General features: G+C 50.0%; 1 protein-coding gene and 1 pseudogene across 1 annotated transcript; one reads left to right on the plus strand and one right to left on the minus strand.

Annotated features, from left to right (window-relative positions):
- Positions 1-12,753: 12,753 nt before the first annotated feature.
- On the minus strand, positions 12,754-13,275 carry LOC133055687 (myelin protein zero-like protein 2). The gene has a single exon (XM_061140817.1). It carries the CDS (start codon positions 13,252-13,254, stop codon positions 12,769-12,771), a length of 486 nt encoding a protein of 161 aa, XP_060996800.1. The 5' UTR covers positions 13,255-13,275; the 3' UTR covers positions 12,754-12,768.
- A 28,120-nt stretch (positions 13,276-41,395) lies between these two features.
- Positions 41,396-50,494, plus strand: LOC133057924 (adenylosuccinate synthetase isozyme 2-like; annotated as a pseudogene).
- The last annotated feature ends 21,055 nt before the right edge of the window (positions 50,495-71,549 follow it).

Below are 71,549 nucleotides of genomic sequence, written 5' to 3' on the forward strand. Positions count from 1 at the left end.
GACACCAGCCTTATGGCAGAAAGCGAAGAGCAACTAAAGACCCTTTTAATGAAAATGAAAGAGGAGAATGAAAAAGCTGGCTTAAAACTTAACATTAAAGAAACGAAGAACATGCCACTCAATCCCATCACCTCAAGGCAAATAGATGGGGAAACAATGGAAACAGTGACTTTATTTTCTTGGGCTCCAAAATCACTGCAGATGGTGACTCCAGTCATGAAATTAGGAGAGGCTTGCTCCTTGGAAGAAAAGCTATGACAAACCTAGGCAGCATATTAAAAAGCACAGACGTTAGTTTGCCAACAAAGGTCCATGTAGTAAAAGCTATGGTTCTTCCACTAGTCATGTACAGATGTGAGAGAGTTGGACCATCAAGAAGGCTGAGTGCCAAAGAATTGATGCTTTTGAACTGTGGTGTTGGAGAAGACTCTTGAGAGTCCTCTGGACTGCAAAGAGATCATTCCAGTCAGTCCTAAAGAATCTCAATCCTGTATATTCATTGCAAAAACTGATGCTGAACCTGAAGCTCCAGTCCTTTGCCACGTGATGCAAAGAGATGACTCACTAGAAAAGACCCTGATGGTGGGAATGATTGAAGACAGAAGGAAAAGGGGAGGAGAGAGAATGAGATGGTTGGATGGCATCACCGACTAAATCCACATGAGTTTGAGCAAGATCCATCCAGTGATGGTGAAGGACAGGGAGTCCTTGGCGGGGTCCCCAAAGTGTGCTGGACTGCCCCAGGCCTTCATTTCCCCCCAGCCCATGCCAGAGGAGGGGCTGCCATGCAAATGGGGGTCCACCCACGGCTAGCCCAGCCCCGCCCTGAGCCCTGATGTTGGAGCTCAGCTCACAGCCCAGACTGAGCAGGAGGGAGGGGGCTTCCCCCCAGGGAGCCCCTGAGAGGAAGCACCTGCTGAGACTACACAGGTCCCTACTCACGGGTCTCTGCAGTCAGAGAGGACACACTGCCGAGTCCCCCCCAGGAGCACAGGCCCCGCCCCCAGCCCAGGTTCCCGGGGTGAGGGGTGCTCCCGGAGCAGCTGGGCAGGGACCCCAGGGCAGTCCCACAGCGCCCCCTGCAGGCCACAGTGCACAGCTTCGGTGTGGATCAAAGTTTTGGGATCCCTGGTAGTCCTCAGCTCACCTGGTCCCTGTCTCCTTTCACACATCCGTGGATGTATCTGCTTCCCACATACGTATTCTTTTATCCTGAGCCTGATCCTTAAATGTCGTCATTTCCAAAAGCAAGTCTTCGAAAGCTCAGTATATGTAACCACTGAAGGTTACAGTACCCTCCCTGCCGCCCCCCACCCCCCAGAGTGCATTCTAAAAAAGCTAACTGACCCAGGTGTACATCAATGCAGATGTCAGTGACAAGAGGGCAGGAAGGCAGTTTGAAGGACAGTTAGGGGTGTTTGTGGCAATGCTTTAGATAGAATTCTCCAGCAATAAGCACAATGACATATTTTAAACATGGAAAATCTGCAAACATTTCAAAAGTCAAGCCGTGCTTTCAGAATTCTGATGGTTTTAGACTGATTTGTGAATATCTATTAGTTTGGCTGGTATAATGTTTACATTTCTTTAGTCATGAGTGAGAGTAATCTTCCCATAGTGGAGCTTTCTCTTGATTGTGTTATATATATTTTCAGAACCTTGTCTTAGAGATCATACAATTTGTTGCTTTTATGAGCAAAACTTTCTGCATGAGCATTCTCTTGCTGAATGTTCTAGTTGAGTAGAATAATGGCCTTGTCTTGGATTGTAAATGGAGAAACCATCATTTCCTCAGCATATCATGTATGTATATTCACTTCAGTTGTGCAAATTCTGCACAATCATCTAGACCCATCTCTCTGGAAATGACCTGTAAGCATGACCAGTTACTGTCTCAGGCTCTTTCCTCAGATATCAGAGTAAAATCCTAAAAGTAGAGATTCATGTTTTTTGCAGTGGAAATTTTTAGGACTTAAGCCCTGGAGGCAGCATCTCAAGTAATCCTTAGAAGATTGCTCTGAGGAGGCAGGGGATGGGGGTGGTGGAAATTCAAGTTATATAGAAGATTTATAACGAATGGCAGGTAGTCTGAACTAGAAAGGTTGTTTGTTTTTTTAATTAATGAAAACCATACATGTCAAGTCAAGGAATTTAGCACTTTTCTATATATGGGAAGATGCAAGAGTCTTTTGCTTTGATATACACGTCAGCTATCCGGAGTCAGCATCCTGTGATTTTTACATTCTGAGATTCCTCACCCTAGGGAGTGGCTGCAGCATGATGGCTGCTAGATGGCAGACTTTCTTTCCTGAGTTCCCTCAAGGCTCACCAGCCACCTTCCATGGTGGGTGCAATTGCTGAAGACTGTGACATCTTTTGTTACTGATATGAAAGGAAGTGTTCCATTTCTCAATGGCTGTGTGTGTGAGTGTGTGTGTGTCAGAGAGAAACTGTGCCACAGGTGTCCTCAGGACACCTTCCTTCAAAGTCTACCTTGAGTCCTCGTGCCGATCCAGTCTTCCCCTGCCTCACCCTGTCATCTTGTGACTCCTTCACCTCTGAGGCTGAATCTGCAGGCAAACCAAACCTGGGAGCTTCTCTGTAAGGTCTCCAGGCTCTGGGCCTGGAGCTGAGGAATCCACAGGAAGCCATATCCGTGGAGCAGGATTTCCTTCAGACAGAAGGAGGATTGGGGCAGACACCTCTGTCGGCAACTCCGTGGAGTGGAAGCTGGGTCATGTTGAGTGGAGAGAGCTGTCCGCTGTCTTCCCTGCAGGATCTGGAAGGATGGAACCCAGCCCCACATCTGAGGGTCTGCAGGCCCACGAAGCCCAGGGTAGGAATCCATGTCCGTGGAGCAGGATTTCCTTCAGACGAAAAGAGGATTGGGGCACACAACTCTCTTGGCAACTCCATGGAGCAGAGACAGGTTGTGTTGAGTGGACATGGCTGTCCCCTGCCTTCCCGGCAGGATCTGGAAGGATGGAGCCCAACCCCACATCTGAGGGTCTGCAGGCCCATGAAGCCCAGGGCAGGCGGGCCACAGCCCCATCTTCCTGCACCCACACCAGAGCCGAGGCCACGGGCCCTGCTCTGTTGGGGTCCTTGCCCCAGCAGGATCCAGGGGTACCCTCAGAATGAACGGCGTTAGCGAATGAGAGAGAGAGAGAGAGAGAAAGAGACCAGACCGGAGTGTGCAGCAGAGTCTGGCAGTTACTTTATTTTTCCCCGTAGCCTTTATACCCTAAGGTGGTACATTTCTAAGAGGGAGATAAGCACACAGACTTACTTTAACATTACATCAGCTTGTCCTTCACGAAACCAGGTGTTCTCTGTATATTTTTGTTTGTGAGAGTCTTTCCCATAGATTTTTTGTACATTATCTTTTGGCCTTGAGCTTAGCAGAAAACAGAAAAGTGCAGTCTGATGGTACAGCAGGTTGTAACATAGTAGAAATACAATCCTATTAAACACAAACGTCAGTCTTTTTGCAGAAGTTCTCAGCTCCATTTATCTAAAAAGTTTAGCTCACAAAGACCCTGCGGCTCTGGTGAATCAGCCTCTGTTTTAGCACTCTTAGTTAAAATTAACAATTATCTTATTGTTTTTACACTAGGGCAAAACTCTTATTTTTCTAAATCCTTAACTATATTAATGATAGTTTCTACTGCACAACCTCAGCACAATAACAGCAATCAAACATTGGTCCAAAACCACTTTTAGAATAGTAATTTTTGTGTTCTCTAATAGGGCTTCGTCACCCCCTGAAGGGCTCTGTGCCTTTTAGGGCCTTTTTATGGTTAATCTCTATGTATAATATCTTTTGGCCTTCAGGCCTGTTGACATTTTATGGCTTGCACCTGGTGTAATGTTAAGCAACTTCAGTAGCCGACCCTGTCTTTTTTGTGGTTAATCTATTTTCTTTCTATTAGGTGTCATCTCCATGGGAACTAGATAGGATTGCATTTTTACAGAACAGAAATGCAAAGGATTGCAAAAATAGCAGATATAGCACAAAACAGGCTCTTAGTCTAAAAGTTAACTACCTGCAAGAAGTCACCAGCTCATCTCTATCGAAACTATTTTCTATTAGGCACATTTGTGGCTATTTTATTTGTGGAGCCTTTCTCACCCCTCGGAAGGATCTATACTTAATAGTTTCTTTTGTTAGCATACTGTGCTTAGGATGTTTAGGACAATCATGAGCATTTTTGCAAAGAGAGCACACACTTATCAAACAAGCCATAATGCCAGCAAAAGGGTTTGAATTGAAGTATTTCCTTCATCCCTGGCCCCTTCATAGGGTACCAGCATCCAGGAGATTTATTAATTAGGGTTTTAAGTTGGTCTTTATTCAGTGAAAGAGGAGCAGGAGAACTTTCGGCAGGCAACACAAGAATCTGCAGCAGGGCAAACAAAGACAACAGCAGAAATGGGGGAGGATACAGGGTGGGGTAGAGGCCGGGGCCAACCTGGAGGGTCCCTTGTGTCCTGAATGGCCTTGCGTGTCAGGTTTTTTCCTCATGACCTCGTCGCGTGTGGGATCTCCCACAACGGCTCCCGGCCCTGCTCAGTCCAGGTGTCTGCAGCTGGGGGACCAGCAGAGAGTGTCCACTCTGAATTTGGAAAAGAAATCAGGAATGGGCCTTGGGGACCTGAGAAAGATGCTTCTGTGGTTGAGGAGTTTTTGCAAAATTCACAGACAGGGAACCTGGCAGAGAAGAAAGCCTGGCCTGTCCTGAGAGATGGAGCCAGGGCTTTCTCTGCTGACTCCTCAGGACTCAACTGCTGCAGGGTCTCTAAAGGGAAAAAACCCGTATCTTCCCCAGGCATTTACTCAGAGACTGAGTGACCATGAGTTTGGGAAAATTCAGTCCTGATAGCAGCACCATGGAAATGAAGAGGGAGCCGGAACCAGGGCCCGTGTCATTGTCTGAGCTGTGGACATGGCCCTACAGCCCGGGACCCACACTCTGGGGGGCGAGAGGATGGAGACGAGGGGGAACACGGCTGTGCTGGAGCACTTCCGGGGCAGACGGAGCACTTCCTCTGGGGAACTGGCTCCCAGCGTCGAGGGAGGGGCAGCTCAATTCCGTCCACTCCTGTGTGGGCCTGCCCTGTCTCAGGTCACAGCCCTGTGTGTGTCCTCCCTCTATCCACAGAGATCTCTGAGCAGAGAAGCCTCCCTGGCAGATCCCCTCACAGAAGCTGCTCGCTGAAAAAAAGACTCAGAGCCAAGGTCTGTGGGCCCAGGGTTTTTGTCTCACTTCCCCGTGATCTGATCCACAGTGGGAATGATAGCTGCTCCAACTGCCTTGACATGCAGCAGAGTAACAATCTCGTCTTCAGACTGAGCCCTCGTGATGGTGAGGGCGGCTTTGTTCCCAGAGATGGAGCCAGAGTAGCGAGCAGGGACCCCAGAAGGGTGGCTGTTTGTGCTGTAGATGAGCAGTCGGGAAGCCTGGCCTGGGTTCTGCTCTTGCCAGTTGGGGTCATTACTGGTGGTGACTGACCCAGAGCTCAGTCCACATGTCAGGGTGACCGTCCCTCCTGGAGACACTGACAGTGCTGGCTCCTGGACCACAGTCTGAGCATCCGCCCCTAAGAGCAACAAGAGAGAGACAGGGGTTGTTTGGAGACAAGGGTTCTAAAACCCTGCTTGGGAGTGCCCCAAGGATGCAGAGTCCCGGCCCCTGCCCTGAGCAGTAAGTGAGGAGCCCGAGCAGAAGCATCATCCAGGCCATGGTGGGGACCCTCCCAGGACATGGCCTCCTCAGCCTCCTGGGCTGGAGGTGGGGTTCTGGGTCTTTTCCTGCCTCCCATCCCATCAGGAGGAGGAGGACCCTCATGCAAATCATTTCCTGCCTCTCCCTGCCCAAGGCACTTGACGTCCCCTTGGCGGGGCGGTTCTTGAAGGAGGCAGATGCTGGACCTCTCACATATCAGGGACAGTACCAGGAGGAGACCCTGAGTGATGGGGTGACAATCTTCCCCTAATCAGCCCCCATGTCCTTCGTTTCTCAAACCTGAATCCTTCCCTGCAGATGTGAGGCTGAATATAACGGATGTGCTCCACTTCCTGCCCCAGCGATGCTGTTCACCCCAACACCATACTCCCCCGTGACTGTGAACCTCCCCTCCCTTCCCGTGGAATCACTTCCTGCTCCTGGTGAGGATCCGTGGGTGGCTCTTCCTCCAGCAGGAAACTCAACAAGGAACCAGAGAGTCACATGTGATCTGTGGGGGGACAGGGTCTCCCCACACACAGGCTGTGAAACAACTGCTGGTCACGACCGTCCAGGGCGTCAGGGCTGCGTGGTTGACACTCACACCATCACCAGGTGTACGGGATTAGCTATCCTGGGCTCTGAGAACCACCAATATATTGGGGTAGCTTCAATATATCTGCACTTTTTAGAAGAAAATTATATCGAGATTCTTTCAAAATATTAGATGAAAATAATAGAAAAACACATGACTCATGATCAGAACTTAAAATGATACTGTTGGTGTGAACATAATGAAGTGTTCTAAATTCCCTTTCCCCTAAATGGTCTTACGTGGAGCAGAAGGACTAGGAAGAGCAGCTGAGGGGCTTTAGGGTGAAAGCTTGTTCAGTAAGTTGTGATGTACAGCCACAACATACTCGTTCTCAGCGTGTGAAATGAAACAGGATTTGAAGTCCATTTCAGAGCTGCTGCTACAGTGTCTGCTGCAAACAACATGCTGATAATTGTGTTCCTTTCTCAGTATCTGTGACTGAGGTCGGATTCCATCAGCCAAAGATCCGCACTGCTTGATCTGGAGCCTATTAAGCAAAAGTCCTCTGGTACAATGGAAAACATATAATTTCGTGGGCATGGAATTTGAAGATAAGGAAGATTTAAGGCTTAAAGGAAAAGGGAGGATTGGAAGGAATGATCCCACATACTGTAAACTGTGCACCTCAGTGGACTTTGGGCCCACAGCCCAGCCTGCCTGCTGTGCAGACCCTGCACGTGCGTGTGAAAGGGCAGTGACAGGAGCAGGACACCGGCGTGGTGACATGCGGCGCTCGCAGATCCCATGTGCCCGCTGAGGCTGCGATTTCAGGGTGGGCAGCCTCCTCCCCAGGGGTCTGAAGTCACCTGTGAGCCTGAGAGGCTGTCCCAGGAGAGGTAGCAGCAGCTTGGGCCTCAGCTGAGCCCAGTGATGGCCAAGGAGCCTGAACTCCAGCCTTGAGACCAAGGAACCAAGCAGGGACTCCTGAGCGTCCACTACTAGCATCAGACAGGAAGAGAGTCTTTGGGACCAGGAAGTAAACTGGACACTCAGATGTGTCCTGACTCAGACACCGCTGGACTCCATTTCTCTGGTTCTGACCTGACTTGTCCGGAACTCTGTCCCCAGGGCATCTGCCCCTGGGATCTAGGGATTTCTGCTCAGTTGGAGAAAATCAGATAGTATGTGGTTTCCAAGGAAAAGCCCTGGGCGGGGAGTGGGGTTGGGGAGCTGCCAAATGAAGGAGATCTGAACAGATTTCCTGGAGCAAGTTCCTGGCGTGGAGCTCAGATCCCACTTTTAGACCAAACAAACCAAACATTTTGCTACTTTGGCAGAGGATGGTTCAGCCCCGGGAAGCCCATGACTTGGGGGAGAGCAGGTTTTTGTCTCACTTCCCCCCGGGCCTGGAGCACTGTGCCATTACTGCTACTACTGTCATAAGATCCGCAGTAATAATCCCCCTCGTCCTCAGCCTGGAGCGAACTGATGGTCAGGGTGGCTGTGTTCCCAGACCTGGAGCCGGAGAATCGGTCGGGGACCCCCGAGACTCGACTGGTTGCACCATAGATGAGCTGTCTGGGGGCTGATCCTGGGAGCTGTTGGAACCAGCTCACATAATTATTACCACGACCAATGTTGCTGCTGCTTCCAGAGCAGGTGATGCTGACCCTCTGGCCCGGAGACCCGGACACAGAGGACGGCTGAGTCAGCACAGCCTGCGCCCAGGATCCTGGAAGGGAGAGAGACAGAGATGGTGACTCGGGGGTCCAGGCACGAGAGCAGAGAGCAGGGAGCAGGGCCCGAGAGTCTTCCCAAGACCCTTCCCCTGTCCCCCTTCCAGTCACCTGTGCAGAGAGCGACCAGAGTGAGGAGCAGAGGGCACCAGGCCATGGTGGACATGGTCAGGGCGTCCTGCCTTCTGTGGCCCCACAGCTGAGCAGAGCGTCCCCACACCGCTCCTTCCCCTCTTCATACTCTGAGAGGGGGTGGGGCCTTTCATGCAAATGACCGTCCTCCCCCCCAACTCCCACAATGCTCTGATGACCTCTGGGACCTGGGTCAGGCCCCTGTGCCTGGGGGAGGCCAGTTGTGGTCAGACGTGGGGTTGCGTGGGGCTCGGGGGTGGGAGGTCACAGCGGGAACCCTGAGCAGAAAGCACCAGGAAGTACCAGGGGACTGGTCTCTGCTCTCACAGGTCCAGACACTCAGGAAAGGCCTCCGATCGCCCCCTGGTGTCCTGGCACAAACACACATCCTGACCTGGGGATCAGAGCTCTTAAGAGGCAACTTTCCCTAAAGTGGTTTTTTGAAATTACACCCTTCAGGCTGTGTCTGGATGGGAAACAACAGCCAACTGTAGTGCATGTGAGTGTTACACAGTGGATGTGTGACTTTGAGATTTTAAATGAACTAAAATATGTTCATTGGTTAGTAAAAGTCCAAAGTCATCACTTAAAATAGATGTCTAAATGTAACTGAAGGAGATGTTGTTAAGTCACTAAGTTGTGTCCAACTCTGGCTCCCTTTTAATTTTGCATTGCCATGGTACTATTTCTAAAACATAATTTTCCTTGTAGCCTGTGTTCTTTAAACAAGATAGTTGTAACGACTTTCTGACACGTATGGCATCTCCATTGAAGGACTTTTACGTCACAGCAGGACATTCTATCTGTGAAAACAGGGCAGACTGAGTTATCAGCGCCATGGGTGGGTCTCAGATCTGAGATGAGGGACAGGACACGACACGGCAGGTCGTTGTTTTCAGGACACTCAAACGTGAACACAGGGAGCAAAGCTGACTTAGACATGGTCCAGTAGGAGCAGCAGTGATCGCCCTGGGGGCAGAGCCCCAGGAGAGCGCCTGTTTTCCCAGCCGAGGGCCCCAACAGCTTCTCTGCTCACTGTGCATAAAATCAATCCCACAGCAGCTGAGCACAGGCACTCCTCAGCCAGGAATCATTTCCCAGGTCTCAGGACCAGGGTTTCTCTCCCCACCTGATTCCTCACTCGATGGCACACAGGACAGAGTGTGAGGTTCCAGGGGATAAATCAGCCACAAGAGGGATTCAAAATCCCCTGGGACACAAGGGGAAGCTGGGGAGGAGCACGGAGGGGAAAGCTGGGGTCACACCTGAGAGCCGGAGCCCTGAGGCTTCAAGGGAAGACGTTATAGAGGTTCAAGGAGGGGCCGAGGAAGTGAGTGTAAAGTTCAGGAAGATTTGGAAACATGTCCATGATCTTCTGAAAGAGTGAACTGGGTCATCACCATGGAGGTCAACACTGTAGGTCTGTAGAAAGAGAGCGGCCCAGGATGGGGAGGAAAGTCATGAATGAGGGGAGAGGGAGGGCAGGCTCTTAGCAAAGAGATGAGGAGGAGCAGGAGCAGGCTGAGGAGAGCTGGCGGGGTGCAGGGGGTGGGCTCCGGGGGCTCCTCCCCTCCTCTGTTTCTGAGAAGAGGGTGGGGACTGATGACCACCTCACCCCTTCACCCTCCAAATCTGGGTGCTCGGCTCCATGTGCAGCCTCACTCCCAGGAGGAGGCCTGGGGGCCGCAGCTCTGAGTTTGTCTCCTGAGAGGAAGCACTTGCTGTCACGTCCAACTCGGGCCACTGAGCCCCGTGCAGGGCCAGGTCAGGGGACCACGTGGGTGTGTTGCCCTGTTGCCAGTTCTGAGCTGATACACAGCGCCCCCTGGTGACGAACTCTGGAACGTTCATGGTGTTGAAAGTGTGAGCAAGGTGCTGCTCAGTTGCTTGGTTCTCAATCCTGTCTGACTCTTGGGACGCCTTGGACTGGAGCCCAGCAGGCTCGTCTGTCCATGGGATTCTCCAGGCAAGAACGCTGGAGTGGGTTGCCGTTTCTTGCTCCAGAGGATCTTCCCAACGCAGGGATAGAACTCACATCTCTTATGTCTTTTGCATTGGTAGGAGTGTTCTTTACCCCTTGTGACACCTGGGAAGCCTTGTGAGGAAGGTGGGGCTGCCTTTTTTCCAGTCACCAAGTACCTTACCAATGAACAAATAAATGAATTAAATAATAAATATTACATGTCTTTGATAGTATACAGAGAACTTTTTTATTTTCACCCATTGTATTTTCAGGTTATTCTGACTATCTTGTTCTCATGATTCTTTTTTTTTCCCCTTCCATTTATATTCTTTTCCTTTGGACCCAAAAGTGTTTGTATTTCCTCACCAGATAGATTTGATGATTTATCCCTAAAAATATCTGTCACTTGATTTCATCATCTGAGGCGTCTCAGCATTGATGTCTATGCTGTCTCACTTTCCTTCAATATTGTTTCCTGGTTCTTGATAGAAGTGACAATTTTTACTGGATCCTGGACTGTGTGGAAATTACTTGAAGAAACTCTGAATTCCATTTCCTTTTCCTTTAACACAGATCCTTCTGTGGCGGAATGTCAGGTGCCAGGAGCCAGCTCACGAGATCCCACCCATGACAAGGTCATGAGGAGAAGACCCAGGGGGAGGGGACAGGTGGCACGTCCCTGCTGCAGAGCCTGACTCTGAGCCGGCAGTGACCCTTGGGGCGTGTCAGGAACCAGCATCCTTCCTTCTGACATCTAGGGGCTCCACCCCATCCCCTCTGCTTATACTCCCTCCAACTTCTCAAGGGAAAACAAGTATAAGGATGCGACACCATAAATAATAAACAGCTTGCACAACCTGGTTACGCAGTGTTTCCCTGGAAGAAAATATTTCACTCTTGTTCAAATTTTCTTTTATATTTCTTGCTGAAAGTTTCTTGTTGTCATGTAAATATGGTCAAAGTTTATGCCTTTTTTTTAAACTACTGGAACCAGAATAACACACACTCTGAACTACTTTTAAATTTATATAATTTTAAAATTCTATGCTATTTTTTTATAATTGTAATGCTTTATTACTGACAGTTATTTACATAGTGTTTAAGGCACAATAAAAAATAAATTACAATACAAAAGTTCTCTTTAAGTAGAAGATACTGAACAATGGGGCTGTATTAACCCTTGAGCATTCAACCAAGACACAGAAACTACAAGTTTCGCTGGAAACACCTTCCAGAGTTTTTAACTACCTCTTTACATTTTATCCAGGCCATCTGTTTGAAGAAATATCCAGTTACTATATTTTCAAAGATTTAATATAGCGAAAAAAAGAAAATGTGAATGAAAGGTAATATGGACTTTAAATTTGATTTTTAGTTTCAAAACTGGGTACTAAAACCACTTTTTTAGACAGCATAAAAGGCAAAATGAGACAGGTATGAGAAGCATTTCAAGTTCATAAGTAAATTATACCAGGGTGGGTTTCTTTTAGTATTGGGGGAAAAAATCAAAGTTCATCATCTTTAAATACAAATAAACTGCTTTGAAACTCCAGTTTGTTAACAGAAATAACATTTTCAGCCTAGCTGGTGAAATCAAAGTATCAAGCTGTATTAAAACAAAAAATATATAAAAGAAAAAAACAATTTAATCTCTTCCAGTTCTCAGAGCTTTGTAATAACACTAGAGAAAATTATCACCATTTAGGGTTGAATTTTTTTCACTAGCCCTAAATTCTTAAATTGTAATATACTACTTCAGAATCCTTCCATTTAACTGCTTAATGATTCCAGTCTACAAATGAGCATAGATTTTGCTCTGTTGTTATAAATAATTGAATTGGAAGTGGGGAATATAGTAAGCTAAACAGTCATTCACTGCTTGTGAAAAATCAGAGCTATGGGTCACTTATCAAGAGCACAGAAAAAAGGTGACAAGCATTTCATCCTGAGGTGGCATTTGTCAATCTATTAGCATTTATGTCACCTTCCCTAATTATTCTGTGGTTTCGGCTTGTGCTACTGTAAACCTTGGGTCAACTGACCAAAAACAAACAAAAACAAAAACCTGCCATCTAGGGTATTGAAAGAAATTCAATAAAATAAGATGTGTCTCATTCTTAAGGAGAGCCATAAAAATCAAACTATTCTTTAACAGTTTGAATTTAGGATTTTCTGTTAATTAATCAAAACGGTTGAGTTAGCTCACCTTTTAACCAAGCATGTGAGAAGGAAAAAATAAAGATGTTAACTTTAGTAGCTAGAACACTGCTCTAAAATTAATATATCAAAATAAACGAGACAGACAGTTTGGTTTTTATCTCATTTGAGGCCAATATATGTGACTATAAATCAATCCACAAGGAGTGTTTCAGGGCAAAAATATAGCTTCTTAGTATACAAAACCTAGTGAGCATTTGAAAAATATTTGCACTCTGAAATTAAATAAAACCTTAGTAACAGAGCGGTTTCTGAGTCTGGTGGTATCTGCTCAAGAAGGGCCCTATGCTGGCTCCAGAGGAACGTTGCTCGTCTAGGTGGTTATATACTGAAGCGCTGATTGGAAGACAGGTCACAACTGGAAAAGCCAAAGCAAAGCTTCCATTAACTCCAGCTTATCTTAGGGTTCTTGTTCTGGGAAATATTCAGCTTCCATGTAAGAATGTTAATCTGTGCATTCTAAAGAAACAGAAGCCTTTTTTTCCTGGTTGAGCTTTTCTTCTTCTTTTCAGTCTGCACGACGCTGAGCTGGATCTCCCCTATCAGTCCATCAACATCAGGTGGGTTCTTCACCTGACAGGTGTATGTCCCATTGTCATCAAACTGCAGCTTCCAGAGGAGGATGGAGACATCATACCGCTCAGGGTTGCCATCCCAGACCACTCGGTCCTTGAAACGCCCACTCATGGGTTTGAAGGGATCCACATGGTAGTAGAAAACAAACTGCTCAGGGCCCCCATCTCGAGGACGGAAATTCCAGGTCACCGTGAGAGCATCACCCACTGGGGCAAAGCTGGAGAAAGTGCATTTTAACCTGACATCTGTCCCATTGACAGCCTCCAGCACCCGGGGAGTGTAAATTTCCACAGCTGCTACTGGCCAAAGAGCTGTGAGCTGTACGCCAAGGAGAAAAAGCACAGCACGCGTAGGGCTCTGGCCATACATGAGGGAAACCCAGGCCTGGCCCCAGAGGCCAGACCGCGCAGACGGAGCGCGCCAGCACCCTGCCAAGGCCGCTCCTGGCGGAGAGAGCGCCTCGGTGTTTTCCCGGAAAAAGCAGTCTGTCGCCTCACCTGTGGGAACCTGAGCTCCCGCGCCTGTGAGTCATTCCTGCTCTGCTGGTGCTCTTTGCTGGAATCAGTATTTTTAATAATTGTGAAATTGAACACTTTTGTATTCATTCTCCTTAATCATCAGCATGACTCATATGTAGTGTTCATTTCAAAATATTTTCATGTATATTTCTTAACTTCTATCATTGATTTGCCATACTTCCAAGGAAGTGGATGTCTGGGAAATACTCTCCCTCACCAGGTGCATGCATGACTCCATGTAACCCCACTAGACCAGGGTGTCAGCACCCCATATGTTGCAGGGCAACTTCACTCTCTTTCTGGGCCGGCCAACACTGCTGTGGAGAAAATCTATGATTGTGTGTGTGGTTGGTGGGATGGGGATGGTATTCGGATTTTCTATTCAGAGTTCATGGGTGTAGCTTCCATTTTAAGCTTTGGAAATACTGCCTGGAGCCCTGAAATCACACCGGCGATCTCTTCTGTTTAGAGGCCAGGTCATAATTCTCACCAACCGGTTGTGGGTCACAAAGGCGTTCCTGGTGGAGAGGTGACCCCAAGTGCCCTGCATTGGCTGTGGCGTCTTCAGATCCAGAGAAGAGTCTGGGGACCCCGGAGCCCTGGTGCTTATCGGAGTTTGAGTAGAAATTCAGGAGGTACTGCGGGTGCTTCCTGGCTTCTGCTGGAACCAACGTATGGAGAAATCACCACCACTGTAGCCGCTGCTCAGGGTGCGGGAGAGTCTGGCTGATGCTCCGGGAGAGGGAGGCGGGCTGAGTCAGCCCAGGCTGGGAGACGGAGCCTGCCGACACAGATACGGGGAGACCGGGCAGGAGCTGCAGGAAAGGTTCCCGGAGTCTGCGCCCCGGGGGCTGATGCAGGCCGGGGACCGAGCCCTGGTGCGCGGGGCCGTCACTACCTGTGCAGAGAGAGAGGAGCTCGATCAGGAGAGGACTCCAGGCCATGGTGCCCACAGGACCCTGGTCCCCACATTGGGCTGGGCTGCCCCAGGCCTCCTGTTCTCCCCCAGACTCTGGCAGAGGAGGGGCTGCCATGCAAATGGTGGCCCACCCAGGGCCCACCCAGCCCCTCCTTGACCCTGGTGCTGGAGCTCAGCTCACGGCCCAGACTCAGAGGTGGAAGGGGCTTCCCCCTTGGGACCCAGTGGGAGGAAGTACCTGCTGAGACCACACAGCTCCCTGCTCAGGGGACTCTGCAGCCAGAGAGGACACACTGCTGAGAGCCCCCAGGAGCACAGCCCCGCCCCCAGCCCAGCTGCTGTCCTGAGCGATGCTCCCTGAACACCAGTGCAGGGTCCCCAGGGCAGTCCTGCAGCGCCCCCTGTAGGTGGCATGTGGAAAATTATAAATGGAAAAACAGAAAACAGATAAAAGTCATGCTTTTTGGCAGGTTACAATACTGGCCCTATTAGAGAAAATATGTAAACAGACTAAAGTGCTTCCCAGAATAAACAAACTTCTTGTACTTCTCTGTTGGTTTGGTGGTTAAGAATCCGCCTGCCAATGTAGGGGACAGAGGTTCAAACCCTGGACAGGGAGGATTCCACATGCCACAGAGCAACGAAGCCCTGAAGCCACAGAACAACGAAGCCCTGAAGCCACAGCTTCTGAGCCTGCATCCCAGAGCCTGTGCCCACAGGAGAGAAGCCCCTTCTTGCCACAACTATGACAGCCCGCTTGCAGCAATGGAAAAAGTGTTTACCGAATCTCTTTCAGAAAGATATGATATCTACACTTTCGGGAATATCTACAAACACCAACAGTGGTCACATGGTTCCAATAGATCTGCTTTGTGTAGTATTACAAAACATGAAGAAAATGTAAATTTTCCTAGTTCTTGGTAAAACAATTAAACCAGTTATACATACACCTAATAAATTAAACTTAAGGTGAAAATTGACAAACAACTATCAATGATTAGTCATCTAATTATTCTTAAAAAAATCAATATAGAAATTTTTATACCAGATAAGTAATATGATACTATTACTAAACACCGTTTTTCAAACAAAAAACTTGTGTTTTTATTGGGATATTAAGCAATAAATTTACCATCCATAAAAGAAACCACCAGACACATCTGCAATGTGCTAATACACACTTCTCACATACCTCACTCCACACACGTCACCCTGCGGGGCCTCTGCCCACAGCTGGATCTTCTCTGTACACACTCTCCCAGGAGCCGCCTCCTCCTTGGAGACACCTTCCGACCCCTCCCCTTCCAGCAGCCCCTCCCTGACCCAGACTCCACCACAGCCCCACATGGACCAGGATGAAGGACCAGTGTCTGAACTGCGTGGGGACGGACCAGGAGCTCCAGTGGATGGGCCTCGCAATTCCGAGGGTGCCCATGAGAGAGGACAGTTTCCCCAGCGCCCTGAGTGTTTTCCCTGTTGTCTGACCCAGAACCCGCTCTGGGACTCTGCACTGCGCCCCCTGCTGGCCAGAGGCACCTCCTCCAGCTCCTGGGATGTCCCAGCCCCCATGCAGAGCGGCGCCTTGTACAGCAGGCATTGCTGATGGCGCCCCCGGGAGAGAGGGCTGAGGGGCCTTTGTAGGTCCTCCCTGCGCACAGGGATGCCCTCACACTGGAGAGCATGCTGTCCATGCTCTCGTCTCCATGGAAACCGACCATAGTCCACAAGGTGCATCTCTGTTAACTGTGGCCCCACAGCCCAGCTCTGCCTGCTGTGCGGACCCTGCACGCGTGTGTGAAAGGGAGGGACAGGGATCAGCAGGACACACGCCTGGTGACCTCTCTTATGTGCTGCTTGTGACGTGGTCAGGGTTGGGGACAAAGTGGTCTGAAGAAAGCTTGCTTGGTTGGAATGTGAGGGAGGAGTCAGGTTTCTCCCTGCAGAGACAGGAAGAGTCCTGGGGCAGGAGGTCAGGGCACGTGCCACAGTCCAGAGAAGGGGAGGTTGGTGACCCTGAGAACATTTTTTAAAAATATTATTTCTTGTTTGTGACTGCGCTGCATCTTTATTGCTGCACGTGGCCTTTCTCTAGTTGTGGAGAGTGAGGGCTACTCTCTCTTTGTGGTGCAAGGGATTCTCCTTACAGTGGCTTCTCTTGTTGAAGAGTGTGGTCTCCGTGGCAAGCAGTCTTCAGGAGTGGTGGCTTAGGACATTGTTGCCCCAGGCATGTGGGATCTTCCCGGAGGAGGGATCAAACCTGTGTCTCCTGCATTTCGAGGCCAATTTTTAACCTCGGAACCACCAGGGAAGTCACTGAAATCATTTTTTTTTTTTTTGCTTCTTATTTTAGTGTCTGTGAAGGTACATATGTTTCTACCTCCTCAGATCCAATCACAGCAATACTGACCACATTATTTAGTTTAATCCACTGCATAGCACCTGGGGGCATTCCACGTCTTTAGGCGCCCAGCCATGACCTGGCATCAGGTCACCCAGGGAGTCAGCTGGGGGTGTGGGGTGTTTTGGAGCCAGTTCTGAATAAAGTTCTTCCAGAAGCATAAAGCCTCCCCATGAGTCTTTAGACAACACAAGTTTGTGGAAATTCCTCCCAATTTCTACCTTATTTTAAATCAAGACACAGATTCCCCCATGGCATCAGATGTGAATTGTGTTTCTGGGGTTTTGGATTTTGATGGTGAGCTGGGAGTGAATGTGTCAGGGGAAATTAACATGACTGGGCTGAATTCTAAGACAATTCTCAGGGGTTTATTCACAATAATAGACAAAGACATTCATCTGGAACTTTGATGTTCCTAAATATTGGGAGAGAGGGGGGCAGTTTCTTGTTAATCACAGATTCTTCCACCAACAAAAGTTGTGATTCAGGAGCTCTAGTTGGGAAATTACATTTCTAGTGGTGCCCCTTCAGGAAAATGGAATATTAATTTATCTGCAAGATCAAGTTTATGATGCTGGACATCTCTTAGTGTGATTTGAATGACAAGAGTCCTATTGGAAGTGGTGGGGTCTGGGTCTCCCTGTGGAGCTAAGCCTCCTTCCCAACAACATGGGCAGAGAGGGCTCCCCTTGGAGAGATGGACACACCCGGGGAGAGCTGGGAGGAGACACGGGGCCATGAAGCTGTGGACAGGAGACGGGGCCCAGCGCCTCCCTCCCCACGGGGATCCTGACCTGTCCCACCTCTCTCTGCCTCCCCTGCCACTAAGGGCTGAGCCCTCTGAGCACAAGGGCAGGTTTTGGTAGCACTTCCCCACGGGCTTCCATCAGTCTGCCATTGTAACTACTAGCTCCCAGACCACAGTAATAGTCGGCTTCGTGTTCGGACAGGGGCCTGTGATGGTGAGGGTGGCTTTGTTCCCAGAGATGGAGCCAGAGAAGTGAGCAGGGACCCCAGGATATCAGCTGTTGGGCTGTAGATAAGCAGTCAGGGAGCCTGGGCTGGGGTCTGCTGGAACCAGCTGGGGTAGTTACTGGTAGTGACTGACCCAGAGCTGAGGCCACAGGTCAGGGTGACCGACCCTCCTGGAGACACTGACAGTGCTTGCTCTTGGACCACAGTCTGAGCATCCACCCCTAAAAGGAACAGGAGAGAGACAGGGTTTGTTATGGAGACAAGGGCCCTCAGACCCTGCGTGGAGGTGGCCCAAGGATGCAGAGTCCCGGCCCCTGACCTGAGCCGAAAGCCAGCAAGGAGCCCAAAAAGAAGTACCGTCCAGGCCATGGTTCGGTCCCTCCCAGGACGCGGCCTTCTCAGCCTCCTGGGCTGGAGGTGGGGTCCTGGACCTTTTCATGCCTCCAGCCCATCAGGAGGAGGGGCCTCATGCAAATCACTTCTTACCTCTACCTGCCCAGGTCACCTGAGGTCCCCTGGGGTGGGGAGACTTAAAGGAGGCAGATGCTGGACCTCACACAGAGGGGGGACAGAACCAGAAGGAGCCCCTGAGTGATGGGGCGATGTCTTTCAGCAAACGTGCTCCCGTGACCTTGGTGACCTCGGTCCTCTATCCCATCCCTGGAGAGTCTGAGCCTGAAGGGGGAGTTTGCAAGTCTTCCTCTGCTGCTGCTAAGTCGCTTCAGTCGTGTCCGACTCTGTGCAACCCCACAGACGGCAGCCCACCAGGCTCCTCCGTCCCTGGGGCTCTCCAGGCAAGAACACTGGGGTGGGTTGCCATTTCCTTCTCCAATGCGTGCACACATGCGTGCTAAGTCGCTTCAGTTGTGCCTGACTCTGTGCAATCCCACGGACAGGATCCTCTGGTCAGCGGATTCCCTAGGCAAGAATACTGGGGTGGGTTGCCATTTCTTTCTCCTAAGTCTTCCTCTTTTGCCCCAATAATCTAGCCTTTCCCAAACCTGAGACCATCTTTAGAATGTTGTCTGTCTTTCTCAGGGAACCCCTGTGTCCCGTCTGTGTGATGCCGTCTGTCCTCCTCCACCGACCCTGAGCCCAGTGGAGTATCCAGAGCCTGTGTCTGGTGTGAAGGGTAAGGGATGGCCCTAGAACGCAATCTTTTAAACTGTCTCTAGTCCCAGCAGTGGGGGGACCAGGACAGGAGGTGGAGAGAGACATGTAGAGACACACGGCCAGGTTTGCAGTGACAGCCTCCTGTGCTGTGAAAAGCCATGACCATGTGGAGTAACGTCAATAGAACTGTGGATTTTAGGGGTAAAGGTCAACATTTCATCATGCAATGATGATAGCTGGCAAGTTCAGTTCCAACAAAGTTGGCATACATGTCTCGTCATACAAATAGATGCCTGAATCCCTTGTCATCATTGCCATGGGTATTCCCGGGTTCCCTCCTTCTTCAGGACATGGGCCCCTCGGATCTGGACTCATTGGGCACATCACAAGCAGAGGGTCATGGGCACATCTTGGGGAGACCCTGCTCCTGACAGACCACAGAACATCCTAATCCTGAAGTAGGAAATGCTCCATGGTGTGGAAATGAGAGGAGGGGAGGGGAGGACAGATCCAGCACCTGTCTGTAGTAGAACCACTCCCGGGGTTCCCGCATCCTGTGATGTATCACTGGTGCTCCTCACTCCTCAAGGTCTCTGCTCTGACCCTTCAGGAGCAACATTCACACCCTGGGGGATGGTGCTCCTGCTGGGCTGGTCCACAGACTCTGCTGAAGGCACATCTGGGAAAGCCTCCTACTCCTGATCTCAGCTGAGGGAGCTCAGCTCCGCGGCTCTCTTGATCACACGGATGATCGGGGTGCACTTCAGTGGTGTCAGAATCTGTTTACATTTTCTGAGACTTCAGCAAAACTGACTGTGAAATTGGGAGTAGACTTATTATGAACCAGAACGTACCTCAGGAATTCATTGATTCTGAGGCATTTATTGGAAATTTGACAGTTCTCTGAGAACAAGCCCCTGACAGACTGAGGCTCTCGTCCCCGTTTCCCATCTGCCTGTGTAACTGTGAGAAGCCCTGTTGTACCAGCCTGCATGGTCAGAGTCAGCCTCGTCCTTAGGCTCCAGCATAGAGACGAGCAGGAGCCCGGCGTCGTCCGAGGCACCTTTGGATCCAGAACACTGGCGGGGACCCCAGAGCCTGGTTCTTCCTGGAGTCTGAGTGGTAGGACAGGAGGGCTGAGGAGGGCTCACTGGCTGCTGCCGGTCCCAGTATAGAGCACAGCGGCGACAGGGATGTCCCTGCTCAGGGTGCAGGGAGCCACAGCGTCACCTGTGCTCTGGGGGGTCAGGGGTCTCCCCACACACAGGCCGTGACACCACTGATGGTTTCAACAGTCCATGGTTCAGGGCTGCTGATCCAATGTTGACACCCACACCAGCACCAGGGGATCAGCTACTCTGTGGTGAGAGAAACCATCAATAAACGAGGGTGGACTCAGTATACTTACAACGTAAGTTAACAATACAACTATGAAATTAAGATTCTCCAACAATACCAAATGAAAATAACAGAAAGACTCATGACTCACGAGCGGATCTGAAAATGATCCCGTGTCTGAAAAAGATGGTGTGATTGTCGTGGAGTATTCTAAATTGCATTTCCTCTAAATGATCTTACAAGGAGCGGAAGGACTGAGAAGAGCAGATGAGGGATTTTAGGGTGAAAACCTTGGCAGTAAGTTGTGATATACAGCCACAACATTCTTATTCTCACCGTGTGAAACGAAGTACAATTTTATGTCCGCTTCTGAGCGGCTTCTGCAGTGTCTGCTTCCCACAACGTGTGGTAATTGTGTGTCTGTGTCTGAGGCCTGATTCTACCAGCCAAAGATCTGCACTGTGTGATTTGGAGCCTAATAAGCAAAGATCCTCTGATACAGTAGACAATATGTTATTTCGTGTGTTTGAAACTCGAGGATAAGGCAAATTTAAGGCTTAAGGGAAAAGGGAGAATTTGAAGGGATGATCCCACATATTCGAAAATACATCACTGTTAACTGTGGCCCACAGCCCAGTCCAGCCAACTGTGCAGACCCTGCACGCACGTGTGAAAGGACAGTGACAGGGACCAGGAACAGGCGTCGAGACCTGTGCTCTGTGACCCCACCTGGGATTGAACCCGGGAGCTCAGTGTTCGCGGTCACTTCCTCCTGGCCTGAGGCCTCCTGTGAGCAGCAGGGCTGAGTCCCAGTTGAGCAGGAACAATCAGCCTTGTCCTTGGGCTGGAGCCCAGAGATGGTCAGGGGACCCCACCCGACCCAGACCCCGACAGCCTCGCTGAGCCCCTGAGGGCTGGTTATGACTCCTGTGGTCAGGAGTTCAGGACTCAGCACGAGTGAGTCGGCAGCCAACTTGCCCCCGTGGTGCCAACAGTGTTGCTGATTCCAGGCAGGTGAGTGTGGCTGAGTGTCCATGGAGTCACCGAACCTGGCTGAGTCACCCCTGCCTGAGCCCCGGACACCATGAGGGACAGAGGAGGCTGAGAGCAGGACCTGCTCCCTGTGCAGGAGACAGGGCAGAGGGCAGTGGGGGCCTCCCAGGCCTGAGATGATGTCAGATGGATCTCCCACCTCGGACCCTGAGATTAGGACAGACCCTGTGTCCCCAGTGATGGGGACACAGATGTTCTGTTTCCTTTGAGACCCTCTCCTGGGACTGGGCTGCTGGAGGGACTCTGAGGACAGAGGGGAGAGGAGGAGCCTCCATGCACAGGCAGCGCCCCCGATGACCTGGACCCAGGGTGGAGCAGCAGCAGCAGAAGGTCCAGCAGAAGCTGAGCAGGAAGCCCCTGGGCGGCCCCAGCGCCCCCAGTGGGAGAGGAACCTGGTCTAGTTCCCGCAGGCCTGGAGCTCTGGGGGAGCCTGAGAGGCAGTCACAGGAAAGACAGGAGCAGCAGCCCGGGTCTCAGCTCAGACCAGGGATGGCCAAGAAGCCCAAGTGTCCTGAATCAGACAGAACTGGAGTATATCTCTCTGGTTCTGACCTGACTGTCAGGGACTCTGTCTGACAGGACCTGCTTCTGGCATTCAGGGCCTTCTGCTCAATTTTAGACAATCATATAATATGTGGTTGCCTAAGAAAAGCCTTGGTGAGGGGGCAGAATGAAGAAGATCTGAAAATATTTTGTCTACCAAATCCCTGGTGTGAGGCTCAGACCCCCGTTTTAAAGAAAACAGACAATAGAAGTGTCTGCACTGGCAGAGGGTGGTTCATCCCCGGGAGGCCCCTGTCGGGGGAGAGCAGGTTTTTGTCTCACTTCCCCCCTGGCCTGGAGCACTGTGCCACCATAGCTCCTACTCGCAGCAGCTGCAGAGTAATAATCCGCCTCGTCCTCAGCCTGCAGCAAACTGATGGTCAGGGTGGCCATGTTCCCAGACCTGGAGCCGGAGAATCGGTCAGGAACCCCCGAGGCGCGACTGGTAACATAATAGGTGAGGGTTCTGGGGGGTGATCCTGTGATCAGTTGTTACCAGCCCACGTTATTGCCATATCCACCATTGCTACTGCTTCCAAGCAGGAGATGGTGACCCTCTGGCCCGGGGACCCAGACACACAGGGCGGCTGAGTCAGCATGGCCTGGGCCCGGATCCTGGAAGGAGGAGAGACAGAGATGGTGATTCTAGGGTCCAGACACGAGAGCAGGGAGCAGGGCCTGTGTATTTTCACAGGGCCCTTCCCCTGTCCTCCCATCCAATCACCTGTGCAGAGAGCGACCAGGGTGAGGAGCAGAGGGCACCAGGCCATGGTGGACATGGTCAGGGCGTCCTGCCTTCTGTGGCCCCACAGCTGAGCAGAGCATCCCCACACCGCTCCTTCCCCTCTTCATACTCTGAGAGGGGGAGGGTCCTTTCATGCAAAGACCCCCCTCCCAACTCTCTGACCCCTCCCTGGGCCCCGGGTCAGGTCCCTTTGTCTGAGGGAAGCCAGGGCGTGGGTAGGGGCAGGCTGTGGGCCGCCCAAGGGTGGGAGGTCACAGCTGGGCGCCCTGAGCAGAGGCCCCCGGGCAGTCAGGGCTGGGCCCAGCTCTCACCCCTGACTGTTAGGAGCAGCCCCTGCGCGCCCCCGGAGTCCAGGCGCAGACACACATCCTCTGACCTGGTGACCAGGGTCCCTCAGGGACAGCGCCTGCCCCTGCTCTGTGCTCTGTCCCCGCCTTCGGTTCAGGCCAGGCGCCCCTTCCGGGCCCCTTGTGACCTCAGGGCCAACTGTGGGCTCTCTGCAGACCCTTCATGACGAGAGTCTCCACTTCTCTCTTGGCTGCTCCGGGGTTGGGGTGAGGGGGCGTCTCGGACATAAATTCCTCTCAGATCGGGATCAGATCAGGGCCGCTCTGTTCCCAGGGAGGCCCGTCCCTGTCTGTGCAGCACAGGGGTCCCTTCTCTTGGGGGCCCCTCCCTGGTGGCCAGAGCCCTCCTTCCTCTGTGTGTGCCCTCAGCCCTGAGGAGGAGGGGAGGCGGGTTTGGGGAGAGGCCTGGGGTGTGACCCTGAATTCCGAAACGCCTGGGTCTCTACTGTGAATGAGCCTTTCCACACACTGGGCCCCGTGTTCAAGTCCTGTCTTCTGAGGGGACCCCTCCTGGGCGTCTCTCCCGCAGGCACAGGGCACAGGCTGCAGGGAGCAGGGCTGGTGATGGGCCTGGCAGTGATTAATGAGACTCTGAAGGGCTCTGAGCAACTTCTGTTCCCAGGGAGTCTGATACGTGATGGCTGTTAGGATCAACCCTCCCAAATAGTGGGTTTGAGAAGGTACAGTTCAGGGACTGTTCTGCTGGGAAAGACCAGCTGCCTGTAGTTTGCCCTGCACGGTATGTGTGTGTGTTACACTGCAGATGTGTGACTTTGAGATTTTAAATGTATCAGAACGTGTACATGAATTCAGTTCAGTTCAGTTCAGTTGCTCAGTCATGTCTGACTCTTTGCGACCCCATGAACTGCAGCACGCCAGGCCTCCCTGTCCATCATCAACTCCCAAAGTCCACCGAAATCCATGTCCATTGAGTCGGTGATGCCATCCAACCATCTAATCCTCTGTTGTCACCTTCTCTTCCTGATCTTTCCCAACATCAGGGTCTTTTCAAATGAGTCAGCTCTTCGCATCAGTTGGCTAAAGTATTGGAGTTTCAGCTTCAAAATCAGTCCTACCAATAAACACCCAGGACTGATCTCCTTTCATTAAGAACATTGTAATTCAATGACACAGCATGTATCCTATGAAGCTTTATTTCTTAACAGATGATATAGAATATTTACAAAGATATTTGCATTCTTAAATTTTAAAAAATTCTTTAATTTTTTGCCCTCTGAGTGAGGCAGGGCTGGTAGCAGCCTCTTTCTGCCACTTATTACAGTTCCACTGGGAAATTTTTATCTCTGAGCAGAGATTTCTGTCTGAAACAGAGAGGGCTGAGGTATTGAACCATCGATCAGTCTCAGATCTGAGAGGAGGGACAGACCATGACAGGTCAGATCTGTTGTTCTTGGGAGGCTCAGAAGTGACCATTGGAGGTTAATCAGAGTTACACGTGGTCCAGACGGAGCAGCCCCACAGGGAGGGCGCGGGGGACGTTTTAGTCTCACTTCTTTGTGTGTCTGGAGCACCTTGTTAGTATCTGTGCTCCTGTGATAGGCTGAACAGTAAATGGTCAGCCTGGTCCTTGGCTGCAGCCCTGAGGTGAGCAGGAGCCCTGCGTTGGCTGAGGCAGCCTTGGATCCAGAGAAGCGGCTGGGGACCCCGGAGCCTTGATACTTACTGGAGTCTGAACAGAACCTCAGGAGTTTCTGAGGAGGCTCCCCTGACTTCTGCTCGTACCAGTATATAGCATGTAGCCGCTGCTCAGGGTGCAGGAGAGTCTGGCTGATGCTCCCGGAGACGCAGAGAGGGAGGCGGGCTGAATCAGCACAGGCTGGGAGACGGAGCCTGCAGACACAGACACGGGGAGACGGGGCAGGAGCTGCGGGAAAGGTTCCCGGAGTCTGCGCCCCGGGGGCTGAGGCAGGCCGGGGACCGAGCCCTGGTGCGCGGGGCCATCCCTACCTGTGCAGAGAGAGAGGAGCTCGAGCAGGAAAGGAGTCCAGGCCACGGTGCCCACAGGACCCTGGTCCCCACAGTGGGGCTGGGCTGCCCCAGGCCTCCTGTTCTCCCCCAGCCTCTGAGAGGAGGGGCTGCCAGGCAAATGGGGTCCACCCAGGGACCACCCAGCCCTTCCTTGAGCCTCGGTGCTAGAGCTCAGCTCACAGCCCAGACTCAGGTGAGGTAGGGGCTACCCTCTTTGATCCCCTGGGAGGAGGCACCTGCTGAGACCACACAGCTCCCTGCTCAGGGACTCTGCATCCCGCGAGGACACACTGCTGAGTCCCCCCAGGAGCACAGGCCCCGCCCCAGCCGAGCTCCTGGAGTGAGGGGTGTGCCCTGAGCAGCTGTGCGGGGACCCCAGGGCAGTCCCACAGCCTCCTGCGGGAGGCCTCCTGCTGGTAGCATGTGGGAAAACGTTGCAGAAAAAGAGATGAAATTCATACTTTTGTAAGAAGGTCGAACATTGGCTCTAGTAGAGAAAAATTTTAAAAACATTAAAATACTTAGAAAAACAGAAAATTTTATCATGGAATTACCACACAAAAGACAATGTATCCTTATTTACTGGAAATATGTAACAGTTCAGCTCAGTTCAGTTCAATCGCTCAGTCGTGTCCAACTATTTGTGACCCCGTGGACTACCACAGCCAGGCCTCCCTGTTCATCACCAACTCCCAGAGTTTGCCGAAACTCATGTGCATCGAGTTGGTGATGCCATCCAACCATCTCATCCTCTGTTGTCCCCTTCTCCTCCTGTCCTCAATCTTTCCCAGCATCAGGGTCTTTTCAAATGAGTCAGCTCTTCACATCAGGTGGCCAAAGTATTCGAGTTTCAGCTTCAACATCACTCCTTCCAAAGGACATTCAGCACTGATCCCCTTTACGATGGACTGGTTGGATCTCCCTGCAGTCCAAGGGACTCTCAAAAGTCTTCACCAATGCCACAGTTCAAAAGCATCAATTCTTTGGCGCTCAACTTTTTTTATAGTCCAACTCTCACATTCATTCATGACTACTGGAAAAACCATAGCCTTAACTAGATGGACCTTTGTTGGCAAAATCATGTTTCTACTTTTTAATATGCTGTCTAGGTTGGTCATAACTTTCCTTCCAAGGAGTATGCGTCTTTTAATTTCATGGCTGCAGTCACCACCTGCAGTGATTTTGGAGCTCCCCAAAATAAAGTCAGCCACTGTTTCCACTGTTTCCCTATCTGTTTGCCATGAAGGGATGGCCTGGATGCCATGATCTTTGTTTTCCGAATGTTGAGCTTTAAGCCAACTTTTTCACTCTCCTCTTTCACTTTCATCAAGAGGCTCTTTAGTTCTTCACTTTCTGACATAAGAGTGGTGTCATCTGCATATCTGAGGTTATTGAGATTTCTCCTGACAATCTTGATTCCAGCTTATGCTTCATCCAGCCCAACGTTTCTCATGATGTACTCTGCATATAAGTTAAATAAACAGGGTGACAATATACAGCCTTGACGTTCTCCTTTTCCTGTTTGGACCAGTCTGTTGTTCCATGTCCTGTTGCTTCCTGACCTGCATACAGGTTTCTCAAGAGGCAGGTCAGGTGGTCTGATATGCCCATCTCTTTCAGAATTTTCCACAGTTTATTGTGATCCACACAGTCAAAGGCTTTGGCATAGTCAATAAAGCAGAAGTAGATGCTTTTCTGGAACCCTCTTGCTTTTTCAATGATTCAGCGGGTGTTGGCAATTTGATCTCTTGTTCCTCTGCCTTTTCTAACACCAGCTTGGGAAAGACTATATAGAAGAGGATCTGACTCAAGTCTGAAGCTACAGGACAGCCAGACCCAGGAGCTCGTGAGGGTCTAATTCTCACTTCCACTGTATAATCATAAGGGATCTGATTTAGGTCATACCTGAATGGTCTAGTGGTTTTCCCACTTTCTTCAATTTTAGTCTATATTTGGCAATAAGGAGTTCATGATCTGAGCCACAGTCAGCTCCCAGTCCTGTTTTTGCTGACTGTATAGAGCTTCTCCATCTTTGGCTGCAAAGAATATAATCAGTCTGATTTCGGTGTTGGCCATCCTGTGATGTCCATGAGTAAAGTCTTCTCCTGTGTTGTTGGAAGAGGATGTTTGCTATGACCAGTGCATTCTCTTGGAAAAACTCTGTTAGCCTTTGCCCTGCTTCATTTGGTACTCCAAGGCCAAATGTTCCTGTTACTCCAGGTGTTTCTTGACTTCCTACTTTTGCATTCCAGTCCCCTATAATGAAAAGAACATCTTTTTGGGGTGTTAGTTCTAAAAGGTCTTGTAGGTCTTCATAGAACCGTTCAACTTCAGCTTCTTCAGCGTTACTGATTGGGGCATAGACTTGGATTACCATAATATTGAATGGTTTGCCTTGGAAACGAACAGAGATCATTCTGTCATTTTTGAGATTGCATCCAAGTCCTGCATTTTTCACTCTTTTGTTGACTATGATGGCTACTCCATTTCTTCTAAGGGATTCCTGCCCACAGTAGTAGATATAATGGTCATCTGAGTTAAATTCACCCGTTCCAGTCCATTTTAGTTCGCTGATTCCAGGAATGTCAACGTTCACTCTTGCCATCTCCTATTTGACCACTTCCAATCTGCCTTGATTCATGGCCCTAACATTTGTGACATTCTAACTGGTGATAAAAGCAAGGTCTGATGCTGTAAAGAACAATATTGCATAGGAACCTGGAAATATGAAACAAACTTCAGCAATCCCAGGCTTCCCATAGATATGCTCTATATATAGATATTATATTGAAAAGCATGAAAAATTTGTGGTTCTTGAGGAAGCAAAGGGTTGTACATACAACTGTTACATAAGACACATAAAAGGGACACTTGCACGACTTCCCTTGTGGTCCATTGTTTAAGGTTGCCAATGGAGGAGACATGGGTTCAGTACCAGGTCCGTAAAGATTCCACATTTCTGGAGAAGGCAATGGCAACCCACTCCAGTACTCTTGCCTGGAAAATCCCATGGACGGAGGAGCCTGGTGGGCTGCCATCTATGGGGTCGTACAGAGTTGGACACGACTGAAGTGACTTAGCAGCAGCAGCCAGCCTCTCCCAATCTGGACTCATTCCTCTGTCTTGACCTGTCTTTCGTGTTCCTCACAGTTTCATAGGATACACCTCTCATCCCAGAGGATAACCCTCCAGTTGGGCTCGTCTGATGGTTCCTCGCAAACAGACAATGATCACGCTTTCCTGGCAGGAGCACCACAGGCCTGAAGGAGGACATCAGGGACAAAAGTCATAGCCGTGTTTAAGGATCTTCTGCCCTCGTCATTTAGTGTCAGATTGCTTACACTGTCCAGTCAGCCACTCCTTGTTATCATACTGATAGTGAAATCTTAGACGGGGAATAAAAATGTCTAACATGGGGAAAAAAAAAGCTTCCACATTTCGAGGGACAACTAAGCCCCAGAGCCCCAACCACTGAAGCTTGCTCACCTGGAACCTGTGCTCTGATTAAGAGAAGCCACCACAATGAAAAGACTGCATACCGAGGAAGAGTAACTAGAACTCCCGGCCACCCGAAAAGCTCGTGAGCAATGAAGACCCCATGCAGTCATAAATAAACAGATTAATCAAGTTCTGAGAGAACAGGAAAACAGGGAATATTACTGTCAACTACAAACAGGCACTTGTCAAGAGCATTTGCGAACAGCTGAACAACAACTAGAGCACTTGTCAACTGCCGATGCAACTGTCCCCGCTGACCTTCGCCACTTCATGAAAGGAGTTCAGGGTGGAGAGCGAGGCACTCGGTGCTCCAGGGAATCCAGTGGAACAGGTCTATAGGTAGTTAGATATTTTCAGGAATTGATTTCATGATCCCAGTGCTTGCATTTCTTCAATCTAGAAAATCACTAAATTCCTTCATGGGGACATCAGCTCCTTGTGACTAGCAGAAGGCCTCTTGTAAAGTAAGGGCCTGATTGCACTGAACTACCAGCCCTTCACCAAAATGTTATATATCGGTTGCTTTGACCGGGGATGGATCAGCCCCAGGAGGCCCATGACTGTGGGGAGAAGAGGTTTTTGTCGCACTTCCCCCCTGGCCTGGAGCACTGTGTTACCACTGATACTGTCGTCATAAGTTGCACAGAAATAATCCCCCTCGTCCTCTGCCTGCAGCGAACTGATGGTCAGGGTGGCTGTGTTCCCAGACTTGGAGCCGGAGAATCGGTCGGGGACCCCCGAGGCTCGACTGGTACTACCATAGATGAGGGTTTTGGGGGCCGATCCTGGGAGCTGTTGGAGCCAGCCCACAGAATTACCACCGATGTTGCTGCTGCTCCCAGAGCAGGTGATGGTGACCCTCTGGCCCGGGGACCCAGACATGGAGGGTGGCTGAGTCAGCACAGCCTGGGCCCAGGATCCTGGAATGGGGAGAGACAGAGATGGTGATTCTGGGGTCCAGACACGAGAGCGGGGAACACAGCATGAGTATCTTCCAAAGACCCTTCCCCTGTCCCCCCATCCAGTCACCTGTGCAGAGAGCAACCAGGGTGAGGAGCAGAGGGCACCAGGCCATGGTGGACATGGTCAGGGCGTCCTGCCTTCTGTGGCCCCACAGCTGAGCAGAGCGTCCCCACACCGCTCCTTCCCCTCTTCATACTCTGAGAGGGGGAGGGGCCTTTCATGCAAATGACCCCCCACCCCCAGCTCTCTGACTCTTCCCGGGCTGGGTCAGGTCCCTGTCCCTCGGGGTAGCCAGATCGGGGGCGGGGTTGTGTGGGGCTTGGGAGTGGGAGGTCACCACTGGGAGCCATTCATGCAAATGACCACCCCCACCCCGTGTTACACTGTGGGTGCACAACTCTTCAGGACTGCCTGGGAATGTCCTCTGGTGTCCAGCCCAGACACACTTCCTGTGACCGGGTGATCAGAGCTCTTCGAGTCAACTTTCCCAGAACTGGTTTTGAAATGACACAGTTTAGAAATTGTTTGGTTGGAAAAGGACAGCCAACTATAGTTCAGCCTATAGTGCGTGTGCATGTTACACTGTGGGTGTGTGACTTTGAGATTTCAAATGAACCAAAATGTGCTAATGGATTTGTAAAAATCTAAGGTTGTCACTTTAAATAGCATAAATATAACTGAAAGAAATGTTGTTATTCAGTCACTAAGTTGCTTCCGACTCTGGTTCTGTTTTAATTTGCATGGCCACGGTACTTTTTCTAAAACACAACATTCTTTATAGTCTCTGCTCATTAAATATGATAATTCTAACTAAATCACATGACAGGTATCTTATGAAATTTCATTATCAAGTAAAAGAACCTTTTCACAAAGATATTGGCGTTCTTAATGATATTGGACTCTGAGCCAGGCAGGGCCAGAACCAGCCTCTCTAACACTTATGGCATCTCCACTGAGGGATTTTCGTGTCTTAGCGGGAAGCTCTATCTGTGAAAACAGGGCAGGCTGAGTTATCAGAGCCACGGGTCCGTCTCAGGTCTGAGATGAGACACAGGCCATGACAAGGCAGATCAGTTGTCCTCAGGAAACTGAGACGTGACCACGGGGAGCAAACTGACTTAGACGTGGTCCAGATGGAGCAGTAGTGATGGCCCCGGGGGCAGAGCCCCAGGACAGGGTCTGCTTTCCCAGCTGAGGGCCCCAACAGCTTCTCTGCTCACTGTGCAAAAAATCAATCCCACAGCAGCTGACCGCAGAATCATTTCCCACATCTCAGGACCAGGGTTTCTCCTCCCCATCTGATTCCTCACTTGATGGGCACAGAGATTGGAGTTTGAGCGTTCAGGGGATAAATCAGCTACTAGAGGGCTTCATGGATCTCTTGGGAAACAAGGGGAACCTGGGGAGGAGCAGGGAAGAAACAAACTGCGGTCACACATAGAGCCAGAGACCTGAGGCTTCCCGGGAGGAAGGGGTTAAAGAGGTTCAAGGAGGGGTGGAGGAAGTGAGTGTCCAGTTCAGGAAGATCTGGAAACACGTCCATGACCTTCTGACAGACTGAGCTTGGTCATGACCGTGGAAGTGAACAGTGCAGGTTTGTAGAGAGAGAGGCTCAGGATTGGGGAAAGTCAGGAATGAGGGGAGCTGGAGCGGAGACTCTTAGCAAAGAGATGAGGAGGAGCAGGAGCAGGCTGAGCAGAGCTGGAGGGGTGCACGGGGTGGGTTCTGGGGGCTCCTCCCCTCCCCTGTTTCTTGGAAGAGGATGGGGACTGATGACCACCTCACCCCTTCACCCTCCAATTCTGGGTGCTCGGTCCCGTGGGCAGCGTCACTCCCAGGAGGAGGCCTGGGGGCCGCGGCTCTGAGTCTGTCCCCTGAGAGGAAGCACCTGCTGTAACGTCTAACTCAGGCCACTGAGCCCGGGTGCAGGGCCAGGTCAGGGACCACGTGGGTGTGTTGAGGCTTTGCCAGTCTGAGCTGGTGCACAGCGCCCCCTGGTGACACACTCGGGGAACGGTCACGGTGGTGAGTTTGAGGAAGGTGCTGCTCAGTTGCTTGATGGCTCACTCCTGGCTGACTCTTGTGCGACCCCATGGGCTGTAGCCCAACAGGCACGTCTGTCCATGGGATTCTCCAGGCAAGAACACTGAAGTGGGTTGCCGTTTCTTACTCCAGAGGATCTTTCCAACCCAGGGATAGAACCCACATCTCTTATGTCCCTTGCATTGGCAGGTGGGTTCTTTACCACTAGGAACAGCTGGGAATCCTTATGAGGAAGGGGGGGCTGCCTTTTTTCCTGTCACCGAACACTCTGTCAATAAACAAATCGATGAATTAAATAACAAAAGTATTACATGTCTTTGATAGTGTACAGAGACTTCTTTTTTACTTTTACCTATTGTATTTTCAGGTGTATCTGCTTACTTTGCTCTCATGACTTTTTTCCCCCCTCAATTTATCACCTTTTCCTTTGGACCCAAGTGTTTGCATTTGCTCATCAAATAGATTAAATGATTTGTCCCTAAAAGTATCTGTCACCTGATGTCATCATCTGAGGCACCTCAGCATTGATGTCTATGGAGTCTGATTTCCCTGCCCTATTTAGTTTCCTGGTTCTTCATATAAGAGACAATTTTTACTGAATCCTGGACTTTGTGGAGATTCCATGAAGAAACTCTGAGTTCCATTTCCTTTTCCTTTAACAGGACATCCTTCTGTGGCGGAAGGACAAGGATCTGCGTTCACTGCCCACTGACCCAGCAAGGGCGGCACTGACCCCCCTGCTCTGTGCTGCTGACTCCGACCTGGGAACCGGGGGCAACTGCTGCCGGCAGCTCCTTCATCCAGGGGTGTGTGACCACCCCTTGTGAGATGCTGCCCTGGGGAGGGGAGTCGAGCTGAGGGGGCAGCTGTGCTGAGTCAGGGGACACTCAGTCCCCTGGGTTCCGTGGTCTCAGGGACTCCAGGAAGGGAGGGGCAAACACCTAGCCCTGGGAGCCCCATGGCTGAGGGGGAAGCTGAATTTTGTCTCTTTCCACTCTGGCCTGAAGCACTGAGGAAACTTTCAAGCTGTGAGCTCATGATAAACAGTAATAATCAGTGTCGTCCTCAGCCTGAACTGAGGTGGTCAGGGAGGCCGACTTGCCTGACTTGGAGCCAGAGAAACAATCTGGGACCCTGAGGGTCGTTTGCCTTTTTCATATATCAGAAGTGTGGGTGCAGATCCTGGGAGCTGTTGGTTCCAGCTCACATAATGACCCCAGTGTTTCTCCTGTTTCTAGTACAAGAGATGGTGATCCTCTAGCCAAAGTCCCGTACACAGAGGGCGGCTGAGTCAGCAGCCTGGGCCCAGGTTCCTGGAAGGGGGAGAGACAGAGATGGTGACTGAGGGCTTCAGGAAGGAGAGGAGGGAAAAGGAACATGCCTCTTCTCAGGGCCCTTCTGCTGTCCCCCCACCCAGTCACCTGTGCAGAGAGTGACCAGGGTGAGGAGCAGTGGGGACCAGGCCATGGTGGACATGGTCAGGGTGTCCTGCCTTCTGAGGCCCCACAGCTGAGCACAGCGTCCCCACACCGCTCCTTCCCCTCTTCATACTCTGAGAGGGGAGGGTCCTTTCATGCAAATAACCCCACCATTCCCCGCCCCCCTCTCCTCCCTGCAGCTCTCTGACCCCTCCCTGGGCTCTGGATCAGGTCCCTGTTTCTGAGGGTGCCCAGGGGGTGGGCAGGAATGTGGCTGTGAGGGCCTCAGGGGTGGGAGGTCACAGCTGGGAACCCTGAGCTGAAGCCACCATGCAGTGCCAGGACACTGGGCCCAGCTCTCACCCACCAAGCCTCAAGAATGGCCCCCGAGCGCCCTGGTGTCCAGCCCAGATACACATCCTATGACCTGCTGATCAGAGCCCCTCAGGGACAGATCCTGCTCCCTGCTCTGTGCACTGTCCCTTCCTTAGGGCCAAAATCCACCACTGTGTCCCCCATGACCTCAGGGCTGTCTCTGGCCTCCCCTCAGACCCTTCAGCACGAGTCTGTCCATGGCGTCCTGGCTGCTTAAGGGGTCAGGACTGAGAGGGCGTCTGGAGGACATCTCATGTGGCGGGTTGTATAATAAAGAGGAGCCCGGGATTGGGTAGCAAAGTCATGAATCGTAAGGGAGGGGAGGAGCCGTTAGGAAAGATTTGATGAGCCAGAGGAGGCAGGGGGAGCTGAGGGATGCAGGGGGCTCGGCTCTGGGGGCTCCTCCCCTCTCTGCTCCTGGGAAAGGGGGTAGAGTCTGATGAACACGACGCCATCTAATTCTGGGTCCTCAGTCCTGTTTGAAGCTTCATTCCCAGAGCTTGAGGGGTCGGGTCTCTAAGTCTGTCTCCTGAGAGGAAGCACCTGCTGAGACTTCCAACTCAGTCCAGTGAGCCCGGGGACCAGCCCAGGTCAGGGGACCATCTGGTGTGTTCAGGTTCCGCCAGTTCTGAGGGCGTGCACAGCGCCCCCTGGTGACGCACTCGGGGAATGTCCACGGTGGGAAAATGAGAGGAAGGAAGGAGCTGCCCTTTGATCTCCCAACTAATAGCCCATCAGTGCGGGGTGTGTATCCCCCGCCCACTGATCCAGCAACCGGGTGCCCTGACCCATTACTCTGTGTCTGACGCTGACCTGGGCACCTGGGGCAACTCCTGTCAGCAGCTCCTTCCACCCAGGGGTTTGAGACCGGTCCTCGTTGGGCTGCTGCCCTCAGGGAGGGGAGCTGGGCTGAGGGCGCTGCCATGCTGCAGAGCGTGATGCTCACCTCCCTGGACTCCGAGGACTTGGGGACCCCAGGGAGGGAGGGGGTGATCGCAGTGCCAACCACCGACCCCCATCTCACATTCGGCACTGATGACCCAAGTGGGGTCAAGGCCCAGGGTTCCTGGCCCCACAGTCACCAGCAGAGGGGACAGGGGTGGACACGAGCCTGCTTTCCCCCTCACTCAGTCTTCCCTTGCTGCTCCATCTCCCCGCGCACTGTTTATGGGAGCAGGGCCTGGGGGGCATTCCACCTGCTGAGGAGACCAGCCATGACCTGGCATCCGGGCACCCAGGGAGTCAGCGGAGAGTGTGGGGATTTTTGGAGCCAGTTCTGAGTAAGGTTCTTCCAGGAGCATAAGTCCTCCCATGAGCCTCGAGGTGTGTCCTTAGACAGCACAGGTTCGTGGAAATTCCTCCCAACTTCCAGTCTTAAGTTTAAATAAAGACACAGATTTCCCCATGGCTTCAGATGTGAATTGCGTTTCTGGGGTTTTGGATTTTGACTGTGAACTGGGAGTGAATGTGTTATGGGGAATTAACATGTCTGGACTGAATCATAAGACAATTCTCAGGGGTTATTTCATTATAAAAGACATACATCTGGAACTTTGATGTTCCCAAAAATTAGGGGAGGGGGTGGTTTCACGTTAATCACAGATTCCTGCCACCAACAAAAGGCTGTGATTCAGGAGCTCTAGTTGGGAAATTGCATTTCTACAAAATTCCACTGGTGGTGCCCCTTCAGGCAAATGGAATAATAATTTATCTGCAAGATCAAGTTCATGATGCTGGATATCTCTTAGTGTGATATTAATGACAAGAGTCCTGTTGGTAGTGGTGGGGGTCTGAGTGTCCCTGTGGAGCTAAGCGTCCTTCCCAACAACATGGGCAGAGAGGGGTCCCCTTGGAGAGAAGGACACACCTGGGGAGAGCTGGGAGGAGACACAGGGCCATAAACCACAGGACAGGAGACAGGGCACAGAGCCTCCCGCCCCACGGGGATCCTGACCTGTCCCACCCTCTCTCTCTGCCTCTCCTGCCACTGAGGGCTGAGCCCTCTGAGCACAAGGGCAGGTTTTGGTAGCACTTCCCCACGGGCTTACATCACCACGATATTGTAACTACTAGTTCCCAGACCACAGTAAGAGTCCGCATCGTCCTCAGAATGGGCCCCCGTGATGGTGAGGGCAGCTTTGTTCCCAGAGATGGAGCCAGAGAAGCGAGCAGGGACCCCAGAATATTGGCTGTTTTGTGCTGTAGATAAGCAATCGGGGAGCCTGGGCTGGGGTCTGCTGGTACCAGCCGGGGTAGTTACTGGTAGTGACTGACCCAGAGCTGAGGCCACAAGTGAGGGTGACCGTCCCTCGTGGAGACACTGACAGTGACGGTTCCTGGACCACAGTCTGAGCATCCACCCCTAAGAGCAACAAGAGAGAGACAGGGGTTCTTACGGAGACAGGGATCCTGAGACCCTGCTTGGAGTTTCCCGAAGGATGCAACTCAGACCCTGACCTGAGCCGTAAGCCAGCAGCCCAAGCAGAAGCACCGTCCAGGCCATGGTGGGGACCCTCCCGGGACGCGGCCTTCTCTGCCTCCTGGGCTGGAGGTGGGGTCCTGGGCCTTTTCATGCCTCCAGCCCATCATGGGGAGGAGGGGCCTCATGTAAATCACTTCCCGCCTCTCCCTGCCCAGATCACCTGAGGTGCCCTCAGCATGTTAGTCCCACGGCATGTTCGTCATGAAGGAGGCACATTCTGGACTTCGCACAGACCTGGGACAGCACATGGAGGAGATGTGAGTGATGGAAAAGTATCTTTTACCAAATGTTCCCCATGACCCTGGTGCCCTGGGTCCTCCAGCTCCTCCCTGGAGAGTCTGAGGCTGAAGGAGGAGACAGGGAGTCCTCACCTCCTGCCCACAGTCTCGTCCACCCCACAGCTCCCCCCATCCCTGGGACATTTCTTCTTTCCTCAGTGAAACCCCTGCTTGTGTTCCCTGCAGGGCCTTAGCAGTAACTCTCCCTGCAGCAGAGAGCCCACCGGGACATCACAGCCCATGTGGGGTGTGAGGGGACAGGCGTCTCCCCTGACTCAGCTCCGGTCTCTGTCCCAGGAGCAGCAGTGGGGGAGCAGGCCTGAGGGACTCTCACATGTCGAGTTGCATAGCCAGGCTTGGGGTGACAGACCCCTTTTTTTTAAGAAGCTTCTATCCTAAGGAATTAATTTTACTTCAGGTTTTGAGGGTACTGTTCACAGCGTCACTATGAAATTGTGACATCCTGGGCAATATCAGATCTAACAGTTCAGGAAAACATGTGTCTCATGATGGAAAATAAAAGTAACAGTGTGTGAACACCTTGGTGCAAACATGAAAAGTTTAAAATTTCCTCCAGTTGACTTTCTGCTGTGGAGGGTGTAAGAAGATTAAGCAGGAGCATAGACTCTCCGAAATAATTGGGGAAGATGAGGAACAAAATTGGTGCTTATCTCAGTGTGAGATAAAGCTTTTATTTGGTATTCATGTTTTATTCCCTGATAAATGAGCTATTTATTAAAATTCACGTGATCATTTTATTTTCTCTATACTTGCTGCTGCTGCTGCTGCTGTTGCTGCTAAGTTGCTTCTGTCGTGTCCGACTCTGTGCGACCCCAGAGATGGCAGCCCACCAGGCTCCCCCATCCCTGGGATTCTCCAGGCAAGAACACTGGAGTGGGTTGCCATTTCCTTCTCCAATGCCTGAAAGTGAAAAGTGAAAGTGAAGTTGCTCAGTCGTGTCCGACTCTTAGCGACCCCATGGACTGCAGGTACCAGGCTCCTACATCCATGGGATTTTCCAGGCAAGAGTACTGGAGTGGGTTGCCACTGCCTTCTCCACTATACATGCTAGAGAGTGTCAACTCATATCACAGAAATATTTGTCTTGAATCTTTTTCCTATTATGAAAATATTTGCTGATACAGTTGGATTAAATGGGTATTTTATATTTATCTAATTCTTTAATTGAAGAGAAATATTAAAAAACATGGAAAAGAAATTATTAGGGAGGTAAAAATAAAATATCAGTTTCCACATATGTCACTAGACAACATTGAAAAATGAGAAACAATACAGCAAAATAAGAAAGAAATAATTGAAATATGGCAGAGTTTATTGAGGCAAGTTCATTTCTGTTGTGCGATGATCATTGCTCTTGGCTTAGACATCAGATCACCTCCAGGACGAGACAGAGGAGCAGGAACTGAGCAGCAAGCCCGTGGCTCTGAGCTGAGAGCTGCCGCGTCCCCTGGGGGCCCAGGTGCAGGAACGTCACCCTCCAGTGACGACCCTGCTGCCCGCGTGGGTAAGAGCCCCGGGAGGAGGTGCCAGCCACCTGGCCAGGACCCTGAGCTCTCAGGACTAGCCCCACAGCGCCCCCTGCTGGACTCAGACTCCTCCTCCCGCGCTTCACACCACAGCCTCCTGGAAGGGCTTTCTCACACTTGCAGGAGGGTCTTCCTGATGTCACCGCCCAGGGCAGTAGAATGAGTCCCCTCCGTGTAGTTTGCGGTTGGTCATTGATCTCTCCAGATCACTAATGACCTGCAGACGCATATGGAACGCTAATGTAATTTCAGATTCTCTGATGTCTCCGTTTGCGCTGCCTGGCTCCTGGGGTCACTACCAGAGCACAACAACCTCGAAACAAATTCAAGGCTTCAAAGTCCCAGAGTGTCCATGGGTAATACCTGATGGTGATTCTGTCACGATTCTCCCAGGTTGAAACGTGGTTGATGTTGTGTTTGCAGGGTCTCCAGGAGGCGTCCCAGCCCCAAGTGCCCATCTCTCTTCTTATTTCTGTCTTTGCTGAGAGAATATGACGTTCTTAGGGAAAACATGTCATTTTCTTGATTATGTCCAGATCCTGACAGTGTTTATTTGTGACTCCAATATATGTGAGATGTTTTTAGTCTGGTTTCATAACCTTTCTGTTTAAAATGCTTGATGTAAGAGATTATGGCTATAAATAGGAATCTCATCCTTTTTAGGGTTTCCTCCTGCATTGCTGGACTTAGAAACCCTTATGACCTGTTACCTGATCTTCAGTGGATACAGTCCAAGTTCATGTGTTAGACTCCATAGAATTAATAGGGGTGGGTTTACATGGTGTGTGTTGAAAAGAGTGATATTTATCCAATATCGTCTCAAATAAAGAACCAGGGAGCGTGATTGGGAGAGGTCATGAGGGAAAAGAGGAGAAAATGAGCAAGTGATGAATCTGAGAGCCACGTCCTAATGGGGAGGGTCTTCCAGTACCTGGAGATGACGAGCTTCTCAGGATACAGTCCCCAGAGAAAGGGAGGCACCCAGCTTCCCTAAGTGTCAGGGTTCAGGGCAGAGCGCAAAGCCGGGAGCAGGAGCGGGATGTGCAGTGGTGGGACAGCATCCCCCCCAAGGTCTCCAGGGCACAGATGCTGAACTTCTGCTTCTTCATCATCCTGCCAAGTACCTGTGAGGGACCCTGTGTATCTGGGCACAGCAGGATTCTGTTTGTATTTGGAAACAGAGAGGAAATGATTTATTATCAACAACCCCATAAAGATGGACCAGGATGAGTCTCAAGTTCGGTTCTGGTTCATCACACATGGATGATCAGGGAGCATTTCAGCAGTATCAGGAACTATTTTTGTTTAGTTTTGCTTTTCCCTGAGACTTCACATAAATTGAATGCATAGTTGGGAGTAGATTCATCATGAAACAGAAGGTTTTTCAAGTGTAGTAGGTATTTATGCAAGGTGTGTGACACTTGAAAATTCTCCAAGAAGAAGATGACAGGCTGTTTCTTGTCGCACTTCCCCAGCTGCCTGTTCCCTGTCCTCCCTTCAGGACCAGGAAGGACGGAGCCCAGCCCCACGGCTGCAGGTCTGCAGGCCCAGGAGGCCCAGGGCAGGCGGGCCACAACCCCATCTTCCTGCGCCCCCACCACAGTGAGGCCACGGGCCCTGATGGTCCAGGTCTCTGCAACAGGAGGACCATGAGTGACTGTCCAGATTGATTTCAGAAAAAATAAAGAAGTGGGACGTGGGACCTGGAAAAAATGTTTCTGCAGTTGAGGTGCCATCAGATAATTCATAGACAGAGAACCTGAGGCAGAAGAAAGCATAGCCTGTCTTGAGAGGCAGCCAGGGCCTTCTCTGCTGACCCCTCAGGACTCAGCTGGTGTGAGGGCTCAGTTCATTCTGAAGGAAGAAAAATCCCCATATCTTCTCCATCCAGTTACTAGGAGCCTGGAGGACCATGAGTTTTAGAAGATGCCGACCTGTTAGCAGCACCGTGGAAACGAGGAGGGAGCAGGGAGCAGGAGCCAGAGCTCCTGTCAGCATCTGAGCTGAGGACCGGTCCCTGCAGCCCGGGACCCACACTCTGTGGGACGAGAGGATGGAGATGAGGAGGAGCAGGGCTGCGCTGGAGCGTTTCTGCTGAAGACACAGCACCTGCTCTGGGGAATTTACTCCAGAGGCTGAGGGAGGGGCAGGTGGGCTCTGTAGTCAGATGTGTGGGTTCCTGGGATGCCTGCGCTGTCTCGGGTCACAGCACGATCCTGTGTCTCCTCCCTCCCTTCACAGAGGTCTCTGTGCAGAGAAGCCTTCCTTGGAAACCCCTCTATGGAAACTGCTCACTGAAACCAGGCTCAGAGCCAAAGTCCGTGGCCCAGGGGGTTTGTCTCACTTCATCATCTGAGCCACTGGGGAACCTACAGCACAGTAACAGTCAGCCTCGGCCTCGGGCTGCAGCCCAGAGACGAGCAGGAACCCTGCACTGGCCAAGGCATCTTTGGATCCAGAGAAGCGGCTGGGACCCCAGAGCCCTGGTGCTTTGTGGAGTCTGAGTTGTAGGACAGGAGGTACCGGGGAGGACTCCCTGGCTTTTGCTGGTACCAGGTTCTAGGCAAGCTGCCAACACTGTAGCCGCTGCTCAGGGTGCAGGAGTCTGGCTGATGCTCCCGGAGACGCGGACAGGGAGGCTGGCTGGGTCAGCACAGGCTGGGAGACGGAGCCTGCAGACACAGACACGGGGGCGACGGGGCAGGAGCTGCGGGAAAGGTTCCCGGAGTCTGCGCCCCGGGGGCTGAGGCAGGCCGGGGACCGAGCCCTGGTGCGCGGGGCCGTCACTAGCTGTGCAGAGAGAGGGGAGCTCGAGCAGGAGAGGAGTCCAGGCCACGGTGCCCACAGGACCCTGGTCCCCACAGTGGGCTGGGCTGCCCCAGGCCTCCTGTTCTCCCCCAGACTCTGAGAGGAGGGACTGAGATGCAAATGGGGTCCAACCAGGGCCCACCCAGCCCCTGCTTGACCCTGGGGCTGGAGCTCAGCTCAGGGCCCAGACTGTAGGCGAGGGAGGGGCTCCCCCCTTGGCAGCCCCTGGAGGAAGGCCCTGCTGAGACCGAGCTGGTCCCTGCTCAGGTGTCCCTGCAGCCAGAGAGGACGCACTGCTGAGTCCCTCCAGGAGCACAGGCCCCGCCCCCAGCCCAGGTTTTGGAGTGAGTGGTGCTCCCTAAGCAGCTGTGTAAGGACCCCAGGACAGTCCCACATCACCCCCTGCTGGTAACATGTGGAGAAATTTTTGCAGAAAAAGGAAATGAAATTCCAAGTTCTCTAAGAAAGTACAACATTTGTTCTAGTAGAGACAATAAGTAAACAGATGAAGATGCTTAGAAGAAACAGAATATTTTGTCTTGGAATTATTCCACAAAAAGACATAATGGATCCTTATTTAGTGTAAATATCTAACAAATTTCAGGAGTTATATGCTTCCCATACATTTGATTTGTATTTTTTTAAGCATTGAAAAAAATGCAAAATATGTGGTTCTTTGAGAAAGCCCTTAAAGTGTTTTACATACAACCCATAAACATAACAGGGAAATTTATAGGACTTCCCTTGTTTTCCTGTGTTTCAGGATCTGCCTGTTGATGAAAGGGACATGGTTTCAGTATCAGGTTCAGGAAGCTCCCACATTCTGCAGAGCAACTCAGCAGGAAAGCAGAACTGCTGAAGCTCCCTGTCCCAAGCAGGTGCTCTGCAACAAGAGAATCCACCCCAGTGAGAAGCCAGCTGAGTGAAATGAAGAGCGGCCGTGCCGCCCCACAGCAGGAGCAAGGAAGGCCCAGCACAGCCATCAATCAATCAATCAATCAATCAATCAAGTTTAAAGAAACAACCAGACAACCAAACCAGGAAAAGGGAATACTACAAACCACTATCATTAAATATTGATTCAAATACTCTACACAAAATGAAAACTTAGAAAGTTAGACAAATTCTAATATCAGGTTAAGAAATTGACTGTGTTACCAATGTTATTTTTTCAAATATATGTTATATTTTATACTAGACTCTCAAATTTACAGAGCAATCCAGTTTACACACTCCCAGCCGCCCCCGACCCCTTCAGGCTCTTCTCGTGTCTCTGGACCCAGGGCCTTTGCCGACACCAACCTGGGGGCATCCTCCTTGTCCAAGGCGACTGAGGCCGCCCCAGGGAGCAGCCTGGAGGGAACCTGGTGACCCTGGTGCTCGGTGGGCAGCGGGTCAGTGAAGCCAAGGGGAAGGTGGGGGATCTGCTAGTGCAGGACACCAACGCTCTGTGCCACTGCCAGGGAGGAAATAACGCTGGCCTGTACAGTTGTTGTAGATTCTGTGGAGGGTGATTTTCGTCTTTTACCCATTGCAATAATTACCCAGTGGAATAATTCCGGCTCCCAGTGGAGCCTGAATATTACTACATTCATCGGAAATGATGTGGCAATTCATCTAGGCGGATTGTTTGAGGAAGCAGAAAAAAACATTCAACAAGGGAATGGTCTGGAAGGCTGGGACAAAGGCTTCTCATACCTGCCAGAGCTCATATTGTGCTTGATTTTCATCAAACAGCTGGTGGTATCCAGGAAAAACAGAGAGGAGAACAAGCAGGAAAAAATTTGGGTACCACAAAAATGGCATGTGCCCCGTTCATTCTTCTAAAGAGGACGAGAGTGGACTTAGGATTTGTGATCTTGTTTCTGACTTTGATGGCTTTTCTGAGCGGTTCCAAGGTCTGCTAACCACTACAAATCTACATACCCCACTTCGGAAATAGACATTGAAGATGAATTCCAAAAATTCAAGGGTTATATGGAAAGGGTGAAACCAACTGCAAGATATATGGAGTTTATTTCCTATATGAGGCTTTCCATGGACCATCAAAGAAAATCTTGGTAGAAGGTGCGAATGCAGAACTGCTAGATACTGATTTTGAAATTTCTCCTTTCATAACCTCTTTGAACTGTACAGTTGAAGGTGTTTGTACTGACTTGGGTATGCCCCCTTAAAATGCTGGAGAAGTGTATGGAGTTGTGAAAGCTTATACAACTAGAGTTGGGATTGGTCCCTTTCCTACAGAGCAAGACAATGAAATTGGAGAATTATTACAAACAAGGGATAGAGAGTTTGGTATAACTACAGGAAGGGAAAGAAGGTGTGTCTGGTTGGACCTTGTTTTGATTAAATATGCTCATATGATTAATGGATTTACTGCATTGGTACCCCAAAATTCTGATATTTTGGACATATTTATGGAAATCAGAGTTGAAGTTGCATACAAGTTAGATGGTAAGATTATAACTCATTTCCCAGTAAACCAACAACCCTTAAATAAATGGACTTAAATGTAAGACCCTCCAAAATGGAACACAGAGATATGAAATGCAAGGACATTTAAGGAACTACCTATTAATGCCCAGAATTGTTCAATTTATTAAAGATGAAGCTTATATTCCAGTTAAATATATTTGCTTAGATAAATCCAGAGTCTATGATTTAACTCTTTTAAGGATTTCCAGTGATACAAGAAGCATTCCTGGAGAGGTGGGGAAAGGGCTTTCTTAAATATTTCATTTATGGTCTAAGAATTCCAAGAATAAAGACATTGAAGTGAGGTTTAGCCCCTACAGCTGTTTCCAGTCTTTCAAGATGGATGGCTGGTGTGGAGATACATTTTGGCAATTTGCAGTGTCAGCTGCCTTAGCAGTCATGATTGCCAAATCATTTGTTGTTCCTCCTGCTTATGGTGCCATATTTTCTTTTAATTTTAGTAATAATACAATCAATGTTGTTTGAAATCAGATAGAATGATCTCTGTTCATTTCCAAGGCAAACCATTCAATATCACAGTAATCCAAGTCTATGCCCTGACCAGTAATGCTGAAGAAGCTGAAGTTGAATGGTTCTATGAAGACCTAGAAGACCTTCTAGAACTAACACCCAGAAAAGATGTCTTTTTCAATATAGAGGATTGGATTGCAAAAGTAGGAAGTCAAGAAATACCTGAAGTAACAGGCAAATTTGGCCTTGCAGTACAGAATGAAGCACGGCAAAGCCTAACAGAATTTTGCCAAGAGAATGCACTGGTCATGGCAAACACCCTCTTCCAACAACACAAGAGAAACCTCCACACATGGTCATCACCAGATGGTCAATATCAAAATCAGACTGATTATATTCTTTGCAGCTAAAGATGGAGAAGTTCTATACAGTCAGCAAAAACAAGACCAGAAGCTGACTGTGGCTCAAATCATGAACTCCTGATTGCCAAATTCAGAGTTAAATGGAAGAAAGTAGGGAAAACCACGAGACCATTCAGTTATGACGAAAGTGACAAATAGATTCAAGGGATTAGATCTGATAGACAGAGTGCCTGAAGAACTATGGATGGAGGTTTGTGACCATATACAGGAGGCAGGGATCAAGACCATCCTCAAGAAAAAGTAATGCAAAAAGGCAAATGGTTGTCTGAGGAGGCCTTACAAACAGCTGTGAAAAGAAAAGAAGCAAGAGGCAAAGCAGAAAAGGAAAGATATACCCATTTGAATGCAGAGTTCCAAAGAATAGCAAGGAGAGATAAGAAAGCCTTCCTCAGTGATCAATGTAAAGAAATAGAGGAAAACAATAGAATGGGAAAGACAAGAGATCTCTTCAAGAAAATTAGAGATACCAAAGGAATATTTCATCCAAATATGGACACAATAAAGGACAGAAATATTATGGACCTAACAGAAGCAGAAGATATTAAGAAGAGCTGGCAAGAATACACAGAAGAACTGTACAAAAAAGATCCTCATGACCCAGATAATCACAATGGTATGATGATTCACCTCGAGCCAGATCCTGGAATGTGAAGTCAAGTGGGCCTTAGGAAACTAGGGATTACTGAGGTGAAATGTGACAAAAACTACGGCGTTCAGAGGTAAAATCTGACAGAAACTAGGGGATTCTGAGGAAAAATCTGACAGAAACTCGAGGTGACGGGTCTGAGGAAAAGTCAGACAGAAACTAGGGATTACTGAGATCAAATCTGACAGAAACTAGGGGGTTCCGAGGCAGAACCTGAGAGAAACTAGGGTTTCCTGAAGTGATAACTGACAAAAATTACGACCTTCCTAGGCAAAATCTGACAGAAAGAAGCTAGGGGTTCTGAGGTAAATTTGACAGAAACTAGAGGGTTGTGTGGTTAAAAATCTGACAGAAACAAAGGGGTTCTGTGGCAAAATCTGACAGAAACTAGGCAGTTCTGAGGGGAAATTTGACAGAAATTAAGGGATACTGAGGTAAAATTTAACAGAAACTAGTCTTCTGAGGTAAAATCTGGCAGAAACTAGGGCATTCTCTGGTGAAATCTGAAAGAGCTAGGGGGTTCTGAGGTAAAATATGACAGACATTAGGGATTTCCGAGGTAAAATTTGACAGAAATGAAGGGGTTCTGAGGTAATATCTAACAGAAACTAGGGACTACTGAGGTGAGCTGTGGTAGAAAATAAGGGCTTCTGAGGTGAAATCTGACAGAAACTAGGGGGTTCAGAGGTAAAATATGACAGAAACTAGGGGATTTTGAGGTAAAATTTGACAGAAAATAGGGACTCCTGAGGTAAAATCTGTGAGAAAGTAGGGAGGTTGTGAGGTAAGACTTGACAGAAACTAAGGGGTTCTGTGGTAAAATCTGAGAGAAACTAGGTTCTCCTTAGGTAAATCTGACAGAATATAATGGGTTTTGTGGTAAAATCTGACATAAACTAGGGGCTTCTGACATAAAATCTGACAAAAACTAGGGTGTTCTGAGGTAAAATCTGACAGAATGACATGCTCCAGAGGTAAAATCAGATAGAAACTAGATGATACTGAGATATAGTCTGAGAGAAACTAGGGACTCTTTTGGTAAAATCTGACAGAAACGAGGGGGTTCTTAGGTAAAATCTGACAGAAATCAGGGGATATGGAGGTAAAATGTTACAGAAACTGGAGGCTTCTGAGGTAAGAACTAGGTAGAAACTAGGTGGTACTAAGGTAAAATGTGACAGAAACTAGGGGCTTCTGATGGAAAATCTGACAGAAGCCAAGGGCTTCTAGGGTAAAATCTGACAGAAACTAGGTTGGTTCTGTGGTAAAATCTGACAGAAACTAGGGGCTCCTGAGGTAAAATCTGTGAGAAACCAGGGGGATTCTGGGGTAACCACTGATAGAAATTGATGGGTTCTGTGGTAAAATCTGACAGAAACTAGGTTTTCCTTAGGTAAATCTCACATAGTATAGGGGCTTCTGAGGAGGAGAAGGGGACGACAGAGGATGAGATGGTTGGATGATATCATCGACTCAATGGGCATGAGTTTGAGCAAGCTTCAGGAGTTGGTGATGGACAAGGAAGCCTGGCATGATGCAGTCCATGGGATCGCAAAATGTCAGACAGGAATGAGCGACTAAACTGAACTGAGGTTAAAATCTGACAGAAACTAAGGGGTTCTGTGGTAAAATCTGACAGAAATCAGATGACTCTGCGGTAAAATCAGACAGAAACTAGGTGGTTCTGAGATAAAATCTGATAGAATTACAGGCTCCAGAGGTAAGATCTGATAGAAACTAAGTGATACCGAGCTATAATCTGAGAGAAACTAGGGACTCCTTTGGTACAATCTGACAGAAACTAGGGGGTTCTGACATAAAATCTGAGAGAATCTAGAGAGTCTCTGAAGTAACATCTGGCAGAAACTAAGGGATTCTGTAGTAAAATCTGACAGAAACTAGGTTCTCCTTAGGTAAAATCTGACAGAAACTAGGTGGTTCCGTGGTAAAATCAGACAGAAATTAGGGGGTTCTGAGGTAAAATCTGACAGAAACTAGGTGGTTCTGAAGTAAAATTTGACAGAATTACAGTCTCCGGAGGTAAAATCTGACAGAAACGAGGCAATGCTTAAGTATAGTCTGATAGAAACTAGGGACTCCTTTGTCAAAATCTCGCAGAAACTAAGGGCTCCAAGGTTACATCTGACAGAAACTAGGGACCCCTTAGGTAAAATCTGACAGAAACTAGGGCATTCTAAAGTGAAATTGACAGAAACTGGTCAATGGTTGTCTGAGGTAAAATCAGACAGAAAGTGGGATTCTGTTGTAAAGTCTGACAGAATGTAGGGGGTCTGAGGTAATATCTGACAGAAACTGGGAAGTTCTGAGGTACAATCTGACAGAACCTAGGATGTTCTCAGGTAATATCTGAGAGAGTGAAGAGGTTCTGAAGTAAAATCTGAAAGAAACCAGGGACTCAGAGATAAAATCTAACAGAAATTAGGAGATTATGAGTGAAAATCTGACAAAAAGATGGAGGTTCTGAAGCAAAATTTCAGAAAATATGAGGTTTTTAGGTAAATTACAGAAACTAGGAGATTCTGAGTTTAAATCTGATGAAAACTAGGAAGTTCTGATTGAAAAACTGACAGAAAAAAGGAGGTTTTCAGCTAAAATCTTAGAGGACATCCAGAGTCTTCCTGTGGCCCCAAAAGGTACAGGCCTACCAGGAAGCCACACAGCTGAGGACAGAGACCTCATGCCCCTCCCTCTATGTCTGAAGTAAATTCATCATAGCAAGTGCCGTATCTGAACTAATGATCCCAGCGTTGTTAAGTCGAAGCCCACTCTGCTCATCACATGACAGGCCAATGAATTGGAGGAGATGTGTTGTGGCAAGGAATATGACTTTATTCAGAATGCTGGCTCACTGAGATGACATATTAATGTCTCAAAATAACCAACTCCTAGAGGTCAGAAGGCCAGGTTCGTTTATATTACCAGAGAGTGACATGTGTAGAAACACAGTTAAGAGGCCGAATAGAGAGGGATAGGCTATGAGGAAGCAAAGTAAATAGGGCCACCAGTCTTTAAAACATCTTAATGAAGGGCCAGCCTTTAGAAGGAATGTGTTAATCTCTTCTCTTCACAGGTGAGCGAGGTCAGATTATGTCTCATAATAAAGACACTTCAGTTTAGCAATCAGGCAGAGGAGTAGGGACTTCTGATTGTCACTTTTCAGTCAATAAATCCTGTCTAATTCTTTGAGAATCCAGGACGCCTGGACCAAAGACTGCAGCACGCCAGCTTCCCTGTCCATAGCCAACTCACGGAGCTTGCTCAAACTCATGTCCTTCAAGTCAGTGAGGATATCAAACCATCTCATCCTCTGTCATCCCCTTCTCCTCCTGCCCTCAATCTTTCCCAGCATCGGGATCTTTTCCAATGAGTTGACTCTTTGCATCAGGTGGCCAAAGTATTGGAGATTCAGCTTCAGCATCAGTCCTTCCAATGAATATTCAGGATTGCTTTCCTTTAGGATTGACTGGTTTGATCTCTTTGGTGTCCAAGGGACTCTCAAGAGTCTTCTCCAGCACCACAGTTCAAAAACGTTAATTCTTTGGCCCTCAAACTTCTTTATGGCCCAAATCTCACATGTGTACATGACTACTGGAAGAACCATAGCTTTGTCTATGGGAACCTTTGTCAGCAGGTGATGTCTCTGCTTTTTAATATGCTGTCTAGCTTGGTCGTAGCTTTTCTTCCAAGGAGCAAGCTTCTTTTACTTTCCTGGCTGCAGTCACTGTCCACAGTGAATTTGGAGCTCAAGAAAATAAAATCTGCCACTGTTTTCACTTTTCCCTCTTCTGATTCCATGAAGTGATAGGATGAGATGCCATGATCTTCATTTTCTGAAAATTGAGTTTTAAACAAGCCTTTTCACTCTGCTCCTTCACTCTCATCAACAGGATCTTCAATTTCAGCCATGAGGGTAATATCATTTGCACATCTGAAGTTGTTATTTCTCCCAGCGGTCTTGATCCCAGCTTGTGATCATCCAGCCCATGATGGGCCCGTCACTTCCATGATGTACTCTCCATATACATTAAATAAGCAAGGTGACAAGATACAGCCTTGACGTACTTTTTTGCCCCATTTCGAACCAGTTCTTTGTTCCATATCCAGTTCTAACTGTTGCTTCTTGTCCTGCATGCAGGTTTCCCATGAGGGAAGTAAGTTGACTGCTATCCCCATCTCTTTAGGAATTTCTCATAATTTAGTTTAAATAAATCACAATTTAGTTTATTGCAATTCACACAGTCAAAGGTTTTAGCCGAAGAATTAATGCTTTTGAACTGTGGTGCTGGAGAAGACTCCTGAGAGTCCCTTGGACTGCAAGGAGATCCAACCAGTCCATCCTAAACGAGATGTTCATTGGAAGGACTGATGCTGAAGCTGAAACTCCAGTACCATGGCCACCTGATGCGAAGAGCTGACTCATTTGAAAAGACCCTGATGCTGGGAAAGATTGAGGTCAGGAGGAGAAGGGGATGACAGAGGATGAGATGGTTGGATGGCATCACCGACTCAATGGACATGGGTTTGGGTGGACTTCGGGAATTGGTGATGGACAGGGAGGCCTGGCGTGCTGCAGCTCATGGGGTTGCAGAGAGTCGGACACGACTGAGCGACTGAACTGAATGAAGCAGAAGTAGATGTTTTTCTGGAATTATCTTGCTTTTTCTATAATCCAACAAATGTTGACAATTGGATCAGTGATTCATGTGATTTTTCTAAATCCAGCTTATACATCTGGAGTTCTCAGTTCAAATATTGTTGAAGCCTAGTTTGAAGGGTCTTGAGGATTTCCTTGCTAGCATGTGAAATGAGCGCAATTGTACAGTAGCTCCTCCAAATAAAACACAAATGTCAGTGAAAAAAATATTCCCTTACTCACACCCTAAAATCCTCTTTAACTAAGTTTTGAAACCAGTAATGGTGCATGTTTTTCTACAGCCTCAGATCCACTCACAGTGAAGCTGACCACATGTTTTGGGCCTTGTGCAGGTCCTGGCTGTATCACTGACATTATTATGTTTAATCTGTCAACTAAAAAGGATGCACAGCTTGAGAGTTGCGAGTTAAGTTTTATTTAGTGCAAAATGAGGACTGCAGCCCAGGAGGCACCATCTCAGATAGCTCTGAGAGACTGCTCCAAAGCGGCAGGGGGGAAGGTCAGTATAAAAGGTTTTGGTGACAGGGGAGCGCAATACCATTAAGCACTCATTTTACAAAAGGTTTTTTTGCTAGTCATGAGGATCTGATGTCACCATGAAAGGATTTAATGCTTCTCTAGATATGAATCAAAGCAAATTGGAAGTGGTCAAACAGAAAATGGCAGCAGTGAACATAGACATTTTAGGAATCAGTGAACTAAAATGGACTGGAACGGGTGAGCAGGATCAGGGAGCCGGAATTTACACCAAACCCAAAGGGTATATTTAGGAGTCAGCTGTGGGCCAGTTCTTCTGAGCCTCTGAGGCCCTAGGGAAGCACAGAGGAAGCCTCGCCTGCGGGCCCCAGATTGTGCCTTCTCCCCAAAGTAGAAGCTGTGATCCTGACATTCCTCCAGCCCTTCCTGCTCCACACCCACCTCCATCACACGCACACACACCTCCATCTCTCACACACACCTCCATCACACACACACACACACACACACACACACACCTTGCTCCATCACACACACATGCACACACCTCCATCACACACACACACACAAACACACACCCCTCCATCACACACACACACACCTCCATCTCTCACACACACCTCCATCACACACACACACACACACACACACACACACCTTGCTCCATCACACACACATGCACACACCTCCATCACACACACACACACAAACACACACCCCTCCATCACAAACACATGTCAGAACCAAGCGTCAGGGGACTGGGGACAGTCTGTGGGGAACATGATGATATCTCCCTCTTTCTCACAGATGCGGAATCTCCCAAAAGGTTCTTCTCCCTGGAGAGGGGCCCTGGAGACGGTGGGTCCTGGGGAAGTGACATCACGGGCTGTGCCATCGCCACACTCTGCACCTCCCTCATTCACTGGGGTGCCCTCAAAGCTCCCCCACTGCATCCAGGGCCTGCCTGCCCTTCCTCACAGACACCCCTGTGCCCACAGCCTCCCCTTCACCCACCCCGGCTGAGCTGACCTCAGAGTCAGGATCGCTCACGGCTGGAGTGCTGGCCACTCAGCCCTTCCTGCTGCTGTTCTGAGCCCAGATCTGCACTCAGGGCTCCCGCCTCCGCATCCCGGGTCTCCTCCTCCAGGGCGAGGACACAAGTCCTTCCATCCCCCGAGTGGGGCCAAGCCCCACGTAGAGCAGCTCAGGGCGGGCCCCGGGATGGCCGCTCTATCAAGCGCCAAGGTTTCAGTCCTGTTGTGGTCTTGTGGTTGCTGTTTACCCGAATCACAGACACAATCTCTTTCAACTCCCCTCTTTGATGGGTGAGTTTAGCGAATCGGACTGAGGCAGGGAGATTCAGAGTTTGCCCCCCAGGAGCGACCAGGAGGAAGCATCTCCCGGGATCCACAGTGGCCTGTGAGCAGGGACCCTGCCCAGGCCAGAGAGGACACCCTGCTGAGTGCCCATCACACACAGAGACCCACTCATCCAGACCTAGTAGTTGATAGGGGCAGGGGCCACACAGCAGGGGCTGCCCACAGGTCAGACCCTGGGGAGACCCTCAGCGCCCCTTATGATCCCCACAGACCAACACTCGGTGGAAGTGGTGCTGGGCCGGGCTGATGCCGGCTCACCGTCAGCCTAGGAGCATACCCAGCCATGCCGTGTGCTGTGAGCACAGTTAGCGATTGACACCGACTGTCCCGCCTCTCAGGGAGCAGCACTTTCATCATCAAATACATGTGCATACGTGCATCCACATGTATACATATACATTTTATACATATATATACATGGATATGTGTGTTGAAAAGCTACCAATATGGTCGTCAATAAAATTCATAGAAATTTCATATGTCATTTTAAAATATTGAAACTATGTCAGATTTGAAAATAAAAAAAGCCTAGAAGTCTGAGAAAAGACTTCCAGAGAGCAGGAGCTGTCTGGGGCAGTATCAGACTTGCAGGCTTTCAAAGCTTCTTTTCCATGATTAGCTTCAGGGCGATGACTGTGAGCACGTGGTTTATAATCAGATCAGCACGTGTTCTGTGGATCAGGCTATTGCACACATATAAAGAAGTGTTTAGGGATTCCTTTATTCTCCATCATCAAGTTAACGAAATTGAGTATGTCTCTTGAAACTCTTTGAACAAGAAGGGTCGTGCTGGCTGTTGGGGGTCTCTGAGTCTCTATGTTGTTGATAAAATGTGCACCTGAGCCCCTCTACCCATCCTCTTGGGGACCTGGACACACCTGGGGAGAGACTGCAGGAGGCGCGGGGCCGTGAACCACTAGACAGGGGATGGATCTGGAGCCTCCATCCCCATAGGGGAGCTGACCACTTCCGCCCTCTCCTGCCTCTAAAGGCTGAGCCCTCTGAGCACAGGCAGGTTTTATTTGCACTTCCCCAGGAGCTCCCATCACTGTGCAGCTGTAAGAACCACTGCCCTTGTCCAGTAAGCAGTGATAGTCAGCCTCGTCCTCGGGCTGGGACCCCGTGATGGTGAGGGTGGCTTTGTTTCCAGAGATGGAGGCAGAGAAGTGATCAGGGACCCCAGAGGGGCTGCTGTTTGTGTTGTAGATAACATTTCTGGGAGCCTGGCCTGGGGTCTGCTGGTACCAGCTGGGTTCGTTGTACGTAGTGACTGACCCAGAGCTCAGTCCACAGGTGAGGGTGACCGTCCCTCCTGGAGACACTGACAGTGACGGTTCCTGGATCACAGTCTGAGCTTCTACCCCTAACAGCGACAGAGAAGACAAAGGGGTTGTTATGGTGATGAGGTGCCCTGAGACCCTGCGTGGAGGTGCCCCAAGGGTGCTGAGTCCCGACCCCTGACCTGAGCCGTAAGCCAGCAGCCCGAGCAGAAACACCGTCCAGGCCATGGTGGGGACCCTCCCGGGACGCAGGCTCCTCAGCCTCCTGGGCTGGAGATGGGGTCCTGGGCCTTTTCACGCCTCCAGCCTGTCAGGAGGAGCAGGGGTCTCATGCAAATCACTTCCCGCCTCTCCCTGCCCAGGTCACCTGAGGTCCCTGGGGGGACTTGAAGGAGGCAGATGCTGGACCTCACACAGAGTGGGGACAGAACCAGAAGGAGCCCCTGAGTGATGGGGTGACGTCTTTCAGCAAATGTGCTCCCGAGACCTTGGTGACCTCAGTGCTCTATCTACTCCCTGAAGAGTTCGAGGCTGAAGGAGGAGTTTGCAAGTCGTCCTCTCTTTCCCCAATAATCTAGCCTTTCCCAAACCTGAGCCCATCTTTTGAACACTCTCTGTCCTTCTCAGGGACCCGCTGTGTCCCGTCTGTGTGATGCTGTCCATCCTTGTGCCTCCAGCCCTGAACCCAGTAGAGTATCCAGAACCTGTGTCTGGTGTGAAGGGTAAGGCGTGGCCCTTGAACACAATCTTGTAAAGTGTCTGTAGTCCCAGCGGTGGGGGGACCAGGCCTGGAGGTGGGGAGTGACATGTAGAGACACAGGGCCAGGCTTGGGGTGACGGCCTCCTGTGCTGTGAACAGCCACGACCATGGGGAGTAGCTTCCAACAGAGCTGCGGATTTTAGGGGTAAATGTCATCATGTCCTCATGCAGTTATGATGGCGTGCAAGTTCAGTTCCAACAAAGCTGGCATACATGTCTCATCATCAGAAATAGAAAAGCACCATGTGTGAACAGGTAGGTGTGGTGAGCATCATGGACACTGTAAAACTCCCTTCCCTGCGATTCTGCTGTGGAGCTGATAGACTCGGGAGGGAGGAGGGATGTGGGGGCAACGAGGACGAGAAGGAGCTCAGACACCTCAAGTTTTAACGTGTGTGGAAGAGATGGGAAAAGTCTTGTTCATCTCTTGTTTCTTTGACATAAAAATGTAAATACTATTCTTAGTTTCTATTCATGTTAGATTTGCTGCTAAAGTAGCTGTTTAATAAAATTCACATGATTTTTGTCAGAGGTGTTTGAGAACCTCAACTCATAGAGGTGAATAATATGTATTCCTACTTAATTCTTTTCTTATTATACCAACATATTGATGTTAGTTTGACAGAACTTGTGATTTCATATATTTCATGTTACAAGTGTTAATATAAAGTATTAATATAACAGGAAGGAACAAGTAAGGGAGCAACAAAAACTGAAACAATATCAATTTCCATATTTCACTCTAAAATGTTGAAATTGCCAAATAACACAACAGGGAACATTTTAAAATGACATAGGTGGTGACAAAGTGTCTTTGCCTGCAGCCCTCTCCCACTGTGAACACCGGGCGATCTGTGGGCAATGGGGCAGCCCCTCTGCAGGGGTCTCTCATCCCCTGTCCAGGTATCCCTGGACGTCGAGGTTACTGCAGGAAGTCCATTTTTGGTGTATGATCCTCCCTCTTTCTTTGGTTGGATGTCAGGTCTGGGCACTGACCCCATGACAGAGGAGCAGGAACTGAGAGGCAAGCCTGTGGCTCTGAGCTGAGAGCTGCCGCGTCCCCTGGGGGCCCAGGTGCAGGAACGTCACCCTCCAGTGAGGACCCTGCTGCCCCGGGGGCAAGAGCCCGGGCAGGAGGTGCCAGCCTGCCTGGCCAGGACCCTGAGCTCTCAGGACCAGGCCCACAGCGCCCCCTGCTGGGCTCAGACCTCCCCCTCCCCCACTTCACTCCACAGCCTCCTGGAAGGGCTTTCTCACACTTGCAGGAGGGTCATTCTGATGTCACCTCACAGGGCAGTAGAATGAATCCCCTTCGTCGAGTTTGGGCCTGGTCATTAATTTTTCCAGGTACCTAATGACCTCAGCCCCTTAAATGGTAGGCTGGTAAACTAATGAATTTCCAGATTCCTTGATGTCTGAGTTTGCTCTGCCTAGCTCGTGGGTTCTCTACCAGAACACAACCACCTGAACCAAGTCCCAGGATTCAAACACCCAGCGTGCCCATGGGTTGTGCCTGGTCATGATTCTGCCTGAGTTTCTTTCTCAGGTTGATGTGTAGTCAAGGCTGAATTTGCAGGGCCTCCCGGGACCTTCCCAGCCTGGACTGCATGGCTGTGTTCTTATCTCTCTCTTTGCAAAGAGAATAGGAGGCTCTCAGGTACAACAAATCTCTTCTTGATCACTTCCAGGGGTTCTCATTTACCCTTGATCATGGTCCTCACAGTACTTCTTTTTGACTCAGATATTTAAAGATGTTTTTAGACTAATTTTGTAAGCTTTCTATATTAAATGTTTGGTAGAAAAGATTATGCCTATAAATGGGAATCTCATCCTTGTCTGGGCTCTTGTTTCATCTCTGGTTGAAAAACCCTTATGACCATTACCTCATCTTCACTGGACATGGTGAAGTCTAACCTTCTAACCTTCAATTGTTAGAATCCATGGAGATTTAATGGAGGTGGGTTTATAAGGTCTGTGTCCAAAATAGTGACATTTATCCAATATCATCTCAAACAAGGAACCAGGGAGAGAAAAGTGGGAGAGACCATGAGGGAAAAGACAAGGATATGGGCAAGTGTGGAGTCTGAGAGGCGTGTCCTACTGGGGAGGGTCTCCCAGTACCTGGAGAGGAGGGCAGCAATCCCTGGGGAAAGGGAGGACCCAGCTTCCCTAAGGGTCAGGGTTGAGGCATTGAGGCAGAGCACAAAGCCTGGAGCAGGAGAAGAATGTTCGGGGGATGGGAGAGGCCCCCTGGGGCTCCAGGGCACAGATGCTGGGCTTTCCTTCCTCAGCATCCTGCTCAGCACAGGGACCCTGTGTATCTGGGCACATGGGCATTCTGCTAGGATTTGGAGACCAGAGAGAAAGGGAGACAATTTCATGGACCCCATAAAGATGCACCTGGATAGGAGGTGAGACTGCTTGGATTTAACAGCACAAGTGGCAGCAGAGACCTAACCCAGCACTGCTGAGGGCACCGTCAGGCTCAGGGCAGTGATGGGTCCCACCCTGGAGTAGAGGGCAAACTTCCATCAGACATCCCCATAACATGGGAATTCCTTGTGGCTGTGGTTAGTGATTAGGTGTGTGACACTGATGACCAGCCTCCTAATCAGGATGGGGTCCAAAGTGATCCAGGAGGGCGTGTGGACCCAGCAGCAGCCAGAGAGCAGGGCTGAACCTCTCAGTGTCCCTCACCTCTGTCCTGGTCACAAAGGCAGGGCTTTGCCTGGAATCCCTGGTCATCATTGCCATGGGGATCCCGTGTCCCCACTGCTCCCTCTGCAGGAGATGGTGCTTTCGGATCTGGGCTCATCAGGGGCATCATAAGCAGAGGGACGTGAGCATATATGTGGAGCCCCTGCTCCTGACAGTCCACAGACCACCCCGACTCTGAAGGAGGAAATGCTCCGATGGGGTGGAGAGGAGAGGAGGGGAGGGCAGGACACAGCGAGCAGGTGTGGGTCAGGAGAACCACTCCCGGGGTTCCCTGCCTGCTGCGATGTATCACTGGTGCCCCTCACTCCTCAGGGTCTCTGCTCTGAACTTTCAGGAGCACAGTGCATGCCCTGGGGGGCAATCCGCCTGCTGGGATGGTCCACAGACTCTGCTGAAGGTGCATCTGGGAAAGCCTCCTGCTCCTGATCTCAGGTGAGGGAGCTCAGCTCCACGGCTCTCTTGTTCACACGGATGATCAGGGTGCATTTCAGTGGTATCAGAATCTGTTTACATTTTCTAAGACTTCAGCAAAACTGACTGAACAATTGGGAGTACAATTATTATGAACTAGAACATGCCCCAGGAATTCATTGATTCTGGGGAATTTATTTAAAATTTGACAGTTCTCTAAGAACAAGCCCCTGACAGGCTGAGGTTCTCGTCCCGGTTTCCATCTGCCTGTGTCTCTGTGAGAGGCCCTGTTGTACCAGCCTGCACGGTCAGAGTCAGCCTTGTTCTCAGGCTCCAGCATAGAGACGAGCAGGAGGCCTGCGTCGTAGGAGGCACCTTTGGATCCAGAAAACCCGCGGGGGACCCCGGAGCCTGGTTCTTCCTGGAGTCTGAGTGGTAGGACAGGAGGACTGAGGAGGCCTCGCTGGCTCCTGCTGGTCCCAGTATAGAGCACAGCGGCGACAGTGATGTCCCTGCTCAGGGTGCGGGAAGCCACAGCGTCACCTGTGGTCTGGGGGGGGCAGGGGTCTCCCCACACACGTACCGTGACACACCACTGATGGTGTCACAGTCCAGGGCATCAGGGCTGCGGTGTGGACACCCACACCAACCAGCTTTAGGGACTTAGCTATCCTGTGTGAGAGAAACCAAGAATAACCAGGGGCAGAATTCATATACCTGCAACCTTAGAGACGACAGCTAACAATACGGCCATTAAGTTGAGATTCTTCTAAATTATCAGTTGAAAATAATAGGAAAACACACTACTCAAGATCAGAAATTAAAATGATAGTGTTTGAATCAGTTGGTTTGAAATTGCTGGTTTGAACAAATTTGCTTTCCACTTAATGGTCTCACGTGGATCAGAAGGACTGGGAAGAGCAGCTGAGGGCGTTGGGGTGAAAACTTTGGCAGTAAGCTGTAAAGTACGGCCAAACGTTCTTGTTCCCACCGTGTGAAATGAAATAAGATTTATGTCCATTTCACAGCTGTTGCTACAGTGTCTGCTTTGACAGAGATGGTTCAGCCCTGGGAGGCCCATGTCAGGAGCAGAGCAGGTTTTTGTCTCACTTCCCCCCAGGCCTGGAGCACTGTGCAATCTTCATAGCTACCACTTCCGTAAGTTGCACAGTAATAATCCCCCTCGTCTTCAGCCTGGAGCGAAGTGATGGTCAGGGTGGCTGTGTTGCCAGAACTGGAGCCGGAGAACCGGTCGGGGACACCCGAGTATCGAATGGTAGTACCATAGATAAGGCTTCTGGGGCCCGATCCTGGGATCTGTTGGTACCAGTTCAGATAATTGCCATAGCCAATGTTGTTGCTGCTCCCAGTGCAGGAGATGGTGACCGTCTGACCCAGGGACCCGGACACGGAGGGTGGCTGAGTCAGCACATCCTGGGCCCAGGATCCTGGAATGGGGAGAGACAGAGATGGTGACTCTGGGGACCAGACACGAGAGCAGGGAGCAGGGCCTGTGAGTCTTCCCAAGACCCTTCCCCTGTCCCCCCATCCAGTCACCTGTGCAGAGAGCGACCAGGGTGAGAAGCAGACGGGACCAGGCCATGGTGGACATGGTCAGGACGTCCTGCCTTCTGTGGCCCCACAGCTGAGCAGAGCGTCCCCACACCGCTCCTTCCCCTCTTCATACTCTGAGAGGGGGAGGGTCCTTTCAGGCAAATGAATCCCCCACGAGGTCTCTGTCGCCTCCCTGGGCCCTGGGTCAGGTCCCTGTCCCTCGGGGTAGCCAGATCAGGGGTGCGGTGTGTGGGGCTTGGGAGTGGGAGGTCACCGCTGGGAGCCATTCATGCAAATGACCACCCCCCACTCCGTGTTACACTGTGGGTTCGGGACCCTTCAGAACAGCCTGGGAAAGCCCCCTGGTGTCCCGTCCAGACACACTTCCTGTTACCCGGTGATCAGAACTCTTCAAGTCAACTCTCCCAAGACTGGTTTTGAAATGACACAGTTCAGAAAGTGTTTGGTTGGAAAAGAACAGCCAAGCTAGTTCACCCTGTAGTGCCTGTGCGTGTTACACTGTGGGTGTGTGACTTTGAGATTTTAAATGAACCAAAATGTGTTCATGGACTAGTGAAAATCTAAGGTCATAACTTTAAATAGGTGCATAAATATAACTGAAGGAAATGTTCAGTCGCTAAGTTGTGTTCGGCTCTGGTTCTGTTTTAATTTTGCATTGCCATGGTACTGCTTCTAAAACATCATTTTCTTTGTAGATTCTGTTCATCAAATAAGACAATTTTAACTAAATCATATGACAGTATCTTATGAAATTTTATTATTAAGTAAAAGAACATTTTTACAAAGATATTGGCGTTCTTAATTATACTGGCCTCTGAGCGAGGCAGGGCCGGAACCAGTCTCTCTAACTCTTACGGCATCTCCACTGAGGGATTTTCGTGTCTTAGCGGGACGCTCTATCTGTGAAAACAGGGCAGGCTGAGCTATCAGAGCCACGGGTCCGTCTCAGGTCTGAGATGAGACACAGGCCATGACAAGGCAGATCAGTTGTCCTCAGGAAACTGAGACGGGACCACGGGGAGCAAACCTGACTTAGACATGGTCCAGATGGAGCAGCAGTGAGCACCCCGGGGGCAGAGCCCCAGGAGGGTGCCTGATTTCCCAGCTGAGGGCCCCAACAGCTTCTCTGCTCACTGTGCATAAAATCAATCCCACAGCAGCTGAGCACAGACACTCCTCAGCCAGGAATCATTTTCCAGATCTCAGGGCAAGGGTTTCTCTCCCAACATGATTCCTCACTCGATGGGCACAGAGATCGGAGTGTGAGCATTCACGGGATAAATCAGCTACTAGAGGGCTTCCTGGATCTCCTGGGAAACAAGGGGGAACCTGGGGAGGAGCAGGGAAGAAACAAACTGCGGTCACACATAGAGCCAGAGACCTGAGGCTTCCCGGGAAGGAAGGGTTAAAGAGGTTCAAGGAGGGGGAGGAGGAAGTGAGTGTCCAGTTCAGGAAGATCTGGAAACACGTCCATGACCTTCTGACAGACTGAGCTTGGTCATGACCGTGGAAGTCACCAGTGCAGGTTTGTAGAGAGAGAGGCTCATGATTGGGGAAAGTCAGGAATGAGGGGAGCGGGAGGGCAGGCTCTTAGCAAAGAGATGAGGAGGAGCAGGAGCAGGCTGAGGAGAGCTGGAGGGGTGCACGGGGTGGGCTCTGGGGGCTCCTCCCCTCCCCTGTTTCTGGGAAGAGGATGGGGACTGATGACCACCTCCCCCCCTCACCCTCCAATTCTGGGTGCTCGGCCCCGTGTGCAGCGTCACTCCCAGGAGGAGGCCTGGGGGCCGCGGCTCTGAGTCTGTCCCCTGAGAGGAAGCACCTGCTCTCACGTCCAACTCAGGCCACTGAGCCCGGTGCAGGGCCAGGTCAGGGGCCACGGGGGTGTGTTGAGGCTTTGCCAGTCTGAGCTGGTGCACAGCGCCCCCTGATGACGCACTCGGGGAACAGTCACGGTGGTGAGATTGTGAGCAAGGCACTGCTCAGTAGCTTGATGGCTCAATCCTGCCTGACTCTTGTGACCCATGGACTGTAGCCCACCAGGCTCCTCTGTACATGGGATCCTCTAGACAAGAACACTAAAGTGGGTTGTCGTTTCTTGCACCAGAAGATCTTCCCAACCCAGGGACAGAACCCACATCTCTTATGACTTTTGTGTTGGCAGGAGGCTTCCTTACCACTAGTGACACCCGGGAAGCCTTATGAAGAAGGAGGGGTTGCCTTTTTTCCTGTCACCAAATGCTCTGTCAATAAACAAATAAATGAATTAAATAATAAGTGTTATATGTCTTTGATAACATACAGAAAATTCTCTTTTATTTTCATGTATTTTATTTTCAAATGATTCTGACTACCTTTTCTCATGATTCTTTTTCCCCCCCTCCATTTATCTCCTTTTCCTTTGGACCCAGGAGTGTTTGTATTTGCTCATCAAATAGATTTGATGAATTGTCCCTAAAAATACTGCCACCTGATTTCATCATCTGAGGCATCTCAGCGTTGATGTCTATGCCGTCTCACTTCCCCTCAATATTTAATTTCCAGGTTCTTGATAGAAGTGACAATTTTTACTGGATCCTGGACTGTGTGGAAATTACTTGAAGAAACTCTGAGTTCCATTTCCTTTTCCTTTAACAGGAGATCCTTCTGTGGCGTTAGGTCAGGGATGTGTGTTCACTGCCCACTGACCCAGCAAGGGCGGCACTGACCCCCCTGCTCTGTGCTGCTGACTCCGACCTGGGAACCGGGGTCAACTGCTGTCAGCAGCTCCTTCATCCAGGGGGTGTGTGACCACCGCTTGTGAGCTGCTGCCCTGGGGAGGGGAGTCGAGCTGAGGGGGCAGATGTGCTGAGTCAGGGAACACTCAGTCCCCTGGGTTCCGTGGTCTCAGGGACTCCAGCAAGGGAGGGGCAAACACCTTGTCCTGGGAGCCCCTGGCTGTGGGGGAAGCAGGTTTTTGTCTCCTTCCACTCTGGCCTGAAGCACCATGCACTTTCAAGCCATCAGCCCATGAGAAACAGTAATAATCAGTGTTGCCCTCAGCCTGAACTGAAGTGATCAGAGAGGCCGACTTGCCAGACTTCGAGGCAGAGAATCGATCTGGGACCCCTGAGAGTCGTTTGCTGTTTTCACTAGCCAGGCGTCTGTGGGCCGATCCTGGGAGCTGTTGGTTCCAGCTCACATAATGACCCCCAGTGTTACTCCTGTTTCCAGCACAAGAGATGGGAACCCTCTGTTCCAACCCTCTGTGCCGGGCACGGAGGGCGGCTGAGTCAGCATGGCCTGGGCCCGGATCCTGGAAGGGGGAGAGACAGAGATGGTGACTCTGGGGACCAGACACTAGAGAATGGAGCCCGGCCCCCGTGTCTTCCCAAGACCCTTCCCCTGTCTCCCCATCCAGTCACCTGTGCAGAGAGTGAGCAGGGTGAGGAGCAGAGGGGACCAGGCCATGGTGGACATGGTCAGCGCGTCCTGCCTTCTGTGGCCCCACAGCTGAGCAGAGCGTCCCCACACCGCTCCTTCCCCTCTTCATGCTCTGAGAAGGGGAGGGTCCTTTCATGCAGACGATCCCGTGCATCACACTGACCCCTCCCTGGGCCCTGGGCCCAGTCTCTATGCCTGAGGGCAGCCAGAGTGTTGTCAGGGGTGGGGCTCTGTGGGCCCCAGCAGTGGGAGGTCACAGCTGGGAGCCCTGAGCAGAGGCCACTAGGCCTCGTCAGGGAGTTCTGTCAGGGGGCCCATCATGCCTCCCGCCAGCCATCTTCAGGAATGGACCCCGAGCGCCCCCCGCCCCTCGTCCAGGCCCAGACACACATCCTGTGACCTGGAGACCAGAGCCCTGAAGAACAGATCCTGCCCTCTGCTCTGGGCGCTGTCCCCCCTTTAGCACCAGGCCAGGTACGCCTTCTGTGTCCCCGTGAGCTCAGGGCCATCATGGGCTCCCCTCAAATCCTCAGGGCGAGTCTGTTCATGGCTTCCGTGACTGCTCAGGGGTCAGGACCGAGGGCCGTCTGAGATGCAGATTCCTCTCAGATCAGGATCAGGTCAGGGCAGTGCCAGCCCTGGAGCGGGAAGGTGGGTCTCCTTCTGTGCAGGACAGCAGGGTCCCTCCTCTGTGGGCCTTCCCCCTGGGGGGCAGAGTCCTCCTTCCCCTGTGTGTCCCCTCAGCCCTGAGGGAGAGGGGACACTTCTCTGAGGAGGGGGTGAACGTGTGGAGAGAGGCCTGAGGTGGGACTCTGCATTGCTAAATGCCTGGATCTTCACTGTGTGTGTGAGCTAAAGAGCCTCTTGATGAAAGTGAAACAGGAGAGTGAAAAAGTTGGATTAAAACCCAACATTTAGAAAACTAAGATCATGGCCTCTGGTCCCATCACTTCATGGCAAATAGATGGGGAAACAGTGGAAACAGTGACAGACTTTATTTTTTGGTGCTCCAAAATCATAGCAGATGGTGACTGCAGCCATGAAATTAAAAGACGCTGGCTCCTTGGAAGAAAAGCTATGACCAACCTAGACAGTATATTAGAAAGCAGAGACATTACTTTGCCAACAAAGGTCTGTCTAGTCAAAGCTATGGTTTTCCCAGTAGTCATGGAAAAGTTGAGAGTTGGACTGTGAAGAAAGCTGAGCACTGAAGAAATGATGCTTTTGAACTGTGGTGTGGGAGGAGACTCTTGAGAGTCCCTTGGACTGCAAGGAGATCCAACCAGTCAATCCTAAAGGAGATCAGCCCTGGGTGTTCATTGGAAGGACTGATGTTGAAGCTGAAACTCCAATACTTTGGCCACCTGATGCGAAGAACTGACTCATTTGAGAAGACCCTGGTGCTGGGAAAGACTGAAGGAAGGAGGAGAAGGGGATGACAGAGGATGAGATGGCTGGATGGCATCTCCAACTCGATGGACATGAGTTTGAGTAAACTCTGGGAGTTGGTGATGGACAGGGAGGCCAGGCGTGCTGCGATTCATGGGGTGGCAGAGTCGGACACGACTGAGCAACTGAACTGAGCTGAACTGAAGCAAAGTTACTCTGATACAGTGGAAAATGTGCAATTTTGTATGCATTAAATTTGAAGATAAGGAAGATTTAATGCTTAAGAGACAAGGGAGAATTAGAAGGATTGATTGCAGAGTGACTCGTCTCATGTATTTCGGGGTCACCTGAAATGTGACTTTGCATCTTCCAGGGTCTGGGGTCATTACCTTCCACCTTTACCTTGACCCACATAAAAAGGTGTAAGGCTCTCAGAGTATAACATGCCTCAGACCTCATACCCATTCTCCCCGGTTCTCTTTCAGTTTGACGTCTGTGGGGGTGGCTGTTCTTTCAGCTTTTCCCGTCAGATCCCCTCAGCCCACATGGCTATGGAATAGGTGGGAATCTACACTCTAGGTCCAAGAGAACAGATATTTATCCAACTTCTTTCCAGAGACCCAGGGAGAGGAGATCTGCGGACCTTTGGGGATTAAACTGGGAAAAGTGAGCAAGTGAGGAGTGGCTGTGTAACCAGGAAGGGTTCGTTCTGACTCTACGCTGGATCTGTTTCTATGAATTTAACCCTTGTTTTTGTCATTTTTGTTATCATCATCATACACAGTGGCCTGCTTCAGAGAACCCTACTCCCTCTGCCTGAGACTTAAACTAAAGTGCCTTTGTGTAGCTCACAGGGAGATAGTCTCAGCCTGCCCCCCTGTGAATGCCTGTAAGAAAGGAAATACCATATCCCCCTGCCTGAGGCTTGCCATTCTAGGGAATAATTGCAAGAATGAAATGGTCTTTTTCACTTTGTTTCCTTACTTTCCCCCTTCTCTCATCCGTACAAGAACCTAGAATCCAGGCCCCAAGAAGATGGTTATTTTGAGGTGTCAGTCTGCCAACTTCTGTGTCAGCTGACTTTCTGAATAAAGTCTTATTTCTCTCCTCTCAGATTCGTTGGCCTCTCATGAGATGAGCAGACTGAGCTTGGACCTGGTAACAGCTGCGAACATGTAGATCAATCTAGCAGGACTGAGGTCACCTTCACAGTATGAGTTTGTTCCCCCCCACCACCCCGTGATCTCAGGGCTCCTTTCACTTATTTACATCTGTGTTAACTTCTCAACAATGTTTTCCTGTTTTCACTTCATAAGCCTCTCACCTACTGGGTTAATCATATTCCTAAGTATTTAGTTTTTTGATACTATTATGAATTGAATTTTTAAAAGTACCCTTTTTGCTTCTTCATTTTTAGTAACTGGAAAACGATAGGTTTTGTAGCATTACTTCTCGTAACCCTGTGGGAGATCCTACCTAGAACAGGTATAGTGTCATGAAGAGTGCTGGTTTTCCTGTTTGTGGGGCAGGTGACAAGCAGTGGGCAGGTGGGAATGTGAGGTGGTGTCTGCAGCCCATGGGCAGTAAGATGACCACACAAAGGGTGACCTGGGATATGTGACCATCTAAGGAACTGAAATGGCCCCAGGTTGCATCTGACTTATGGGGGAAGGAAAGGCATGGAACACATCTTTTTTTTTTTTTCATTTTAAGAAAAAAGTCATCAATGTATCAAGACCTTAATACGTGATATTGTAAAAGCACCAACTATTCTCATACTGGTGTCTGGTGACAATAATTTGTGGAAACTCCACAAATGAGGAGCAAAGTGAACTTAATCTCCATAACAATAATTCAACATCATGTGGCAAGAGTTAGACAAAGAAATTGAACAGGAAGAATCAATGGTGGGTCTTAGCAGTGAGGGCCATGAAGAGGCAGTTGTTCCAAAGACCCAAATGTAAGATGCACCTTACATGCTCCCGTGTTGGTGCAGCAGTAACCGAAGGAATCTCCCCAGTGAAGAAAAAGCACAGGCGTTCATGTTGAGGGCCGATGAGAGAGTTCAAAGCTCTAGAAACTCCTGGGAATGGACAGATGCCCCAGTGATGGAGATTAAAGGCTCCCGAGTCAGAGTTCAGATCCGAGATGACTTCAGCCAGACCCCAACCTCAGCCCCTGAATTCAGGGCTAAGAGACGCTATGTCCGTAGTGATGGGGACATAAACTTTCTGTTTCCTTTGAGACCTTCTCCTGGGAATGGGCTGCTGGAGGGCCTTCAAGGACAGAGGGGACAGGAGGAGGCTCCATGCCCAGGCAGACCCCTGGATGAGCTGGAGTCGGGGACACAGTAGCAGCAGCAGGTCCAGCCAGATGCCGAGCAGGAAGCTGCTGGGTGGCCCCACCTCCCCCAGATGGAAGGGAGTCCGTACCATTTCTAGTCTAGTTCCCACAGGCCTGGAGCTCTGGGTGAGCCTGAGAGGCTATCAGAGGGAGGGCAGGAGCAGCAGCCTGGCATCAGCTCAGCCCAGTGATGGCCAAGGAGCCAGAACTCCAGATTTGAGACCTGGGAAATGAGCAGAGACCCCGAGATCTGAAATGGAGCAGGGACCCCCTGCGTCCACTACTAGCATCAGAGTGGAGAGCTCTTCGGACCAGGACCCACACTGGACGCTCTGATGAGTCCACAATCAGACAGAACTGTACTGTGTCTCTCTGGTTCTGACCTGACCCATCATAGACTCTGACCCCAGGGCACCTGCTCCTGGCACCAGGGATTTCTGCTCAAGTTGAGAAAATCAGACAATGACTTGTTGCAAAGAAAATCAGAAGAAGCGGTGAATTAAGAAAGATGTGAACAGATTTTTCTGGACCAAGTTCCCTGGTGTGATTCTGAATCCAGTCTCAGGTCAAAGAGACAAATGAAGCAGCTGCCTTTGCAGAGGATGTTTCTGCCCCCAGAGCCCAGACTCTGCGAGGACAGGAAGTTTTTGTATCACTTCCTGCCTGGCATGGAACACTGTGCCATCATTGCTGCTAGTGTCATAAGATGCAGAGTAATAATCAGCCTCGTCCTCAGCCTGCAGCGAAGTGATGGTCAGGGTGCCTGTGTTGCCAGACTTGGTGCCAGAGAATGGGTCGGGGACCCCCGCGGGTCGTTTGTTACTATCATAGATCAGGGTTTTCGGGGCTGATCCTGGGAGGTGTTGGTACCAGCTCACACCCAACATCCCAATGTTGCTGCTGCTTCCCGTGCAGGAGATGGTGACCCTCTGGCCCGGGGACGCGGACACGGAGGGCGGCTGGGTCAGCACAGCCTGGGCCCAGGATCCTGGAAGGGGCAGAGACAGAGATGGTGACTCTGGGGTCCAGACACGAGAGCAGGGAGCAGGGCCCGTGTGGCTTCCCAGGGCCTTTCCCCTGTCCCCCCATCCAGTCACCTGTGCAGAGAGCGACCAGGGTGAGGAGCTGAGTGGACCAGGCCATGGTGGACATGGTCAGGGCGTCCTGCCTTCTCTGGCCCCACAGCTGAGCAGAGCGTCCCCACACCACTCCTTCCCCTCTTCATACTCTGAGAGGGAGAGGGTCCTTTCATGCAAATAACCCCCACCCCCAGTTCTCTGACCCCTCCCTGGGCCCTGGTTCATGTCCTTCTGCTGGAGAGTGGCAAGGGTGTAGGCAGGGGCGGGACTGCGGGGGCCCAGGGGTCGGAGGTCCCAGCTGGGATCCCAAGCACTCAGGGCTCTGAGCTGTGACCTCCAACCCCTGGCCTCCTCCAGCACAGGGTCATGAGCCAGGGCTGATCCCACCTCTCACCCCCACAGACTCACAGGAATGGCCGCCACGCGCCCCCTGGTGGCCAGGCCCGGACACACATCCCATGACCTAGAGATGAGAACCTCAGAACAGCCCCTGCCCCTGCTCCGCGCACCGTCCACTCCTTAAGGCCGCGTCAGGCGCCCCTTCTGTGTGCTCCATGACCTCATGGCCGTCTGGGGCTCACCTCAAGTCTCCCCTCAGACCCTCAGGGCAGTCTGTCCACAGCACCCTTGGCTGCTCAGAGGTCAGGATGCAGGGAGTGTCTGTGACACAAAGTCCTTTAAATCATGATCCAGTCAGGGTCGTCCGTGACCACCCCATGGATGTAGCTACCTGGCTGTGCAGGCCGTCGGATTCTTTCCTCTTTTATTAGTAATGAATCAGTGTGTCTTACACACACGCGCACACACACACACACACACACACAATATTCAAGGCCCTTTTCCAGGGGTCTGTCAGCGTTTTGTTCATAAATATACTCCCTAACCCAACTATACTATTTTGCTGGCCTCCTCTTTCCCGTATGAGTTGTATAAAATATATCCTAGCTTTCCCTCTGTATCTGCTTGGAGTCAGAAGCTGTCTTCATGAGTCAGGCTTACTCTCCCGGTCTTCCCCTCCCGTCCTAGGACAGGAGCTCACAATCGTCAAGGAAATTGAGTGGCTGCATCTGGAGCCAGAGGAACACTGGTGGGTCTGAGGGCCGGGGACCAGCAGACATCAGGGGGTGGGTTTTCCATGGGACCTGTTGGTGCACAGACGCATCACATCCCCAGCTCTGCTGCCCTTTCAGGACAAGTGGACCTGAGGACTAAACCCGCCGCTGGCCCGGCTGAGGCGGCACAGACTGCGCTCAGGACCCTGGCGGGGGCCAGGGGGCACGTCACTGCCACGGAGCCTGACACGAGGGGACGACGGGAACCCTGCGCGGTGTGGGAACCGGCGTCCCTCCTGGTGACGTCTGGAGGCCCCGCCTGTCACCCCTGCTCTGACCCGCCAGCTTCTCAAGAGATAACTCGCAGGAGGCAGCGCTGTCAGTGATGAGGTTCTCGTGCAATCTGGCTGCTCACTGCTGAAGTTTCAACTCAGCGTGTCTTGAAGACAACATTTCACCACTGGTTTGAATTTTCTTAATGTTTCTCGGTAAATGTTTATTGTTTTCGTACTGATATGGTCAAAGTGTATATTATCTTTTATTCGGTTGGGACCAGAATATCTCACACTCTGAACTACTGGTAAAATTATATACTTTTAAAGTTACATATTATTTGTAATAATAGTGACCTGGAATGTTTTTGTAGTCATTCTAATGAATTGTCAGTAGAATCTCTAGTCCTAAAGGTATTGATTCTTCATTTCAACCTATTTTCATCTTTAGTGTTGTTTCTAACATTGATTTGATCAAGTCATGAGGAAGCAAAGGTCCATCAGAAGATTCTCCCCCTGACATGCACGCCACTCTACGAAACACACAGGAACAAGCTGGCAGCATCCCGTTTGATGCAGGGCGTCTTCTCGCTCTTTCTGGGATGGCCAAGGCAGCTGTGGAGAAAATCTCTGTTTCTGTGTGGTTGGGGGGACATGATGGGTGGTCTTTAGATTTTCTATTCAGTGTTCATAGGTCTAAGTTCCATTTCTAAGGTTTGGAAATGCTGCCAGGAACCCACAAATCACACTGGCGCCCTCTTCTGTTTAGAAACGCTGAGTCCGCATTCTCATCAACAGGTTGCAGGTCACACAGGCGTTCCTGGGGCTGAGGTGACCCCAGGTGCCCACTGCAGGTGAAGCTCAGGGAACCCCCAACAGCACCCACTTGGCCTCTGCACCCACACCACACTGCCCTCACCCACCTGGTCTGGGCCACGTCCGGGACTTAAGCTGTTCTCCCAGCCTCACAGGGATTTCTCAGAAGAAAACACTTTTCCTGGAGTTCAAGGGCTAAGTCCTGAGCCTCCCCTTCCTCAGACACATCAGGGCACCGGGGCCTAGAGGAGGACGGTTCCAGGGCTCTTTCATCCTCTATGTCTTTTCTCACAATTTCCATTCTTTTTGCCCCAACTTCCTACCTCATGCTTCGTGGCAAGTGAAGACTGTTTGCTGGGAGAATTTTGATCAACTTGGGAATAATTGTTGTATTTTTAAATACTTTTAGTAGCAAATAATAGCTTCACTATGTTGTGCTCTTTTCAATGTTTGTTGTCTTAGTGGCATTCAGGGCTTGGAGCTGAAAGGAGGAGTATTTATTATATTGGGGGGAGAATGAAATTTTATTTCCTGTTCACTCAATTCCTTAAACACCAGAAATCACAGTGTTCTATCATCAAAGATTACTTTTAATTATAGTCTGACTGATACATATTTGAAGGACAAAATCCCAATAATATAACACAAAAATGTATTTTCACCATTTTAAATGACATCCCATTTTGAATTGGCAATAGCAAAGAACTAGAAAGTAACTGATTTGGAAAATAATTTAAATCGATTATTCATTCTGCAATACCAAAGTATTGATCAAAATATATTTTAAGCATGTATCATGATAAAAAAGAATTTATAGAAAAACATTGTGTTAGAGAGTAGTAACATCCTGATTTTTCTAAACCTTTTGGACATATAGAGTTAATTACTACACTTCCACATAAAAAAATAAAACAAATAATTTAAAGCTACTTGGTAGGTGTTTCTTAAGTTTGCTTTTTTTTCTGGCTTACATCCCAGATATTGAGAAAGTGTGGACAATAATAACTGGGCAATAAATAATTTTTCTCCTCAGAAATTTTTTTTAGATATCTCTTACAATATATTGTAATTTTTAGTGCAAAGAGTTCCACTTTTACTCAGATTTATCCTTAAGTGTTTTATATATATCATATTACAGATGCTGTTACTTTTATTTTTAAAAATCTAGGTCCAATGCTCGTCTACAGAATATAATGAAATTCTGCATGTTTGCTTTTATATCGCAAAACCCCAAGTGAAACACACAGAAGCACGTCTTAGTGACCACTTGACCCTGAGCTGAACCTGGCATGAATCCACCTCTTCCATGCCCTTCCACCGTCTCCACTGAGAGGATTTTATCTCTGGTTAAGAAAAGTTTTGACAATGCCAACGAATGTTCAAATAACTGCACAACTGCACTCATTTCACATGCCAGCAAAGCAATGCTCAAAAGTCTCCAAGATAGGCTTCAACAGTACAAAAGCTGAGAACTTCCAGATGTTCAAGCTGGATATAGAAAAGGCAGAGGAAGCAGAAATCAAATGGCAAACATCTGCTGGGTCATAGAAAAAGCAAGAGAGTTCCAGAAAAACTTCTCCTTCTGCTTCGCTGACGTCCCTAAATCCTTTGACTGTGTGGATCACAACAAACTGTGGAAAATTCTGAAAGAGATGTGAATACCAGACAACCTTACCTGCCTGCTGAGAAACCTATATGCAGGTCGGGAAGCAAAATTTAGAATGGGACATGGACAAAATGGGACATGGTACCAAACTGGGAAATGACTATGTCAAGGCTGTATATTGTCCCCTTGCTTATTTAACTTATGTGCAGTGTTCTATCATGCGAAATGCCGGGCTGGATGTAGCACAAGCTGGAATCAAGATTGCAGGAGAAATATCAATAACCTGAGATGTGCAGATGACACCAGCCTTACGGCAGAAAGCGAAGAGCAACTAAAGACCCTCTTAATGAAAATGAAAGAGGAGAATGAAAAAGCTGGCTTAAAACTTAACATTAAAGAAACGAAAAACATGCCATTCAGTCCCATCACCTCAAGGCAAATAGATGGGGAAACAATGGAAACAGTGACTTTATTTTCTTGGGCTCCAAAATCACTGCAGATGGTGACTCCAGTCATGAAATTAGGAGAGGCTTGCTCCTTGGAAGAAAAGCTATGACAAACCTAGGCAGCATATTAAAAAGCACAGACGTTAGTTTGCCAACAAAGGTCCATGTAGTAAAAGCTATGGTTCTTCCACTAGTCATGTACAGATGTGAGAGAGTTGGACCATCAAGAAGGCTGAGTGCCAAAGAATTGATGCTTTTGAACTGTGGTGTTGGAGAAGACTCTTGAGAGTCCTCTGGACTGCAAAGAGATCATTCCAGTCAGTCCTAAAGAATCTCAATCCTGTATATTCCTTGCAAGAACTGATGCTGAACCTGAAGCTCCAGTCCTTTGCCACCTGATGCGAAGAGATGACTCACTAGAAAAGACCCTGATGGTGGGAATGATTGAAGACAGAAGGAAAAGGGGAGGAGAGAGAATGAGATGGTTGGATGGCATCACCGACTAAATCCACATGAGTTTGAGCAAGATCCATCCAGTGATGGTGAAGGATAAGGAGTCCTTGGCGGGGTCCCCAAAGTGTGCTGGACTGCCCCAGGGCTTCATTTCCCCCCAGCCCATGCCAGAGGAGGGGCTGCCATGCAAATGGGGGTCCACCCACGGCTAGCCCAGCCCTGCCCTGAGCCCTGAAGTTGGAGCTCAGATCACAGCCCAGACTGAGCAGGAGGGAGGGGGCTTCCCCCCAGGGAGCCCCTGAGAGGAAGCACCTGCTGAGACTACACAGGTCCCTACTCACGGGTCTCTGCAGTCAGAGAGGACACACTGCCGAGTCCCCCCCAGGAGCACAGGCCCCGCCCCCAGCCCAGGTCCCGGGGTGAGGGGTGCTCCCAGAGCAGCTGGGCAGGGACCCCAGGGCAGTCCCACAGCGCCCCCTGCAGGCCACAGTGCACAGCTTCGGTGTGGATCAAAGTTTTGGGATCCCTGGTAGTCCTCAGCTCACCTGGTCCCTGTCTCCTTTCACACATCCGTGGATGTATCTGCTTCCCACATACATATTCTTTTATCCTGAGCCTGATCCTTAAATGTCGTCATTTCCAAAAGCAAGTCTTGGAAAGCTCAGTATATGTAACCACTGAAGGTTACAGTACCCTCCCTGCCGACCCCCACCCCCCAGAGTGCATTCTAAAAATGCTAACTGACCCAGGTGTACATCAATGCAGATGTCAGTGACAAGAGGGCAGGAAGGCAGTTTGAAGGACAGTTAGGGGTGTTTGTGGCAATGCTTTAGATAGAATTCTCCAGCAATAAGCACAATGACACATTTTAAACATGGAAAATCTGCAAACACTTCAAAAGTCAAGCCATGCTTTCAGAATTCTGATGGTTTTAGACTGATTTGTGAATATCTATTAGTTTGGCTGGTATAATGTTTACATTTCTTTAGTCATGAGTGAGAGTAATCTTCCCATGGTGGAGCTTTCTCTTGATTGTGTTATATATATTTTCAGAACCTTGTCCTAGAGATCATCCAATTTGTTGCTTTTATGAGCAAAACTTTCTGCATGAGCATTCTCTTGCTGAATGTTCTAGTTGAGTAGAATAAT

The sequence above is a fragment of the Dama dama genome, chromosome 5 (genome assembly GCF_033118175.1).
Source record: "Dama dama isolate Ldn47 chromosome 5, ASM3311817v1, whole genome shotgun sequence".
Taxonomy (NCBI): Eukaryota; Metazoa; Chordata; class Mammalia; order Artiodactyla; family Cervidae; genus Dama; species Dama dama.

Bases quoted from the DNA above. Each gene is read 5' to 3' on its own strand.
- LOC133055687 (XM_061140817.1), bottom strand. From the start codon at position 13,254: ATGTATGGCCAGAGCCCTACGCGTGCTGTGCTTTTTCTCCTTGGCGTA.